Here is a 72,089-nt window from a genome sequence, read left to right on the forward strand (position 1 = left end):
AGAGCATCCTTGGCCGATCATCGACCAAGTTCCAAAAGGGTCGGACAACGCGGAGCGAGGAAAGAAGAGGGGAAAACCACCCCCAGCGGGAATGTGATCACCAGCAGGAGTGTGATCCCCAGCAGTAATATCATCCCCAATAAATAGTATCATCCCCAGCAAGTTCTGATAGTGTAATGGAACACCGAGTAGGGAAGGGAGAAAGGAAAAAACCATCCCCAGCAGGAGTGGAACGACCACTCACCATGTTTTTTAAACTAACAAAATCTTTCTTTGATTTGAAGCAGGGAAAAGAAATGTTACGGATGGCGGAAAGACAGGCCATAAAGAAGATCATCAAACCGGGGCAGAAAATTTTCTCATTGCGAAAATTTTCTCAAAAATCAGGTACCCACTTGGGGAAAGAAGGAAGGCAACGCAGGTCTGGATAAAGTGATATCCCCAGCAATTTTTGGAGGAATGAAACACTAATTTTGAGGAAAGCAGTTCCGAAAGAAGATGATTCAAGTAAGAGGAAAAATGACTAAGGAGGTAGGAAAGAATAACGCCAACAGAATGTTATACTTTAAGGAGTGTTGAAGTTGGGAGCCTGCCCATATAAGAGAGAAATACGTTTCAGTCTTTTCATTTCAAATGTTGAAGTTAGGAGCCCGCCCATAGAACAGAGGAATACATTTCAGTATTACTTTTCAAGCGTTGAAGTTGGGAGCCCGCCCATATAACAGAGGAATACATTTCAGTCTTTTCATTTCAAATGTTGAAGTTGGGAGCCCGCCCATAGAACAGAGGAATACATTTCAGTATTACTTTTCAAGTATTGAAGTTGGGAGCCCGCCCATAGAACAGAGGAATACATTTCAGTATTACTTTTCAAGTATTGAAGTTGGGAGCCCGCCCATAAAACAGAGGAATACATTTCAGTATTACTTTTCAAGTATTGAAGTTGGGAGCCCGCCCATATAACAGAGGAATACGTTTTAGTCTTTTCATTTCAAATGTTGAAGTTGGGAGCCCGCCCATAGAACAGAGGAATACATTTCAGTATTACTTTTCAAATATTGAAGTTGGGAGCCCGCCCATAGAACAGAGGAATACATTTCAGTATTACATTTCAAGTGTTGAAGTTGGGAGCCCGCCCATATAACAGAGGAATACATTTCAGTCTTTTCATTTCAAATGTTGAAGTTGGGAGCCCGCCCATAGAACAGAGGAATACATTTCAGTATTACTTTTCAAGTATTGAAGTTGGGAGCCCGCCCATAAAACAGAGGAATACATTTCAGTATTACTTTTCAAGTATTGAAGTTGGGAGCCCGCCCATAAAACAGAGGAATACATTTCAGTATTACATTTCAAGTGTTGAAGTTGGGAGCCCGCCCATATAACAGAGGAATACGTTTTAGTCTTTTCATTTCAAATGTTGAAGTTGGGAGCCCGCCCATAGAACAGAGGAATACATTTCAGTATTACTTTTCAAATATTGAAGTTGGGAGCCCGCCCATAGAACAGAGGAATACATTTCAGTATTACATTTCAAGTGTTGAAGTTGGGAGCCCACCCATATAACAGAGGAATACATTTCAGTCTTTTCATTTCAAATGTTGAAGTTGGGAGCCCGCCCATAGAACAGAGGAATACATTTCAGTATTACTTTTCAAGTATTGAAGTTGGGAGCCCGCCCATAGAACAGAGGAATACATTTCAGTATTACTTTTCAAGTATTGAAGTTGGGAGCCCGCCCATAAAACAGAGGAATACATTTTAGTATTACATTTCAAGTGTTGAAGTTGGGAGCCCGCCCATATAACAGAGGAATACGTTTTAGTCTTTTCATTTCAAATGTTGAAGTTGGGAGCCCACCCATAGAACAGAGGAATACATTTCAGTATTACTTTTTAAATATTGAAGTTGGGAGCCCGCCCATAGAACAGAGGAATACATTTCAGTATTACTTTTCAAGTATTGAAGTTGGGAACCCGCCCATAGAACAAAGGAATACATTTCAGTCTTTACATTTCAAGCGTTGAAGTTGGGAGCTCGCCCATAGAACAGAGGAATACATTTCAGTCTTTTCATTTCAAGCGTTGAAGTTGGGAGCCCGCCCATAAGAACAGAAGAATACGTTTCAGTCTTTTCGTTTCGAGTGTTGAAGCTGGGAGCCCGCCCATATAACAGAGGAATACATTTCAGTCTTTACTTTTCAAGTGTTGAAGTTGGGAGCCCGCCCATACAACAGAGGAATACATTTCAAGATCAAGTCAGAAGGCAGTAAAGTAGAGGGTTACAACAAAATACCCACCATAAATTCCACTACAGAAATCAAAAGCAAGACTACAAGTCAAGTCAGGAAGAAACACAAGCCGACTAGAAAGCAAGTTGAAGATAGATAAGATCATGTAATCTTTAGTCTAGCCTAGCTTTTCATTTTCCTTTTAGCACGGTGTAATAAGGAGATCGGTAAGGAGTAGTAACAGCATACAACAACAGTAATGGCAACATTGCAGTCCCACGGTAGTCCCAGCTACCAAAACTTCCCGAACTACATTGACCTGATTCTTGTTTTAGCCCAGGATATGTAGGAAACCTCTGAAGCAAAGGTTCGGTCAAATCTTTCAAAAAATGCTTCACACGGAGTACTCGGATGGGCAAAAATCGCTCACTTTATCTTTGCACGAAAACCCTTCGTGTCTTCGGGCAAAGAGGGGCAGCTGTAAGCACGTGATTTTTGCCCTATGAAAGCATTACTCCCAAAAAATTTAAAATAAAATGATTTTTCCTTGGTGTGCTATTTTTTTTTTGAATTTTTGTGGTATTTTTGTGTAATTATTTGTATATTTGTCTATGCATGTTTATTTGTTAAATTAATAAAAAAAAATACAAAAATATATCGCATTTTGCATGTAGGATTTAATTCTACAATTGTTAGTAATTAAGTTTGTTTTACAAAAAATGAAAATCACAAAAATAGGCATCTTTTGCATTTTTAGCATTTAATGTCCAATTGTACAATTTCATGCTTAATTATTACTTAATTGTGTATTAATTATTATTGGGAGTTAATTTGCGCTTTTATAAATTAATTTAGTTCCATATGATAATTTAAGGATTTTTAGAATTTAGTTTTAAAAAATAAAAGAAGAAAAGAGAGCAAAAAATAAAGAAAATGGGAATTGGGCCTCTGCTCCAAATTCAAGCCACAGGCCCAAATATACCCAACCTTCCTCTACGACCCGGTCCATTTCAAACCGGGTTGACCCAGTCCATAACCCAAATACCCAACACCCCCCTATCTTACACAAAACAAAACAAAAAAAACCCTAACACTAACCATCCGCCCCCCTTCCTTATCTTCTTCTTCTCAATCGCCTTCCCCAAGCAAGCAACCATGGATGCCCCCCCTAACACCTCATCCCCACGACCAACACCCTCAACACACACACACAATAATCGTCGAAGCTTGCTCGACACCCATGGCTGTGCATCTCCTTCTTCTTCACGACAACCCAGCAGCAACCAAGCCAGCCCGTCGTTGCTGCCATGGCTACGTCTTTTCCATCCATTGCTGCTGCTGCTACTGCCTGCTTCTCCGTCGTCCACCATTGCTGCCCGACGCAGCTGCTCCGCCACCGCTACTGCTGCGTCTTCTCCTCCTCCTGCTGTTGCGTCGTCTTCTCCTCCGCCGCTGCTGCGTTGCTGCTGCCCATCGTTGCTGCTGCTGCGTCGTCTGGCTTCTTCTGCTCCTTCTGCTGCGTCGTCCATTGCAGCTCGTACTGCTGCTGCGACGCAAGCTCCAGCTCGTTGATTGCTGTTGTCCGCTACTTCTCCTTCAAGTTCTTCGTTTGTCCGTTCGTGATCGTCTTCGGCGTCAAATGGTTTTGGTGCGATATTTGTTTCCGGGCAAATTTGTTTTCGTTCGAGTTCATCATCGTTTCGATCCAGTTAGTGGGTTTGAGTCTCATTTATTGTCCGTAATTTGTTTGATATTTTCATATTTGAAAATAGTATAAGTTTGTTTTATTTTTCTTATTTATTGTTAGATAAAAATGGTTAGTTTAATTATATTGTTGTTAGATCTAAGTTGAAGATTCAATTAATTATTTTTCAGTTTGTTTTATTAATTTCAAAGGATTTAATGTTAATATAATAGAATGTTAGTTTAAATCGTTTGAATCCGTTGTTTGTTGTAGATTAAATTCGTGTTCATTTTGTTTAAAGTTCGTCTTTAATTTAGTGATTTAATGAGAAGTTATGTTTTGGTTTTTAATTTTTTTGAATCATGTATCTTTGTTATAATTTTATTGGAGTTAATTAAAAAGATCAATTGATTATTTGAAGTTTAGTGATTTGAATATGTTTATTTGTTTTGTTTAAGCTTAATTCGAATTTGAATAAAACTTGTTTGTTATTGTTGTTGAAACTTTTCATTTATGTTCATACTTTGTTTGATTGATCTTGAATCCGAAATTAGTATAAGTTTGATTTTCTTGTTTGTTGTTTATCATTTATGATTATTTCTTCAGTTTGCTTCATGATCTTGTTTAGTTTTAATATAGAAATTGTTGGTTGTAATGTGTTAGATTTAATTTTAAGTTCAAATGATTATTGAATTTAGAAATCTGAATATACTTGTTGTTGTTGAATCTGAAAGTAGGTTTGGTTTGTTGTTAAAAATATTATTCAATCAAGATAATTTTAGTTGTTTCTTTGTTGTTCATCATTTAGTTTGAATTTGTTGTTAAAAATTCATTTAGAAATTGGTCATATTTGTTGTATTTTGGTTGAAATTAATTAGGTGAATTGGTTATAGCTGATGGGGGTAGTTTGGTAATTTGCAGTACGTTCAGGGGTAAAATGGTAATTTCAGTAAGGGCAGAGGGGTATTTTTGGAATTAAAATTCTGAATAATTATTTATTTTGAGTGTTCTTTCCATTAAAATTAAGATAATATTAAAATAATTAATAATGGGGGGACAAGATATAATGGTGGAGAATAATGCAATTATTTAATATAAGCATGGGGGACAAGATATAATGGGGTATTTGTTTAATAAAGTGGGGACAAAACATTAGGTAGTGGGATTAAAAGGGGGATTAGAGGAAGATAGTGGGTTTTAATTTTTTTTTTTAATGCTGAAAGATGTTAATAAAAGGAAGGACTTGATCAGATTTTGAGAGGACGGACAGATAGAGAGAGAGAGAGAAAAAAAAGAGCTGAATATTTAAGAGAGAAAGAAAATTCCGAAAAATATTAAAACTTTCAAGAAAAAAAAAAGAAAAGAAAAAATACAAATAAAAAGGGAGCTGGAAATTAGAAGAGAGAGTAGTACACACCTGATAAATATTCTGATATACGGGTTTAGAAATTAAGGGTAACATTAATTAGCCTTTCAAATCTGAAAATTTCCTTGGTTTCTGTCCGTTGTTTGTTGTCTGTGTTTCTGGATTTTATTTTGATTTTCAAATCTGTTCCTGGACTGTTGTTGCTGGGCTGTTGTTGTTGTGCTGTATTATTATTACTGTTGTTGATTCTCATCTTCATCTTCTTTTGTTTCCAATACCAGGTACACGACTGTAATACTAGCTATTGCAAGCTAATAATGTGGAAGCATGAATACATATGAAGAATGAAATTTTGAAGTTTAAATTTCTTTTTTTTTTGGTTCCTTTTATTGATTGTATTTAAGCTTTTCATGTATTACTGAATAATAATTGGAATAAGGAAAATAACATAAGTTAGTCTTTAATGAATCGGTTTGGCAAAACGGGTTAATTCACTAGTTATGAAGGTTTCAAGATTATCAACAGTAGGTTAACCATGAACAAGTAGCTAATTTAGCTAAGGCATGAATTTAAATTAAATTTCGTAAATTAGGCATTAAGGCATGATTTGAGTTCAGGTAAGATTAGAAGAACGTTTAAGTCTAATAAACTTTCTAATAAGCTTTAGTAATTATGGTTAAATCTAGTTTCAAATAGTTGTGAATAATTAATCTCAATAGTTTTTTTTTATAACAATGCTGAGTTTTAATCTAGCTGTATTTGATTCTTTTGAATATTAGTTGTCGGATTTTTATTTTATTTATAATTTCGAATTTTTTGAGTAAAATTCCTTTTCATCAATATTTGTATTAATCTAGCAATTAGTATGTCATGCTTTCTTAAATAAATAAAATAAAAACTCGTAATTAATTAGGATTTTCTTTCTTTATTTTAGAGATTAATTTTAATAGGAAAAATGTAGCCGCTTTAGGATTTGTCCATTTAAAATAAATGAGACGAGCCTCGCCAAATAAAACACACAGATTGCGGGGCCCTCACAAATGCATGCGTTAATTACTTAGAATTCGGGATCGGCCGCTTAGCAAACTCCACGGCCTTATACAAAATAATAAATACGCTAATTGCTTTAGGCGCGTATTTTAATAATCTTACCCTCTTAAACTCGGGTGTGCATTTCATGCGACCCAAATCCAAATCCCAAAACATTGAATAAAAATGTGTTCCGGATTGCGGGTGCATTTCATGTGACGCAATCCAAAGACATGTTTTTAAACGATGTTCACATCCTTTTGAAATATAATAATAAAAGCGGCTAACGGATAAAATTTGCACATAAGTTTATAATATGTATTATATCAGATAATCAAGCCGAATATAACAGTTGAGCGACCGTGCTAGAACCACGGAACTCGGGAATGCCTAACACCTTCTCCCGAGTTAACAGAATTCCTTATCCGGATTTCTGGTTCGCGGACTGTAATACAGAGTCATTCTTTTCCTCGATTCGGGATTAAATTGGTGACTTGGGACACCCTAAATCTCCCAAGTGGCGACTCTGAAATAAATAAATAAATCCCGTTTCGATTGTCCTTTAATTGAAAAAAACTCCCTTGTACCCTTGCGGGGGGCGGAAAAAGTAGGTGTGACAAGTATCAACTTCTTTTTTAATGCTTTTTAAGTTTTTAGTTTGTGAAAGTTTTGATAAGGAAAAAAGATCAGTTTAAAAGTAAACACAAATTAAGGAAGGAGCAACGGAACAAGAAATAATTATTCAATTATTTATTGTATGGTTACATGAAGTTTCCAATTGTTACAGTTTTGTTTTAGAAATTAGTACAGTGCATGATCAATTACTAGAAAACAATAATCTTTTTTTGCTTTTAGGATTCAGACGAAGGAAATTGTGGATTATACGGCTGAGTTTTAGATTAATTGAAGAATATATATTTGCGCACACAGAAATATCTTATATCTCAGCTATTCATCGGTTATTTTGTGGGACCACGTGAAAAGTGGATAAAATAGTTTAACTAAGAATTTTGGGCCTAAAGCCTATATACAACAAATGAGAGGAGCCACCTCAAGTCGTTTCTTTGTTAACACTTTTTTTTTTAAAGATCGGAGAAACACATAAGCATTACATTTATGTATGATAATGTGACAAGGATTCTATTTATCTTTCTTTTTTTTTTTTGGTTTTTTTCTTTACTTTTTTATTCATCTTATTGTAAGAATAAATATTTTGGTTCGTTTTCCCTCCTTTATTTATGGTCTTTTACACATTGTGTAAACTAATGGAGAACTGAAAAACCATCATCCAGTGGATTCTATTTGTTTCACTATATATGTACTTTTTATAATTCGCATTGTATTGAACTCTCGTTAAGTTCTTCATATTTTTTAGAAAGCTGTTGCATACAATCTAAAATGCCACCCACGCATCTCCAGTCTGAATATATGGTCTTGACTGATTAAGTCCTTGTATTATCTCTTATTTGAATGGTGAATTTGACATTTCTCAATATGAATTTATCTTTTTTTATTACACGCGAGAGATATTTTTTTTGTCTTCCGTATTATTTTTTATTGTATAGATTCTCCATTCACTGGCAATCGAGCAAAATTGAACAATTTTAATTTCGTCGTAGTTAATCTGTATTTGCACCGCGGCCCTTAGAACTTTTGCTTCTTCATATTGCAAGTGTACCTGATCAACTATGTCGCATGGAATTTAAATCATTTCCAACCCACTCGTAAATCAAAGCCGATGATGCACTTAAGTCATAATATATTATGTGAGGCTACTCATGATCCCAAACTGCCGAATCGAGCGTAATTGTTCAAAACGACCAGCCGGGTCATTACAAATTTAAATGAAATATTTTTCTTATTAATTCGTTCCAAAAAGAATGATACATTTCTATATTTAAAAATAGTTTAACTTTAAACTTTCATTTTACGCACTTTACCTTTAATGAAAAAATTTTATAGTCACAAATATCATATCCTGCAAAACTTTTGCTCCTTAAATTTTTAGGATTATATTTTGTTTAAAAAAATTAAATTTTATATCAAGTCAAATTACATTATCTAAATTGAAACGGACGGAATAATACTAAATAAACAAGCAAGTCGTCTGAGTTGCTCATCTGACAAATCGGACAGTACAGTAAAGTAAATAGAAAGCGCAAAAAAATAGTAAATAAAGTCTACTTGTGATTCAGCAAAGACTAAGCAAAAATGTAAATAATGGCTTAGATCTAAGGCAAAAAAAAGAAGAAAAGTGTTATAAAATAAAGACTATAAAGTAAAGACAAGTATAGAGAGAAACTGAGATATTATTCAATTCAAACTGATGTACATAATGAACTGAAATCTCTTCTATTTATAGAAGAAAGGAAACTGCTGTGTAAACTGCTACTATACCAGATATGGATAATCTTCTACTGAGAGCAATGTTTATCCATAACGGAGTACTGAAAGGATAAGCTTATTATACCCGATATGGATAATCTTCTACCGGGGGTAATATTTATCCATAACTGGGTACTGAAAGGATAAGATTATTATACCCGATATGGATAATCTTCTACCGGGGGTAATGTTTATCCATAACTGGTTACTGAAAGGATAAGCTTATTATACCCGGTATGGATAATCTTCTATCGGGGGTAATGTTTATCTATAACTGAGTACTGAAAGGATAAGCTTATTATACCCGGTATGGATAATCTTTTACCGGGGGTAATGTTTATCCATAACCGGGTATCGAAGTGATAAGCTTCTTCAGGAAGCTTATTTCCAATAGAGTACTTAAATAGATAAACATATTTACGGTGGAGTCCCATATGGATAAGCTTCTTCAGGAAGCTTATTTACAACGGAGTACTAAATGAACATCCATAATATAATATATTTATAACACTCCCCCTTGGATGTTCATTAAAAGATAATGTGCCTCATTAAAACCTTACTAGGAAAAACCACGTGGAAAAAATCTCAGTGAAGGAAAAAGAGTGCACATATTTAGTAAGACGCATTGCTAGGTGCCTCATTAAAAACCTTATAAGGAAAACCCTGTGGGAAAAACCTTAGTAAGGGAAAAAGAGTACAACGCGCATTTTACTCCCCCTGAAGAAAACCTTATTTCAAATATTTGAGTCTCCGCATTCCAATCTTGTATACCATATTCTCAAAAATTGATGTTGGTAAAGACAATCTGTTGGATTGTCACTTGAACTAATTTGATGCACATCAATGTCACAATTTTCCTGAAGATCATGTATGTAGAATAATTCTGGTGAAATGTTCTTCGTTCTATCTCCTTTTATAAATCCTCCCTTTAATAGTGCTATGCATGAAACATTGTCTCCGTATAATATTGTGGGTCTTTTATCACATTCCAACCCACATGTTTCTCGAATGAATCACTGATCTCAATCATATGCACTCCCTGCTTGCCGGTTTGAAATCGAGCTTTATGGGTATCAGATAAATAACCTGCATCTGCATTACCAATACGATCTGCACCACTTTCGTTAGCATTAGCAAGATAAATAAGTGCACCATCTACACCGAGATAGAGTATTTCAGGACCAAGGAGCTCCTCATCCTCTTCTAGAGGTTGGAACGGATCCTTATTCACTTCAAGTGATTGAATATTCATTGGTGTACTTAATGGGTACACTTTGTCCATGTAAAAGTATGTTTAAGACCCTCTTGGAGCTCTTTCGGAGTTCCAATAAGATTTATGTCACCAACATAAACAACAAGTGTAACAAATTTTGATGACATTTTCTTTATAAAAATATATGGACGAATAACATAATTTATGTAACATCTTTCAGCAAATATTTACTGAGACGATTATACCGCACGCGCACAGATTGCTTTAAACCGTACAAAGATCTTTATAATTTGATCGTGTACATTTCTCAAGACTTTGAATTATATGCTTCGGGCATTTTCAATCCTTCAAGGATCTTCATATAGATTTAGCCAAATAAGTCATATAGGTTAAGACTTGTATCTAAATGGTATGACATCTTCAAGTGTCTGGACTGCTAGTCCGATCCTCACAATCTTTTACAATATTGTGCACTATATTGTATTAAATATATCGTCGACGATCATTTTGTGTCAGTTCCGAAGCGACATAACTTGTGGAGATCTCATCACTTTCTTTATTTTCAGGTACCTGAACTTTTTCGGGAGTTTCATGAAATGTTATGTCGTGGGCTCTTCTAGAGCTTATTTCCTCCTCATTATGATCATTTTGATCATTAGCTCCTACTATTTTTCAAGGATTGTTACCTTTGGAACCGATTGGTCTACCATGCTTCATGCGTACAGTAAACTCTATCCTTTATGGACTTTAATTTTAATAGGAGCATTTGCAGCTGAAATATGATATTTAATTTTGGATCAGCAAATGCTTCTGGCATTCGACTTGAATTATCTTCTAAGTGAGGATCATGATAATTCGATTCATATAACATATGTTTCAACTGTTTATTCCATCCCCCAAATGTTAGAAAAACTAACATATATCCCCAATCATCTTTGGGAAACATATCTTTGTGTATTATGGTAGAGAAATTAGTCATATACCACGCAACAAAAGATAGTAAAAATATTTGGTTTCTGATCCTAAACCAATTGTGAAGGGAGGACTTATCATATATTGTTGATCTGATGCATACAAGTGCTGCTATATGCAATTTAGAAAATCTTAGACCAACACATGAAACTTTGTTCTCATAAGCAATGGTTTAGCCATTAATAGGAGGTATTCAATGTTAAACCAGCTTGGATATAAACCAGCATTATCAAGATGAACTGTCTTGATTTCATAATCTGAAAATTATGCTCTTAATCGAGAAAAGAAATTTCAAATGCCAAACTGTAGGTTGACAATAATTACACATGTAACCATCTCATATATGCACCTATAAGTGGTTCACATGATAGGTGAACAGGCCCATATTCACCTTTTATATATTTCAGAATCAGGGGTCTTAGTCCCAACTTTAGCTGGTATAATCAATTCATTATGAGAACAAGCAACACATGAGAATTCCTGAAGAATCTTCTAGTTCTTTAGTATATGCTTATCTGAATTCTCACATAGCTCATTTTAAAAATGGCAAATGAAAACTTCAAGTTTATCATGTCATGTGCTATCTCTTAGTAAACTTCTGGTTTACTGTGATACATGATATAGTACAAATTAAAGAATAAGGCGGGTAACTTCTCACATACATATTATTTTACTCCCTATGATTGTGGAAACATGAAGATTATCAATCTTCTAATCATTTGTAGTCTCAATATGATAGCCTTTTGTATTAGTAAACTTCAGGTTTACTACAACATATATTTTGACCATAATCATATAATATGAATGGCATATTTGTATATAAGCTCTTCGAGAGCCTTCATTTATTATCCACAATCTAATATTTATCTGGCACTACTGGTGTCATGTATTCTTTGGGCAAACATTTAGCTCTTCAGGAGTTGTTGATATATTTTGTACTATCAAATATTGCTCAGACACTACTGGTGTCATGAGAGAAAATCACAATCAAATAAACAATGTAAAACAATTGTTTAAGCACACGAAAACTCTTCTTCATACTATTTTTCCACTTCAGGAGGCAATTTCAATTGTGTTACTTCTTCAGGAGCAAATTTAAAATACGAAATATTGAGTATATATTCTCTCAGTTATATTAACTCTTCTGGAGGTGAATTGTAATGTATTCACATCAAGAGCGCGTTCATATTTACTCGACTTATTAGTATTGTCACATTCACTTCAAGGAATGGATTAATATTATCAAAAATTCTCATCCTTCAGGAAATCGAACATAATTATCTGAATGCGCATTAATCGCATCAAATTGTGATGCCTCAACTTCTTTTAAAATATTTACTACTTCAGGAGCAAATCGAGGCGTGCATTTAATATAGAGAATATTTATGTAGCTTATCTTCAATTGTAACCATAGAAAGCCTAAATTATCACTTCTGGTGATCATAGGCATATACCACTTCTGGTAGTTAACAAAATATAATTACAATGAGATATACGAAATATAACCACTTCTTGTGGTTGTATATTTCTTGCAAACTCTGCTAGAGTTTAGGTTGATCTAATAATGTTATCCATATTCTTCAAAATGACATAAACAAGATATATTATAGTAAACATCATTATCAAATCATAATATTTCTTTATGTACAACAATTACATAACCATACTATCTATTACAAATAACAAAAATTAAAATATTTATATTTCTACAGATTCACCACCGATTACATGACTTGTTTCTCCTTCTGGGAGTGCAAGGTAATCAGTTACATCCAAATGCATGAAGTTTAAATTATCTTCAAAAATAAAATTTGCTTTAGCATTTTTCTCTGTCTTCTTTAGGGAGGCTTGATAAAGCTCAACCAGGTGCTTTGGAGTACGACAGGTACGTGACCAATGCCTTTTTTCTCCACCTCTATAGCATGCATTTTCTGCATTTGGTGTTTGCACCGCTTCATGCTTTTGTTCATTCCTTTTCTACTGCTGGTGGTGAGGAGTGTTCTTTGGTGCATTATTATTACCATGATTAGAGTTTCTTTCCCGACCACGACCATGACCACGACTGGGGCCACGACCTTTTCCACGTTTAGCCTGGTGGAAGTTCGTCTCATTCACTTCAGGAAATGGACAAGAACCATTAGGTCGGCTTTCATGATTTTTCATTAATAACCCGTTATGTTGCTCGGCTATAAGAAGATGTGAGATAAGTTCAGAATACTTTTTAAATCCCATCTCTCGATATTGCTGCTGCAGGAGCATATTCGAGGCATGAAAAGTGGTGAAAGTTTTCTCCAACATATCATGATCAGTAATATTATCACCACATAACTTCAATTGGGAAATAATTCTGAACATAGCAGAATTATACTCACTGATAGATTTAAAATCTTGTAGCCTTAGATGAGTCCAATCATATCGTGTCTGTGGAAGAACGACCATCTTCAGGTAGTCATATCTATCTTTCAAATTATTCCACAGTATGATTGGATCTTTAACAGTAAGATATTCCATTTTCAGGCCCTCATCAAGGTGATGGCGTAGGAATATCATTACTTTGGCACGGTCTTGGTTTGATGCCTGATTTTTGTCTTTGATGGTGTCTGCCAGACCCATCGCATCAAGATAAATTTCAGCATCAAGCACCCAAGACATGTAGCCTTTGCCCGATATATCCAGGGCTACAAATTCAAGTTTAGAAAGATTTGACATTATTTAGGAAAAAAAAGTTCTTACCTCAGATACTCTCAAAATATTTGCTCGAGATGGCAGAGTATCGTGCTGATAACGTGTTATAAAATAAAGACTATAAAGTAAAGACAAGTATAGAGAGAAATTGATATATTATTCGATTCAAACTGATGTACATAATGAACTGAAATCTCTTCTATTTATAAAAGAAAAGAAGCTGTTGTGTAAGCTGCTACTATACCAGATATGAATAATCTTCTACTGAGAGCAATGTTTATCCATAACGGAGTACTGAAAGGATAAGCTTATTATACCCGATATGGATAATCTTCTACCGGGGATAATGTTTATCCATAACTGGGTACTGAAATGATAAGCTTATTATACCCGGTATGGATAATCTTCTACCGGGGGTAATGTTTATCCATAACCGGGTATCGAAGTGAGGAAGCTTATTTCCAATAAAGTACTTAAATAGATAAATATATTTACGGTGGAGTCCCATATGGATAAGATTCTTCAAGAAACTTATTTATAACGGAATACTAAATGAACATCCATAATATAATATATTTATAACAAAAAAAGGTATTCCATGGTGCCGAGACATCAAAGAAATCAGCTCTGTGAAAGCTTTCTTCCATCTTTCTCACATTTTGCACTTCGTATAAATATACATATGCTCCTGGCATCAATCTTTTAAACTTCAAAGCTGTTCCAAATCGGGAAATTCAGGTAAGAATTAAAGAATTAATCCGTGTTTTCCTTTACAGTTCATAAGTATTTCTTTCTGCAAGTCAAAGAAGGGCATGCGTTTTCACTATGTCGTAAAACGTACAACTATTCATTGTTTGGAGTCACATCTGATTTTGTTACAATTTTTGGCCAATTTTTCTTTCATATTTTTTGTAGGTTCCGAATATTATGTTTCTTTTATCCGTATGTTTCTCAGTTTTCTGATCGATTAACGGTTAGATCAAACATATGCTCTATCTGACCCAATTTATGTAATGAAATTTGCTGATTACAGAAATTAAGAAAGGAAGAAACACTTTTGAAACTTAAGGTAAAAAACAAGCCTTCGGTATTAGTGTAACTATTAATCGAAAATAGAAAGTCTAAACTTAAATTATTTCTTAATATAAAGATGTTGGGGCTGAAAGAATAGTACAATTCATATTGGTTTGTTTTAAATCATCTCATTAAAGGTGAAAAAAGTTAAATTTAAATAATTTCTAAATATAGAAGTGTACACATAAATGTGACAAAGGGAGTAGTACTCCTCAAAGTAGCTTCAACAACTTCATCAAGTCTGGTTATCAATTACCATTTTTATCAGGTTATCAATTGATGTTTATTAAGAAATTTACGTGATAATTGATGTATAAATATTTTCTACAGTATTTAATTTTTTCAATGAGATACGCCAGCCCTACGATCCCACATATGTTCAACTTGGTGAACTTTCTTCTAGTGATTTAGTGAAGTTCTGATGCTAGAGTTCCATTTTCCTTTGCAATTTCCAGCTCAGGGACTATCTCCAAAACAAGAGAAATCACGTGCAGAGAAATATGTCGCTCGATCCTACTGACATCCGAGAGTGGGTGCAATCGCATTTGCCCAAAAATGATGCTTTGGGCTTTTCCAATTTCCTTCTAGACAGCTTGAAGGAGCTCTTGTCTTGCCATTCTGGTTCACTTGCATCTGTAAAAGACCAACTTGAAGTGGTATGTGCGGAGCTTCAGTCTTTCCAACCGTTTGTCAAGGGTGTAGCAGAACAAGGCAATAATGCACGTGACGAAATTATTCACAATTTTGCTGAAAGAGTCATTGATATGGGATATGAGGTTGAGTATATAATTGATTCTTTTGTAGTTGGAGACGTTCCTCATACTTATCTTACAGAGTGGCTCTCAGAAATCATACGGGAGATTAAGCTTATTAAAACAGAGTTGTACATATATAGGGAAAACCCCACTGCTAGAAACAAAGAACTGGTGGTTTTTGAGGATGTTAGGAACACTATAATAAATCGACTATTTAGAGGACCACGAGAGCTGGACGTTGTTTCTGTTGGGAATAAACCCCTTACCAAAATAATATTCACGGTAATAAAGCGGAATAATAATGTAGCACCGAGATACGGTAATTAACAAGAATAAAAGAGTAACAATGACACCAAAATTTTTACGTGGAAAACCCTTCTGAATAAGGGAAAAAACCACGACCCCGAGAGGAGCAACTGATATCACTATAGTAAGGAATTTTACACTTTGTAGGTCGGAGGTAAATACTCCAAAGACCACTACAACACTCAAAAGAAATAACCCTCTTTTGATATTCTCACCTCACTACAATATCGTTCACTCTCTATTTTCCTCACAGACTATTTTCTTATACCTTGTCTGTGAAACCTCACTCTTTCTTTCTCTCTTTGTTGGTGTGTAGAAATGAGAGTTGAAGCTCTCCTTTTATAGCCAAAGCTTCACCCTCTAAAGCCTACAATATTTGACAATTTACACACACTTTTCACAATTCAACAAAGTTGGCTACCAAACCAAAGAAATTCAACAAGGTTGGCTACCAAACCAAACTAATTCAACAAGGTTGGCTACCAACCAAACCAAGTCAACAAGGTTGGCTACCAAACCAAAGAAAACTCTTATTAGGCACATGCCTAATACTTCTTCAATGAGATGGACATCATCAATCTCCCCTCCAGTCTCATTCATCTAGAGGAGGTAGCACTGTCTTCTAGTTTGAGTGCATGCCGACAAGTTCTTTGCATAGCTCGAACTTGTTCCTTGGTACCACCTTGGTCAGCATATCTGCGGGATTCTCACTTGTAGAAATCTTCAAGACTTTTAGAGATTCATCATCTACCATTTCTCGAATCCAATGATATCTCACATCAATGTGTTTGGTCCTTGCATGGTACATAGAGTTCTTGCTAAGGTCTATTGCACTTTGACTGTCACAATAGACGACATACTCCTTCTGATGCAATCCAAGCTCTTGAAGGAATCGCTTGAGCCATATCATCTCCTTGCCAGTTTCTGTAGCGGCAATGTACTCTGCTTCAGTTGTTGAAAGTGCAACGCACTTCTGCAACTTAGACTGCCATGATATAGCTCCCCCTGAAAATGTAAATAAATATCCAGTAGTAGATTTTCTGTTGTCAATGTCACCTGCCATATCAACATCTGTATAGCCCTTCAAGATTGGATCAGATCCTCCAAAGCACAAACAATCTCCCGTGGTACCTCTCAGGTACCTGAGTATCCACTTGACTGCTTCCCAATGTTCCTTTCCAGGATTTTCAAGAAACCTGCTGACAACACCAACTGCGTGAGCAATATCAGGTCTAGTACATACCATTGCATACATCAAGCTTCCGACTGCTGAAGCATAAGGAACTTTAGCCATGTTCCCTTTCTCCTCCACTGTTGTAGGACACATCTTCTTACTCAACTTTAGATGACCAGCAAGAGGTGTGCTGACTGGCTTAGCATTCTTCATGTTGAAGCGTTCTAGTACACGTTCAATGTACTTCTCCTGAGATAGCCACAACTTTCTACTTGTTCTCTCTCGAACTATCTTCATCCCTAGAATTTGTTGTGCTGGGCCCAAGTCCTTCATATCAAATGACTTGGACAGATCTCCTTTCAACTTTGCTATCAACCCCTTGTCTTTTCCTACAATTAACATGTCATCCACATACAACAACAATATAATAAAGTTATTCTCAGAAAATTTTTTGAAGTATACACATGGATCAGAATAGGTCTTTAGGTATGTTTGACTTTTCATGAATGAATCAAACTTCATGTACCACTGCCTTGGTACCTGCTTCAATCCATAAAGACTCTTATTCAATTTGCACACCATGTGTTTCTTTCCAGCTACTTCAAATCCTTCTGGTTGCTCCATATAAATCTCCTCTTCCAAATCTCCATGAAGAAATGCAGTTTTCACATCCAACTGCTCCACTTCAAGATCTAGGCTAGCTGCTAAGCTCAAAATTGTTCGAATAGAAGTCATTTTAACAACGGGGGAGAAAATTTCGTCAAAATCAATACCTTTCTTCTGTTCGAAGCCTTTAACCACCAATCGAGCTTTGTATCTGACCAGCTTGCCATCTCCATCTTTCTTGAGTTTAAAGACCCATTTGCATTTGAGTGGTCTTTTACCCTTTGGAAGTTCAACCAGCTTGTATGTGCCATTTTTCTGGAGAGATTCCATCTCTTCTTGCATAGCTTTCATCCACTGGTTCTTTTCTGGATGGGACAACACCTCCTTAAGACTTTCTGGCTCCCCCTCATCACTGATGAGGACATACTCTGTGGAAGGGTACCTGCGTGACTCTACCCTTGGCCTCTCTGATCTCCTCAGAGGTTGAGGTTGTTCTTCTCCCTGAGTGGGGTGCTCCACTTCCTCGACACCTTCATCAAGTTGCTCCCCCTGCTCAATAACCTCACCAGGTTGCTCCCCCTGCTCGGCAACCTCGTCGGTCGTACTTTCTGCACTTGTGGGATTGTTAGAAGTAGAAGGAATAGTAACAAAGTTAGGAATTATACCATTCTTCGCCTTTTCTGACATATCAGCAGCAGTTCCAACTTCACTTTCTCGGAAGACTACATCTCTACTTCTGATGACCTTCTTCTTTACAGGATCCCACAGTCTGTACCCGAACTCTTCATCTCCATATCCGATAAATATGCAGGGAACAGATTTATCATCCAGCTTTGTTCTCTGCTCTTTTGGTACATGTGCAAAGCTCTGCAACCGAACACCTTCAGATGCGAGTAGGACACCTCCTTGTTGGTCCAGACTCTCTCTGGGATTTCAAACGCCAACGGAACTGATGGACTCCTATTGATCAGGTAACAGGCTGTCTGAACTGCTTCACCCCAGAATGACTTAGGCAGTTTAGCCATTCTGAGCATGCTTCTCACCTTCTCCACAATGGTGCGGTTCATCTTCTCGGCTACGCCATTGTGCTGTGGGGTTCCAGGAACTGTCTTTTCATGTCTGATCCCATGACTTGAACAATACTCTTCAAATTCCCTTGAAGTGTACTCACCTCCATTGTCACTTCGGAGACGCTTTAGCTTTCGACCCGTCTCCCTTTCTACTAGAGCATGAAACTTCTGGAAAACTTGAAACACCTGATCTTTGGTTTTCAAAATATAAACCCATAATTTTCGTGAAGCATCATCAATAAAAGTAACAAAATATTTGTTACCGCCCATTGATTCAATTTCCATTGGGCCGCAAACATCAGAATATACTAAATCAAGTATATTCAATTTTCTTTCAGACGATGTCTGAAATGAGACTCTATGCTGCTTACCAAATAAACAGTAGTCACAAGGTTTTACCGTTGTACCTTTGGCATAAGAAATGAGTGATTTCTTGACAAGAATCTGCAATCCCTTCTCGCTCATATGACCCATTCTTTTGTGCCACAAATCTACAGAAATCTCATCTTGTGCCGCGTTCAATTCACCTTGGCATATTTCTGCATTTGTCCTGTACAACGTGCCACGAGCAACTCCCTTTGCAATCACCAATGATCCCTTAGTGAGTCTCCACTTTTGATTTGCAAAATAGCTCTCGTATCCATCTCGGTCTAAAGCAATTCCCGAGATCAAGTTCATCCGTAAATCAGGTACATGCCGCACATCCTTTAGAACCAATGTGCATCCGACATTTGTCTTGATACAAATGTCACCAATCCCTGCAATCGGTGTGGCATGGTGAGACCCATTTTCACTGTGCCGAAATCACCTGCTACATATCTGCAAAAAAGATCTCTTACCGGTGTGGCATGGTGAGATGCCGCTGTGTCAACCACCCATTCCGACTCTGAACCTGACAGGTGCATGCATTCCTCTTCCTCATTTATAAAGAGGACAACATTATCATTATTTTGCACCATGGCGGCTGTGTTGTCGTCATTCTTCTGGCCACTGGTTTCACCTTTGCCCTTCCTTGGATTTGGGCAATCTCTTTTGAAGTGACCTGGTTGATTACAGTTGTAGCAATTTCTGACTCTTGATTTGGATCGGTTCTTTGACTTCCCACGAGCTCCGGATCTACCATAGTTGTTCGAACTCCTTTGATAACTCCTGCCTCTACCTTCTGTGATGAGAGCCTGTCCTTGATTTTCAGGCTTCTTTCTCATCTTCTCATTGAGTAGAAGAGCCGATGTGACATCTTTCAACTCAATAGTAGTCTTACCATGCAGGATAGTTGTTGCCAAATTATCGTACGAAGATGGCAACGAGTTCAATAGCAAGATGGCTTTATCTTCTTCCTCGATTTTCACTCCGAGGTTGGCAAGCTGTGTGATTAGTCCGTTAAACACATTTAAATGTGACAAAAAATTCGTACCTTCACTCATGTGTAGGGCGTATAACTGCTTCTTCAGGTACAATTTATTTGTCAGCGTTTTGGACATGTATAGGCTTTCCAACCTTGTCCAAATTCCTCGTGCAGTGTCTTCATCAATGATGTTATTTACCACATCATCTGATAAGTGCAACCTAATTGCACTAGCAGCTCTTTCATCCAAGTCAGCCCAATCCTCAGCTTTCATGGTATCAGGCTTTTTGGAATCAACATCTAGAACCTTGTGTAATCCTTGTTGGATGAGCATATCTCTCATCCTTCTTTGCCATGTTGAGAAACCGTTATCTCCATTGAATTTTGCTACCTCGTACTTTACTCCGGACATTTTTATTTTTCACCAAGTATAGTACTACCGGCAGTGAATAGTATTTCAGTGAACGAGCAGAACCTGTGCTCTGATACCAGTTGTTGGGAATAAACCCCTTACCAAAATAATATTCACGGTAATAAAGCGGAATAATAATGTAGCACCGAGATACGGTAATTAACAAGAATAAAAGAGTAACAATGACACCAAAATTTTTACGTGGAAAACCCTTCTGAATAAGGGAAAAAACCACGACCCCGAGAGGAGCAACTGATATCACTATAGTAAGGAATTTTACACTTTGTAGGTCGGAGGTAAATACTCCAAAGACCACTACAACACTCAAAAGAAATAACCCTCTTTTGATATTCTCACCTCACTACAATATCGTTCACTCTCTATTTTCCTCACAGACTATTTTCTTATACCTTGTCTGTGAAACCTCACTCTTTCTTTCTCTCTTTGTTGGTGTGTAGAAATGAGAGTTGAAGCTCTCCTTTTATAGCCAAAGCTTCACCCTCTAAAGCCTACAATATTTGACAATTTACACACACTTTTCACAATTCAACAAAGTTGGCTACCAAACCAAAGAAATTCAACAAGGTTGGCTACCAAACCAAACTAATTCAACAAGGTTGGCTACCAACCAAACCAAGTCAACAAGGTTGGCTACCAAACCAAAGAAAACTCTTATTAGGCACATGCCTAATACTTCTTCAATGAGATGGACATCATCAGTTTCCATCGTTGGTTCGGCCGGATCTGGTAAAACAACCTTTGCCCGAAGTTTTCAAGAAGATTGGGGAATTCTTTCTCATTTTGATTTCTGGGCAGAGTGTCGTGTTTCACAAGAATACACGCGTAAAGACTTGCTACTTTCCATTTTGGGTTATGCTAATTATGAGCCTACCGAGCTTAGTAAGAAAGATGATTATGAATTAGCTGATAGACTAAGAAAAATTTTATTGACAAAGAGATATCTTTTAATTATTGATGATGTGTGGGAAGTAAAAGCATGGGCCGATTTAAAATTGTGCTTTCCAAACCAGAAATGGTAGCAGAATCATTCTGACCACCAGATTTCGAGATGTCGCTCTTTATGCTAGTCAAAATGTTACTAAACCCCATCATTTACGTTCTTTGACCTTGCCTGAAAGCTGGATCTTATTACAGAAGAAGGTATTTGGGAAAGAAATCTGCCCCGAAGAACTAAGTAAATTAGGGAAAAGAATAGCAAAATTGTGTAAAGGGGTACCACTTTCCATAGTTCTAGTGGCTGGTCTTCTTGCAAAGACGAATAGTACCAGAAAATGCTGGAAGCAAATGGAATCACTTTTTGGAGAACGAATCCAAGCTGATACGGAGGCATTAGCAAAACTAAGTTACAATGATTTACCTGATATACTGAAACCATTACTTCTGTATTTTGGAGCAATTTTTGAGGACAAGGAGATTTCAGTCTCAAAATTAACAAGCTTATGGATCGCCGAAGGATTCATAGAAAGTGATAAGGAGATGTGTCTGGAGGACATTGCAGAACATTACTTAGAGGATATGATTGGAAGAAACCTCGTCACAGTGACTAAGAGATAAAGCAGAAAGATAAAAGCTTGTCGTCTGCAAAACCTAGTGCTCAAGTTCTGCAAGGCAAAAACCGAAGTAGATAATTCTTACTGTGTCTAAAAAGGTATATACCCCTTCTATGTTTCTCTAACTTCTAATTAATTTAGACTTCCGCTATTGTTCCTCATTCTACTTAAATTTTTCATTGCCAGGGATTACGATGCCAATCCTCCACATCTTTTTTCTGAAAAGCCTTCCCACCGCCGCTTATCATTTTGTTCTAATCAGGATGCTCTTGCTGGGTGGAGGCCATCATGCTCACATGCTCGTTCAGTATTATTCAGGGAGGTCAGTGATAATACATGTTCTTCAATGGGACATGCCTCTATCATCTTTGGCAGCTTCAAGTTTCTTAGGGTGTTGGATTTGGAGTTCGTGGTTGTAGATTCTTTTTCCACTGAACTTAATCATCTAAGGTACCTTGCTGTTCAAACTACTCAGAGTTCTATCCCATCATCTATTGAAAATCTTTACAATCTTCAGACCTTCATAATCAAAAGAACTGGAGGAAAGCAGGTACATTTGCCAGATACTTTGTGGAGGCTGATTAATTTGAGACATATAAGCATCAGTTACCGAGCTTTGTTTAACTTGCACGATGCACAAGAATCCCTTGATGAGAGCCCCTCAAAACTTTACGATTTGGCTACACTTTCCTCACCATATGTTTCCAGTGCGGAAGATATGGAGATGATAGTGAGAAAAGTACCCAATCTTCGAAAGCTAAAATGTGAATTTGCGGATTCATGGGGTTGGGAAAAGAATGAAAATGGATTCCCTGTATTAGACTCCTTACATCGACTTGAAACGCTAAGGGTTCACTTCTTCAATTTTCCAAAAGTAGGTCCTTCAAGATTAAATTTCCCATTGAATCTCAAGAAACTGACTGTAACACTTCTCAAATTTATAATAAAAAAAAAATCGAAATACGCTATTTATAGAATTAAATTATTATTATAATTTTTTTCTTGCCTATAGTGAAAACATATAGATATATACACTTAAGTAGTTGGATGTACAATTAGGAGAATATTAATAATTTTGTTATTATTAAATATTAAAAGTATATATAAGTTAATACTAGTTGAGTTAAAACCAAAAAAAAAAAAAAAAGAAATGGGAAAACAAATAAAGAAAAGGAAAACGTGAAAACAAGTCCTAACCCATAAAGGGTTATGGACTGCAAAAGAAATAAAAAGGTTTTAGGACTAAGAAACAGAATACGCTGAAACGTTAAGTTAAAAAAAGGGCCCTCGTTCACGCACAAACGCAGAATCGTAAGACAAAGTCTTGTTGCTCAGTACTCCCGCAGGCAACGCGAAGTTTAGGTTTCTTTACAAGTCACTAATTCTTGAACTCAGGTATGTAAAATCCCTATTATCAATTACCCTACAGTAGTAACAGGTAAGATTGAATAGCTAATTCCCTTCTTCCTCTATATCATCAATAAAGTTCATAATTAGGTGTAGTACTTGAAAATTAATTAAAATACACTGGTTGTTGTAGAATCAATTGTTTGACGGATATAAATTGGATTGGAGTCTACGTATTGGCTCGAGAAGTTTTGAGGTGAGTTGACATAACCCTTTACTAAAGTGGTTTAACTCACAAAAGCACACATACAAGGTGTTTGATGAATTGCTTAAAAGAGTTTATCTTTATTTAATTAGAGCGAGTGAGTACCCATTAATTTAGAATTGTTCTAGCAAAAGTTTAGATGATCTATTATGCTATATGTGCTTAAATTTTCAGATTTTTGTGTTATTCTTATATGCTATTTTCATGTTGAAGATTATGAAGAAGAAAGAGTCTTTAGAAATATTTTTATATGTTTATTTCATTCTTATGTCTTGCTTTACATTTAAGGGCACCAATATGAGCATGTACATAATGTTCTATAAAGAAAAGATTTAGACTTGAAAAAGTCACAAGGAAGAAGTTTTAGATAGAAAAGATTTTTGGGGAGTATCCGTTATTCTGAGAAGGGGTCATCGTCCAGGCCGAGGGTCCTGACCAAGGCGTTGACTTCCTGAAACTACTTGTGCCAAAGTAGGGAGCATACGAGCCGAGGGTCTCGTTGCTGAGAATTTACTTAGCCATGCTAAGGTATGATACATGAGCGCTGAGAACCATGAAGCGAGTGACACCTCGTGGATTGGGCCTATTCGATCAGGTTGGGATCGAACCCGTGCCGATCACACGGTGACTGAGACAGAATTAAGTCAGGATAGTTGGAACTCCCAAAGTATAAAGTGAAGTATTTTTTTTAAAGAAAGAAAAAAAAAGAATTTCTTTTAGAATATTCATAAATTGCTATTATGCAATTATTTTAGAATTATTCTTATAAGCTTTATGTTTTACATGCATTTCGAACCTTTACTCGTAATGTATATGTTATTAAAGTTTCTCCCCCTGCTGTTGAAACTCACTGAGTACATTGGATGATACTGACATTCTCTTTTGGGAACCTACGTTGGTCTGCGGTACAACGTAGGAACCGGATTTGCAGGCGAGCAGGCTACGAGTTAGGACTTCCTTCCCTTCCAGTGATATTGGTGAGCTCCGCTTTTGTTCGTGGAGTATTCTTAGAGTCATTTTCATTTAGCTATTTCTTTGTTTATCTAGAGAACTGACTAGGAAATCTCATGTCCTGAGCAGTGCGTCAGTTTATCAGTAGAGGCTTCATAGACATAGTCATTGGGTTGAGATTCAGATATTATTTTATAATAACTTAGCAGTAATTCAGTAGTTACTACGAATAAAGCTTTGGAGTTGATTTATTTAAATATTTGAATTAATCAAAAGTATTTAGTTATAGTATTGTTTTTTGCATATAAAGTTTGGAGTTATAATAGGTATGATAAGCAGAGATGGTTCGCTCGGTCATGTTTAGTGATCGAGTGCCGGTCTCGGCTTGTTCAGAAAATGGGTCACATTATGCAAATTTTATCTGCCGCCTGCTGAAATTTCAATCATTGCCAAACTTGTCAACCTTGAGATACTTAAACTGCAACAAGTTGTTTTTGAAAGGGAGGAATGGGAAGTGGCAGATGAAGAGTTCCCTAAGCTCAAGTTGTTGAAGCTAGAAAATCTCAAACTCTCACAATGGAGAGCATCTGATGAAGCCTTTCAGAACCTTAGGCGATTGGTTGTAACAAGATGTTTAAAACTCGAAGCAATCCCTTATTGCTTTGAGGACATTCCTTATTTGGAATACATTGAAGTAAAATCATGCAGTGAAGATGTCATCAACTCAGCCAGGGATATCACAGAAATGCGAGTTGATATGGGTTTGGATTATTGTGACTTTAAAGTTTTTACTTAGCATTGGAATAATGCTTCAGTTTCTTTGCAGTCCGATTACAGGTACAATCTTAAGCAAATACTGGCATTTATATTGCTCACTTATACTCCCTTGATTATATTTCTTTTAGTGACTAGCTCATTTATTTATTTAAATTGCTTTCACTTTAATTAGTTGTCCTTGAAAACTCTTTCAAATAAACTTTCTTTACACGCATCCAGTTCTTGTTTATGGTGATTAATTGTTATATACCTCTTACTTCGTTCTTTCTTCTTTCTTTAATGATCTTATGTTCTTTTCAATTTTTTTTCCTTTGTTTGATTAGTGCAGCTATTCTTTGTCGCAGGGTGCTCCTTGGCGTAGTCATTGCTGATTTGTGTTACTTGGTTTTTCCGCTCCTTGTTGTACTCCAGGGACCATGGCAATATTAGTTTTATGTTTTTTTTTAAATAAATAATTAAGTTCTTTCTTAAATTCAAATGTATCTATTGGTGCAACATTGTTGAATTGCCATGATATTTTATCACTGTCACGACTCAACTCCCACCAGAGCCGTGACGACGCCTAACACTACTTGTCAGACAAGCCAACAATCACATAATAACTAGGCATTTAGATAAACATGATTTAGTAAACTTAACCACTGGAGAAACCCAACGGGTGGCTAAAATAAGAAAAGTGAAAGTAATTAAAAAAGGAGAATTTCCTTTAACAAAATAAAAGAGGGATATTTAGAAAACTTACGAGTGTAGTTCCAGGATTCAAGAATAGAAGAAGCCGACGCCGGTAAAATATCCTTGGAAGCGACGACAACAAACTCCTCCATCCAGCCACGGTTGATATCATCATCAACACTGGTGACAATGACATGGTGACCACGTTTGCTGAGTTTGATCATGCCTCCACGGAAAACTTAGGGGCATAGAGATTGATCATATGAGCAAGAGTAATGGTTTCACCAGCCTGAGAATACAAGAATCGAAGACAAGCCATCTTTCGCCATATTGACGATCCTACTTGAGCTACGAAAACTTGGTAGTTCTGACAAAACTCCAAGATGATGGGATCAATTTCCTTGCCAAGCCCTAAAGTGAAAGGACACGTGTAAACGTACATGTACCCTGGTTTACTAAAACTAATTCTTTCCACTTCATTAGGGGTTGAAACCTCAATATTGCTCCAGCCACAATCCTCTTTTATAACAGGAATGTTGGCCAGACGAATAGAAGAGATGTATTTACCAACTCTATTTCAGTCATTTTCATGATGAGAGGATTCCTTTCGAATATGGAGATCCGTCTTGCAACATAACTGTGAAGGGATGATCGTGTCAATAGAGGGGGGATTGGCATCGGGTTTCTTAGATTTGCTCTTTTTTTGATGGGTTGCCACTGATGTAAGTGCATGTGTAACCGGAGGAAGAGATACCGGAAGACATGGTGACGGAAAATATGAATTTGAAAGTTTTACTGAGAAAGGGAGAGTTGCAAAAAAGCTTTAAGAAACTCGAATAATAAAGGTTTGTAAAATTGAAAGATAAAAGTGATAAGAAGAGGAGAAGTTTATAGGCAGCAAAATGCAAGGCCATCATTACCTAGGTAACTAGCGAAAATATTTGTCGAATCACGGGATAACACATGTTCAGCTCACTAAATGCAAAAAGACTTACGTCTTTTCAAGTGTTAGAAACCGTTCGGAACTTTCCCGACAAGAAAAGAAGTCTTTATCTACTTCCTGGTTACATCAAGTTTAGTCACCGAAAAATAGGGGGACTATCGGTATGGGATAAAATTAACGAATGACCGGTGGACATTTGTCAAGTTGACATGTAGCAGTTAAGATAGGTGGGATATGAGTCAGCAAATAGCTGGTACCGGTGACAAGCATGTGATTGGTATTATGGGAGTTCCGAAGACACAGGAACCGGAGACGAAAGTTTGAAAGTAAGATACCGGTTGAAGAAGGCAGCATTCAAGGAGCGACCGTTATAAGGAATCTTAGCATTTATACTCAACCGTAATGCAGTTATCACGAAGGGTCTTTATTCACATTAAAAAGGAGCTTGATTTGGCGATCTTGTCTCTCTTAATTTAGCTATAAATAGAAAAAATTGTACTCATTGAAGGGACACATAATACTTGTATGAAAATAGGCTAAACTTATTCTCTTATTCTATTAATATTATTTTGCCAAGCACTTTCGTATTTATATTGTTCTTGCTACTGGAGAAGCATAATTCGAGGCCCAAGCTCGTCTCTTCTTCAATTGTTTCTTATTTTATGCAATATTGTTTTTTACTATTTTATTTTTTCTGATCAATTTAATTCACGTGTCTATAAATCACGTTATAAATTCAATTGTATTATTTTTCGGGTAAACAATGAATAGCATAATTAATTTGTATGGAAGCTATTGTAAAATATAACCAATAGCCTTATTATCTTCGGGATTGTACGTCGTTCTATCATTGCAGCCTCTTGAGGCCTACTTTCAACAAATCTTTTATCATTTTCGATTTCACTCTCTAAAAAAAATTATCTTTGGTTAGTTCTTACCGTTTCTTCATAATTTTGCAAGATTAGTGAGAGAAGTTACTCTTGCGTTGAGTGTATACAGTAAAATCGGAGGCTCAAATTTTCGATCATTACGACGCTTCGTAACCACGTTGTCAAAGGCTCGAGGCTACGATCGAGACTCACACCCGAGGGGCTATCGACGCCCGACCTTGGGCAGTACACATCGATGGTTATGGCGAAAAATTGGGAAGTTCCCAAGGCGCGTAGCTAGAGCTGGCAAAGCCTAGTGGGCTAGTTCAGACCCGAATCAAGGCTTCAAATGGCTTTACCAACCCCATATCTTTGTAATAAATATATTTGTATTATGTTGGGATTTTCCCTCATATATAAAGGGGATCCTTGTCATTTTGTAAGGGACCTGATGCTCAATATTAAATATACAAGAACATTCTCTCTGCTCTCTAACATATTCTATTGATCTCATTGCTTTCATTTATTGCTTATATTCATTATGTTTTATTTCTTGTTCTTCATTTATTGCTTATTATTGGCTATAAAGAGCCGTCATTGATTTTCTCATAACTGTTATTCATCCATTGACTACCCTCAGCAGGACATCCGACTCGACCTCGAGGCCCTGAATAAGCAAGCTCGAGGCCCCGATTATCAGCCATTCGGTTTGGTTATCACCTTGTTTTCAAGCTCTTATCTTGTTTCCAAGTCTTTCACTTAGAATCAATTGCCTAACAACTAGCATAAAAATGGATCACATATTTTTAGAACCATAAAATCAAATCTAATTGTAATTACCATTTTCAAGGTAAACAGTTTGGCGCCCACTCTCGGGCTAAAAATAATAGTGATTATTTTCTTGCTGGTTTTACTACATAATGCAAATTATCTTTCACGCTTTTTCTTGTCCAAGATCTTTTAATTTCAGGTTAAAATGTCTAACTCAGTAAATACACGTGAAAACAACAACCTTGAAGACCATGGAGAAAATGGTTTGGATGTTCCAGGTGTTGGTGTACCACCACGAAACCCTGAGAATGACCAGAACCAATTCCCGTGGACGTGGTCTCGCGCAATGCCCAGCATGCCGAAATAATCTCCCACACCAATAGGATCATACACCAAGAAGATCAACAAGAAGCTTAAAAAACCGCGGCTCAGGAAGAACAAGGGGTTAGCCTTCACGTCATCTTTAAAATGTTGCAAGCACAACAACTGGCGATTACTCAATTGCAAAGCCACCAAAAGACTCCCAGCACAGTAGCTCGGGAAATGGCTCCTCGAGCTGAGCAGGTACCAGAAAGATCAAGCAACAACGGGTCGGCATCCGACCCCGCCAACATAAAGATGCTTGAGGACCTCACAAAGAGGTTCGAGTCGGGCGAGAAGAAGATGGAAGTCAATGACAAGAAGGTAGAGAACTACAATTCTAGGGTCGATCAAATTCCGGGCGCACCCCCGATTCTGAAAGGTGTAGATTTGAAGAAGTTTGTACAAAAGTCATTCCCACAAGAAGCGGCCCCAAAACCTATGGCAAAGAAGTTTAGAATGCCTGACCTTCCGAAGTACAACGGAACCGTGGACCCCAACGAACACGTCACTACTTACATTTGTGCAGTGAAGGGAAACGACCTAAAGGATGACGAGATCGAGTCCGTCCTACTGAAAAAGTTCGGAGAGACGCTTTCAAAAGGGGCAATGATGTGGTACCACAACCTGGCCCCAAACTCGATAGATTCATTTACCATGCTGGCAAATTCTCTCATAAAGGCATATGTTGGTGCCATCAAAGTAGCTACAAGGAAATCCGACGTCTTCAAAATCAAGCAAAGGGAGAACGAGATGGTGCGAGAATTCATATCTCGCTTTCAAATGTAACAAATGGAACTACCACCGATCTCCGATGATTGGGCGGTGCAGGCCTTCACTCAAGGTTTGAACGAGTAGAGCTCGGTAGCTTCGAAGTAGCTGAAGTAGAACTTAGTCGAATATCCCGCCGTAACTTGGTTGGACGTCCACAACCGATACCAATCAAAGATCAAGGTCGAAGACGACTAACTAGGAGCCCCCTCAGGCTCGGTATATCCTACCAGGATTCCGACAAAGGAGTCAAAGCAGAATAAAGAGAGATACCAACCATACACTGAAGACAGAAGAAACGCCCTAGGCGCAATATACCCCGCAATAACCGGAGGATGGACCGAAGCTAGAATTCTCGGGGACTTATTAACAGATCTAGATTTGATAGGCACACAGGGCCGACAGAGGTGCCCCGCTTGTCGAAATACAACTTCAACATTGGCGTTTCAGACATCGTACACGCTATCAGTAAAATCAGAGACACCAGGTGGCCAAGGCCTATACAATCAGATCCTTCGCAAAGAAACCATAACTTAGTATGTGAATTTCACAACACGCACGACCACAAGACCGAGGACTGCGGCAACTCCAGGAAGAAGTAGCCTGACTACTCAGCAAAGGTCACCTCCGAGAATTCCTCAAGGATCGGGCCAAAAATCAGTTCCGGGAAAGAGAGACGACCAAGAAGAATGAAATAAATGAGCCACAACATGTCATCCATATGATCTTAGGAGGCATCGATGCTCCACAAGAACCCATGATCAGAAGAACAAAAATATCCATCACCAGAGAAAAGCGAACTCGGGGTTACATACCCGAGGATGCTCTCACATTCAGCGATGAGGACATCGAGACCTTGTCTCAGCCTCACAACGATGCACTGGTAATCTCTTTCCTTGTAAATACATTTCAAATTAAACGTGTACTTGTGGATCCATGTAGCTCGGCCAATATTATTAGGTCGAGGGTGGTAGATCATCTCGGACTGCTTGACCAAATCGTTCCCGCCTCTCGAGTCCTTAACGCATTCAACATGGCGAGAGAAAAAACGAAAGGAGAAATCACCCTTCCAGTCAACGTGGCCGGCACAACCCAAAATGCCAAATTCCATGTCATCGAAGGAGACATGAGATACAATGCCTTGTTCGGGAGGTCGTGGATATACTGCATGAGAGCAGTACCATCTACCTCCATCTTATGATGAAATTCCCGACAAAGGATGGGGTAAAAACCATCTATGGGGAACAACATGCGGCAAAAGAGATGTTCGTGGTGCACGATGTGACACCAACACCAATACCTCCACCATCGAAGGAGCCGAAGGATAAGCAAACAGTAAGATAGTGATAACAAGCTACATTCTTGGCTACGCCCGACTAAACAAAATGTAGGACCATACTGAGTTCTCATAACAAACGATTGAATCACATCGAGGTCCAAAGCACCGTCAGCACTAAGGTATGACCATCTCCCTTTTTCAGTTATATTTTATGCTAACTTGAATGCAGGTATCCGATCGAAACGGCTAAAACACTTTCCAACTCGAAGGTCTTAGGTTCCAAAAGCGTATGTTTCACTCTTTTTCTTCGACCGGGTTTTTATCCCAAGAAGGGTTTTGCCGGCAAGATTTTTAACGAGGAAACATCTATATGCTACCTAAGGAAGACTCAACAATTATTCAAGGCTTATTTTGAAATCAACCTCGAATAGTGGGGGGCATCCCTCCAGAAGGTCACCTACTCGGAGAAGCCAAGATGCGCTAAATGGGTCTCGATAGGAAAATAATGTACCGAGCCAAACAGTCGAACGAACCGTGTCCGTATAGAATAACCGAGCCCTTAACAGCGAAAATGTGTATACGTGTACCAAGTAATCAAAGAATACTTTCCAAAGCATTTCACGTTCCAAAGAAGCTTGGTATTTTTGCAAAAACGGCTCCAGAACCAAAAATATCTCGAACACTCAGGAACTGGCGTCAACAACTTGAAGCCATATGACCCCCGAGTCGGAGCTTCAAACTCGTAATCCCTCAGTGAGGCAACATCATGATCACAAAATGGCCCTAGAGCCAAAAACATCTCGAACACTCGGGAACTGGCATCGAAATCTCAAGGCCACATGACCTCCGGGTCGGAAACTCCGAACTCGTAAGCCCTCAATGAGGCAATACCAAGTTTACAAGTAATGGCTCCCGAGCGAAGAAGCTTTCGATGACTCGGGGACTGCCGCCTATCACCATCCCCATCGACTTATCAAAACCCGAGGTCATAAGACCACATGTGGGCAGCCTCGGTCTCATAAGACCTATATAAGGCAACAACAATATCTATAAGACCTCAAACAAGGCACGAACCATACTTGTACCAAGTAACAATATTTGTAAGACCTCAAGCAAGGCATGGACCATACTTGTACCAAGTAAAAATATCTGTAAGACCTCAAGCAAGGCATGAACCATACTTATACCATGTAACCGAAACTGTAAGACCTCAAGTAAGGCATGTAAAAATTTGTAAGACCTTACAAAAGTCATAAACCCAATCTTAAAGTTAAGGCTATATATCGAACTTGTAAGACCCCTAAAAAGGCATACACTCGATATAGATACTGAAACTACTTCACTCGGGGACTGAAAGGCTCCGGCCTAACACAATGACTACAGTCACAAGGTTGTACCAGTCAAACTAACGCGACTTGAGGATGCCCAACCATCGCGATAAAATCACAGGCCTTCAATTACTTTGAAAATACTTCGAAAAGAACCGGTTAAACAGGCTACCCTCGACATAGTCATAAGAGTTTCGACCATGTTAGCTCCAAACTATAGGCTTCGAGATACTCAGCCACCGAGCCGAACCTCCTGAAGTGCTCGATCATCTCCATATTAATAACTCACAATCGAGGTTCCAATCGAACCGTCAAAGAGTCAGGCAAACACAATTTCAAAAAATCCTTAACGAGGGAAAAATAAAGCCTATTAGAGGTCGTACCGACCCAATGCATAAGAGCCACTACCGCCAGCCCATACTAGAGGTCGTACCGACCCAATGCGTAAGAGCCACTGTCGCCAGCCCACATAAAAGGTCGTACTGACCAAATGCATAAGAGCCTAAGGGCCAGCTTTGAATTCATGAACTTAAGGGTCAAATGAGCTCGAGTCAAAACTCGACTCGGAGACTGAAAAATAGTTAACTAAATATGCCTAAGAGCAAAAGCATAAGGGCTCAAACACTGGCTTATACTAAAAGGTCATATCGGCCAAGTGCGTAAGAGCCTACGGGCCAGCCCAATGAGCACCAGGGCCATATTATGAATCTAAGGGTTCCTTTTAACTCGAAGGCCAATTTATCTGGCTAACGACTGACAAATATCAAGGCAAAGGGAAATGCATGAAAAATAAAACCGTGAGGTTTCCTTTTATACATATATGTGAGAGAATACGAGCTTCATTTACAAAGTTCTTCGAAAACACTCTACACAAAACAAGAAGGGAAGGGCCTAATCTACATCCCCCTCGGGGACTATGATCCGTCGACCTCTTTCTCGCTATCGGACAGAAGGAGATTAACACCATATTCTTCCGCCTTCACCTGTTTTATCTCTTCCGAGAGGTCGAAGCCCCCAACATGAATTTCCTCGAGGGTTTTTCTTAGAGATTTACACTTCACGTACTCTTTGTTCCTACTCTCCTAGTTGAGAGCCCCCCTTAGCTTAGCACGAGCGTCGATAGCATCCTTCAAATAGACAACCACCTTCTTATCAACCTTAGTTTGGATTTCTCTAGTTTCAGCTCGGGCATCCACGACTTCGGCATTCACCTTTAGGAGCTCAGACTCAAGCCTTGAAATCATGTCCACTCGGACCAAGCTGTTCTCGCGAGCATTGCAAAGTTGCACTTCGAGGGTGGAAGCCTTGGCCAAAGCATCTTTTTTAGCTGATATATGGGTGTCTGTCTGAGCCTTCATCTCATCACGCTCACACTTGACTTGACCAACTTTGCTCCTAAAGCATTCCAGGTCCTCCGTCTTTTTCATGGAATAAACTAGACATTAGCCTCAAAAGGTAGAAGGAGAAATGCGTACTCCCTAGAAACAAACATTACCTGTTCCTCGAGGTAGCTCTCATAGTTCAGACTTCGACTCGTCTCATACCGCAAATTTACCAACTCCTCTTCCCTTTCATCACAAAGAAGCCTGAGGGATTTCTCTGCATCCACAACTTCTCGCAACCTGGTCTTATGACAGAGCAGCTCGAAATTGAGCTTGTTAAAAGTCTATGAAAGAGAAACTCGGTAAGAAAGTAAAAACTACAAAACTATAAAACTAATACGAATAGCCGAAACTCACCTCAAAGTAGAGCCGCTGAGCTTCCTTAAAAGTTGAGCGCATATATATTAGTCTGGCTCCATCTACCCCGGTAGAACTATCTCCGGTCTGGACATGATCGCCCGATATATGCGGCCCATGGCATCGAACATCCCTTGAAGTGCCTTTGACGGGAGAACAAGCCAGCGACAGAGAACCCTCGTTCCTCGAAGTACCTTCGATGGTAAAAAAAGAAGGCTGCAGAGGAGGGATCGTTTTTCTAGGACCTGAAATCTCGGGCACTGGGGGTTCAGTTGGTACACCCTCTCTGAGCCTCCGAGCTGAACTCATCTCGCTATAATCACCATCTCTTCGGCCCCAAAGCCGACGATCCTTTCCCTTCTCCTAGAGGGCATAATCTTGCTTCAAAGAACTCCCGATGCCTACGATGATGAAGTTAGTACGCATAAAAAAGAAAGTGCCTTTTAGAAAAGGAGAAAATCGCATAGCATGTACCGTGGTGTTTTGCCTCCCATCTATCCTTAGACAAAGTTCGCCATTTACGCTCATTATAAATCTAGTGGGTGTCACACCTCCTTTTTCCGCCCCCGTGAGGGGCGTAGGGAGTTTTCTCCAATTAAAGGACAGTCGAAACGGGATTTGTTTATTTGTTTCAAAGTCGCCACTTGGGAATTTTAAGGCTTCCCAAGTCACCAATTTTAATCCCGAATCGAGGAAAAGAATGACTCTGTATTATAGTCTGCGCACCAGAAATCCGGATAAGGAATTCTGTTAACCCGGGAGAAGGTGTTAGGCATTCCCGAATTCCGTGGTTCTAGCACGGTCGCTCAACTGTTGTGTTTGGCTTGATTATTTTGATTTGTTAAATACATTTTTATTGCATGATTTTATTGTTACCGCTTCTATTTAGATTTAAAGACCCTTCTTTGAATCGAATCACGCGTACGTATATTCGTTTTATAAATTATATTTTTTAAAACATGCGGAGTTGTGTCACGCGCACGTGTACACAATGATATTGATAATATAATTATTTTTTTTTCCGAATTTTTTTTATTATTATAAAAATAGACTTAAGTTTGAAATTGTGCTTAAATAAAATTAAGAATGTCTGTCGCTCTTGTATGATTAAATAGTGAACTGCACATCTCGGGTTATATGAAATTAATATTGATGATCTCCGAAGAACCCTTTTTTATTAAAAATTTGCTCGAAGTTGCGCGAACGCATAATCCGAATCGCCTTTAGAAGTATAATCAAGTCACGCGAACGCATCCTTAATTATGCAAATATTCTTGACAGTAATATAAATTCTCTACAAATGTTTATTGCATCCATCTATTTTTAAATGTAAGAGTCATGAGAAATCACTATTTGAGATGCCTCTAAATTCCTTGAAAAGAATTCACAATTCATTAAGTGTTGACCGCAAATTATATTTTTACGTGTGAATTATATTCCTCAAAAACCATGAGTTTAAAGAGTAAAATAAAAATAAAATAAAAATAAACAACGTATGATTAATACTATCATTTTTATGGTAAATACAATATTTATCTACCCAAAAAGCGAATTGCGTATAAAACTTAGGAAAACAATTGATTTAATAAATGAAGTAATATTTTTTTGAAGAATTTTCATTGTTATATTTGGAGCAAACACTATTTACACATTTTTTGACTTAAAATGTTACAATCTATAAATCCCATCCTTCTTTTACACCACTTGTTTTTAGTCCGAGGTTATAATTGTTTGGTTAATTTTGCTTACGAAGATTGGGTTTGAGATAAATAAACCAATTCTTATATTCTGCCTATGCGAATATTTGCTAACACTAACTCTATATTTTGTAAAAAATCATTGACATTATTTCATATATTAAAAGAAATGAGTTGATCGCGTTCCTAAAATAACTAAGCCATTGTTATTAAGAAAGAGAACTAATCTACCAATTGATTTAATACTATATTAACCAACTAAAATAAAACTGAAACTTAAACTAATAAAATTTAAATGAGTAGAAGACATCCTTATAATTCCAAACTTCATTTACTTGCCATGTTGAAGCTCTTCACAACATGAGTTTTAAAGATATGTACCTGATATTTGGAAGCAAAAGAAAATGAAGATGAAAATCAACAACAGTAATAACAGTGTAGCAGCAACAACTGCCCAGCAACAGTAACAACCCAGTAACAGACCGGTGGAGTAGTAATCCCAAAAAACAAAAGCTTTAAGCTTTGAATGAAACAACAACCATTGATACTAATTTCAAACAAAGAAAAAAAAACAGAAGATTTTTTAGTTTTTATTTTTATTTTGAAAGCTTAAATATTTTTCGGAATTTTTCTTTCTCTTAAATGTTCAGCCTTTTTTTTTCTCTCTATCTGTATCTGTGTATTTTTCTCTATCTCTATTCTCTCTTTATTATGTCTTCTCTTGTGTTCAAGACTTTATATATAATCCCATCCCATAAATCTTTCAATTAATTAAAATCAATACTTTTTCTCTACCCAACCCATTATCTTCCCACTCATCCCCATTACATTAAATAAACATATCACACCACCCTATTTCATTTTGTCCCCCATGCCTAACATAAAATAATGCAAGATTCCCCTTTTAATTTAAATCTTGACCCCTCTTTATATTAAATAACCATATCACAACCCACCCAATTTTATTTTGTCCCCCATGCTTCAAATAAACAATTTCAAAATGTACAATTCCTAAACTACCCCTCACGACCTTACTGAAATTACCAAACTACCCCTGAACGTACTACAAATTTACCAAACTACCCATCAACTATAACACATCAATTAATCAAACTTAACCAAAATATAGACAATATGATCAATTTCTAACAATGTTCAAACAACAATATGAACACGGATGAACATCATAACAACAATATCACATGAACACGATTTTAACAACATTTCAACAACAAATCACATGAACACAAATTGAACAACAAAGAACAACTAAAATTTGATTGAACAATATTTTAGCAACAAACAATTCTCTTTTCGGATTCAACAACTACAACAAACAAGTATATTTAGATTTCTAACTTCAATCATATTGAACTTAAAATCAATTCTAACAACATTACAACCAACAATTCCTATATTAAACTTTATGAGACAAATTCAAGAAATAATCACAAATGGTAAACAAGAAATCAAGCTATACAAATTTCGGATTCAAGAACAAACAAACATAATATGAACATGAATTAAATCTAAAAATAAAAACGATGGATTCAAATGATTAAAACCAACATACTTCCATTATTACAACTAAATTCTTTAGACAAATAACAAGATCGACGAAGAAACAATTATGAACTTAAACTTGAACTTAACAATATTAACAATTTCTAACAATACATAAACACATGAAACAAATTGAAGAAATAGTTAATTATTTCAATTTGAATCTAACAAACATCAAACTAACAAATATTCACTTAAACAATAATACAAACATGAAATGAATATGAAAACAACTAATTAAACTTCTATTTTGAAATCTGAAAATTAATTTAACAAACAACATGAACATGAACAAAACCAAAAATCAAATATCTAAGCATAGACATGAACAAAACAAACATTCGCCGATTTTAGATTCGAAAAATATCAAAACAAAATACGGACAAACATAAAACTCAAAATCTACTAACCGGATCGAACGACATACGTACGGACTGTTTTGACGACCCAAGCATCGAGCGAATGACGATGAACTTGGATGGAAACAATCTGTCCGGAAACGAATCTCGCACCAAGATAACTTGACGCCGAAGACGACCACGAACGGACGACCAAAGAAGGTGGTCGTTTGGCATCGTTTAAAAACGAAAAATGGCAGCCCGTCACAAGCAGAAGGCAGCAACAGCTCGATTAGCGAAGAAGACGCATCTACGGCAGCCATGGATGGAGGTCGAAGCTCGAGCTTTGACGAAGAACGGAGAAGATGAAAGCAACCACCATGGATGACGATGGCAGAAGCTGTGACGGGCAGTCGCGGGGAGCTTGGTGTTGAAGATGATGAGCGCGATGCAGTAGCTCGGAGACAGAAGTAGTCGCGGAAATCTCAACTGTGAGCTTTCATGGTGGAGCTCGACGGATTGGTTGTTGGTTCGGTCGCGTTCGGAGGTCGTTTGGTTGAGCCGGGGTCGTGAGGGTGACGTGCGTGTGTGTGTGTGAGTGTGACGTTGGGCAGCCATGGTTGAGCTTTGAGGGGGAAGCCATGGATGACCTTGAAGAAACTTGAGGAAGAAGAAGAAGATAGGAGGGGGGCGGATGACTTCTTAGTCTTTTTAGGGTTTTTTCTTCTTTTTTCTTTTGTTTTGTGTTGTAAAATGTAAGACAAAGGGGTTTGGGTCTTTTGGGTTATGGACTGGGTCGACCCAGTTCGAAATGGACTGGGTCGTAGGGAAGATTGGGCCATTTTTTGGGCCGGTGGCTTGAAATCGAAGAAGAGGCCCAATTCCGACTTTCTTTATATTTTCGCTCTCTTTTCTTCTTTTATTTCTCTAAAACTAAATTATAAAAAATACTTAAACTATTATTAAGAACTAAATTAAGTTATAAAAGCGCAAATTAACTTCCAATAACAATTAACGCTCAATGCGACATATTTTTGTATTTTTTATTAATTTAACAAATAAACAAACATAGACAAATACAAATAATTATCCAAAATATCACAAAATCTCACAAAATTTCACACCAAGGAAAATCATTTTATTTTGAATTTTTTGAGAGTAATTCTCATATAGGGCAAAAATCACGTGCTTACAGCTGCCCCTCTTTGCCCGAAGACACGAAGGGTTTTCGTGCAAAGATAAAACGAGCGATTTTTGCCCATCCGAGTACTCCGTGTGAAGCATTTTTTGAAAAAGATTTGACCGAACCTTTGCTTCAAAGGTTTCCTACATATCCTGGGCTAAACAGGAATCAGGTCAATGTAGTTCGGGAAATTTTGGTAGCTGGGACTACCGTTGGACTGCAATGTTACTATTGTTGCATGCTATTACTACTGCTTACCGATCTCCTTGTTACACCGTGCTTAAAAAAACAAGAAGCTAGGCTAGAGTACAATTTGTTTTTGTTGCCTTGCTTCCTTGTCTGCTTGCATTTCTTTCGGTGCTTTACTTCTTTTGACACATGTACTTGAGTTTGTACTGTGACCTCTTGTTGCAACCTTCTGTTTCCCGGTGCCGGGGAATTTTATTATTTCCTGCTGGGGATTCCTATTGTAACCCTCTGTTTTATTGTCCTCTGACTTGATCTTGAAATGTATGCCTCTGTTATCTGGGCGGGCTTCCCAACTTCAATACTTGAAAATTAAAGACTTGAAATGTATGCCTCTGTTATCTGGGCGGGCTCCCAACTTCAATGCTTGAAATGTAAAGACTGAAATTTATGCCTCTGTTGTCTGGGCGGGCTCCCAACTTCGACGCTTGAAATATAAAGACTGAAATGTATGCCTCTGTTATCTGGGCGGGCTCCCAACTTCAATGCTTGAAATGTAAAGACTGAATGTATGCCTCTGTTTTATGGGCGGGCTCCCAACTTCAATGCTTGAAATGTAATAAAGACTGAATGTATGCCTCTGTTATTATGGGCGGGCTCCCAACTTCAACACTTGAAAAGTAAAGACTGAATGTATTCCTCTGTTATTATGGGCGGGCTCCCAACTTCAACACTTGAAATGTAATCGCCATTCCTCTCTTCAGGCGGGCTCCTGACTTCAAACCATACATCGCCATTCCTTTCTTTAGGTTGGCAAGATTTCAACATCTTTTTAAAACGCCTTTCCTCTCTTCAGGCGGGCTCCTGACTTCAACAACAACTTTGAAAATAATCGCCATTCCTCTCTTCAGGCGGGCTCCTGACTTCAACCAATAAATCACCATTCTATTCTTCAGGGGGGCTCATGACTTCAACAACTTCTTTTTTTTCAAATTATCCTAGGAGAAAATTCATCAGACTAGGATTTGATATCTTATCTTAGGAGAAAGATTCATCGGACTAAGATTTGATATCTTATCTTGGGAGAAAAATTTCATCAGACCAAGATTTTGACTCTAAGAGATAAATCGTCAGACTAGGTCCATTTTGTTGTGATCTTAGGAGAAAGATTCATCCGACTAAGATTTTATCTTGGGAGAAAAATTTTATCAGACCAAGATTTAGACTCTAGGAGATAAATCGTCAGACTAGGTCCATTTTTTGTGATCTTAGGAGAAAGATTCATCCGACTAAGATTTTATCTTGGGAGAAAAATTTCATCAGACCAAGATTTTGACTCTAGGAGATAAATCATCAGACTAGGTCCATTTGTTGTGATCTTAGGAGAAAGATTCATCCGACTAAGATTTTATCTTGGGAGAACAATTTCATCAGACCAAGATTTTGACTCTAGGAGATAAATCGTCAGACTAGGTCCATTTGTTGTGATCTTAGGAGAAAGATTCATCCGACTAAGATTTTATCTTGGGAGAACAATTTCATCAGACCAAGATTTTGACTCTAGGAGATAAATCGTCAGACTAGGTCCATTTTGTTGTGATCTTAGGAGAAAGATTCATCCGACTAAGATTTTATCTTAGGAGAACAATTTCATCAGACCAAGATTTTGACTCTAGGAGATAAATCGTCAGACTAGGTCCATTTTGTTGTGATCTTAGGAGAAAGATTCATCCGACTAAGATTTTATCTTGGGAGAACAATTTCATCAGACCAAGATTTTGACTCTAGGAGATAAATCGTCAGACTAGGTCCATTTTGTTGTGATCTTAGGAGAAAGATTCATCCGACTAAGATTTTATCTTGGGAGAACAATTTCATCAGACCAAGATTTTGACTCTAGGAGATAAATCGTCAGACTAGGTCCATTTTGTTGTGATCTTAGGAGAAAGATTCATCCGACTAAGATTTGATATCTTATCTTGGGAGAAAAATTTCATCGGACCAAGATTGTATCGGGAGGTAAATTCATCAGACTAGGACTTTTTATCCTAGGAGAAAAATGTAGTAAAGATCAATGATTTGAGAAACTTACTTTCGTAATTTCTTCTTTTCTTTTCTCCTTCCTTTGCGCTGCTTTGTTCTTGCTTGCTGGGGATAATACCACTGTGGGAGTCTTCTTTCTTCCCCTCCTTCAAATTTGTTTTTGGTTTTTTTTTTCCTTCAACACTGCTGGGGATAAAAGTGTTATCTTCTTGGGATAACGTTGTTGAGGATAACGCTGCTGGGGAATTTTATCCCTTCAAATCGATGCTTCATTCTTTTGGAAGCTGCTGGGGATGATACTGGCTCTTTGCTTTTCTGAGCACAAGTGTCATCCCTTTATTCTGTCTGCTGGGGATAACTTCCTCCATTGGAAACTTATTATGTTGGGGGCAACCCTGGTTCAAAGACCACTTCCTTGGTGCTATTTTTATTCTTCCCCAAATGGGTACCTGATTTTCCAGAAATGGGTACCTGAAAAGAAAATTTTCTGCCCCAGTTTGACAATCTTTCTTGTGGCATGCATTTCCGACATCAATGCCATTTCCTTTACCTGTTTTAAACAAAATTTGTTAGTTTAAAACGCGGTGGTTGGTTGTGATACTCCTACTTGGGATGGCTTTCCCCTTTCTCCTTCCTTGCTCTGCATTCCACAAGGGACGATATTATTTGCTGAGGATAATCCTTTTCTGCTAGGGATATCCCTCTTCTTTCGTGGCATGGCTCGGAGACTTGCATTTTTCCGACCTTTTAGTCTCGCATGAATTTCCCAAATCATGCTTATTGCTCTCCTTGTTTGTCCACGGGCTTTGGCCTTGAGGTTTTAATAACCTCTGATTTTGGCAAGGATATCCCTCTTGACACTCGTCAATCATTTTGTCAATTCCCTTTTGCTGGGGATATCTTTCTTGACACTGGCCCTGTGCTCGTTCCTTGCTGACTATACCACTTGGATGTACTAGCCAGATCTCATATTGCATAATTGGAAAGCTGATGGCCTATTTTGAAATCATTTCCCACTGGTTCTGACCAAACAGACTCTACTGGGGAATTTTCTATGAAAGGAGAAAGATAAAAAGGAATAGAATAAAAGATAAAGGAAAAAGATGACTCTTTAACAAAAGAAATTATAAATAAAAACCTATCAAACGCAGACACCGACTCTAATGGTCATGACATGCATATGTGGCCTATCCTCCGTCGTCAATCGTCTTTTAAGATCTTCCCTTGACTATCCTCCATCTGATTCCCAATCTTATTCGACTTGTAGTGCCCAAAAGGTTTTCACCATCAAGTCTCTCTCATTTTGGTTTTTCTCTCAGCTTGCGTCGCCTTATGGTGTCCGTAAAGATTTTCACCGATAAGACTCTCTCATTTATATTACTTCCAGCTGGGGATTTGGAGTGTTGCCGGTATGACTCTCTCTGCTGGAGATTAGAGTCCTTTCTGTTGTGGAACAGAGTGTTATGTTCACCGGTAAGACTCTCATTTGTCTGACTTGACATCTTTTGCAGACTGATCAGAAGGTCTTTCTTTGGACCGTAATGTAGGTTTTTTGGATAGGCTTAGAAAGAAAGGGTATTAAAGGCTAAAAAACAAATCAATTTGGGGTTCAAAATTACAACCTTCGAAATCATATTTGTTTATAACAAGCGCAACCCTTGCCCCAGTTTCTTGCTTGGGGATTATTTATTAAATTTTTTATTTATTTATTTATTACACCATGCATACCATGCACATTATGCACACTATGCACCCTATGACCGAGCCATGAAGCGCCTACGTATCCTCTTTGAGGAATCAGGTCAAACGTAGTTCCCAATTCCTCTTTTTTTTTCATTTGACTTTTTTTTTTCTTTTTCCTTTTTTGTTATCGTTTTTTTTTTATTTTTTTTTTTGTTGATTTTTTTTCTTTACCTTCCAGGCTCGTATTCCCTAGTCGTTGCTATTGATTCCGAACGAGGGGTATGAAAGAAAATAAAATAAGGCTCAAAAGGGGTAACGAAGGATAAAGTGTTTAGGTAGCAGAACAAAATGCCTTCGTCATTCCAGCCTTCAAAACATGCCAAGTGCAGACAACACAATTGAACATAGATTTATAGTCTCTTCCGATGGTGCTAGACTTGACAATTATGTTAAACACTTGCTTTTTCATTTGTCATTTCTAAAGCACTGCTGGGCGACACTCTCACTCTCATGAACGACCCTCATGCCAATTTGGCGAATCTTGTATTTAACGGTTTTCTTTAAGTTTTACTTGACCCAGTTCCACATGACTCGGGCTTCAAATAATCTCAAACTGTTCTTATTTCCCTTAAATGCTTTGATCACCTCTCCAGGGTTTTATGATTAACTTTAAAGACCAGGCCCAAACTGTGTGCACATGTCATGTCACTAGAATCGGCGTTGAATAAAAATGATAAAAGTACTAAACAAAAAGATGACTGGAAACAATAAAAGACCGGCTTTTGTATTAGACTACCGGCGAAATGGTTTGAATAATAAAACAAACAAAACAACCAGAATAAAATCCTAACACAGCCTTGACAAAACTTAAACAAATTGATATGACAAACTGGAAAGATAAGAAGGTTTGACACAAGACAATATTCGGATTACAACCCTAAGAATAATCCGGACAACAGAAATGACAACAAAATAAGACGCCACCAGCTTCTCTTTTGCTAACCAAGGAACGGAGCGTCCTCCTACTTTATCAAAATTGGCATCTTAGCCACTTGAGCGTTCGCATCAATACTGCCAAGACCATTATCAGCTTTAATATCATCAACCTTAGTCAACAAGTCCCAATAGGATTCGAGTGCTTCTGTTATCAAGCCTGATCCCTGCAAAGTGTGCTTCTGGGTCTTGTATTTCCGGCTTACCACAAACCAACCACCTTAACTTTCTTTGTGATTCAAAGCGAAACAGGTTAGAATGGACTCCGTTGGTCCCCATTATTAGCAACATTTTTTTTCTTTTTCTTTTTTTTCGATTTTTTTTTCATTTTTTTCTTCCCTTTTTTCGATTTTTTCTCATTTTTTGTTGTGGTCGAATCTTATGGAGATTGCCTACGTATCATGACCCCGCATGAATCAGACCTTGTGTAGTTCGGACCAATAAAAGATAAACAATACTAAACATTTTTTTTCAATTTAAAACACACTGGGTTTCAAAGGTTTGAAGATGACCTACAAACTTGAAAATCAAACAACCCACATATTATAATTAAAGATTTATAACCTCGAAATAAAAAGGCCAGCTTCCTTTCCCCGTTTGATAAATGCAACCAAACGGCTATATTTGCAAATGTGGCCCCTTCCAAATTTTGAGGCCGGAGAGGATTATTTTACGACACTTTACAAACTTGTTCATTATTTTACGAAAATAGCCTTTTGACAATTGAAAGATACTCTAGGGCTATTTCGGCAAGAACGGTTTAAGACACGGTCAAAGCTGGCTCGGCTTATTTTGACCAAAAATCCAAACGGTATTCACCTGACCGTTGATTCTTTGTTTTTTTTTTTCAAATTACAATAAAAACCAGGTGGTGCAACACGGCCCTTCAGTGCCTCGGGGACGAAGATTTTTAAGGCTGTGTGAGTCAACTAGACCAAAATCCTAAATATGACCCAAAAGGTGGTTGTTTATGCAAAGTCGGCCTTCTGGCGTCCCATTCGGGAACATTTGGCTATGTCTTGATAAAACAACGTCACCCGACTTCTTTATGACTCTTAAAATTAGACATATTTTTTTTTGGCTATTTTTTTTAGCAAAAGGGGAGGCTGGACACTGCCCGACTTATTTATGACAAAATTAAAATTTTGACACGTTTTTTATTTATTTATTGGTTTTTGGCTATTTTAGCAAAAAAGGGGGTTGGACCCGATGAGGGTTGCCTACGTATCTCACATCCGGTGAGAATCAAACCCGCGTAGTTCGGGCAGGTCGTGAATAAAGTAAATAAACTAATTTTAATTTTTTTTTTGAATTTGTAAAAGAACTGCTTTAAAAGAAGAAATGAAGTATATATATATTTTTTTTTGATTTTTGATTGATTTTCTTTTTGAAAGAAAGACTTCTAAGAATTCCTTTTCTTTTGATTTGAACTTTGAGAATTTCAAAAGTAAAAGGAAGATATTTTTTTTCTTATTCTAAGAAGAAAGAAAATATTTTTTTTGGAATTTTACCTTTAATAAAAGAAATGCTTTCTAAAAAAAATATTTTTTGAATTTTGAATTTTCTTTTCAATTTTTAAAGAAGAAGGAAAATATTTTCGAATTTGTTTTATTTTATTATATATATATATATATATTTGTTTTATTTTATTATATATTTTTTTTATAATTAAAAAGACTTTCTAAAGAAGTCAATAATGGAAAATATTTTTGGATTTTTTGTTTTGAAAATTGGGAGTCTAAAAAAAAACTTTTCTAGACTTTTTGGTAGGACAAATATTTTTGCAACAAATAAAGATATATATACATTTTTGGAAATAAAGAAAAACTTTTTGGATTTATATATATATATATATATATATATATATATATATATATATATATATATATTTGCAACAAATAATAAAACCACTTTCAACGCGACTCTTTTTATTTTATTATTTTGAATTTTTCAGAAACGAATAAAAAAAAACTATTTTAAAAGTAAGACTCTTTTTCATTGTCATTTTCAGGGGAAGACAAACTATTTTCCTTTATATATATATATATATATATATATATATATATATATATATATATATATATATATATATATATTTTTTTTTTTAATTTTTTTTTATAACAAGACAGAACAACGACTCTTTTTTTTTCCTTTACTTTTAATAAAACAAACTAATAAAACATTTTTTTTTCATTTTCTTAAAATTTTTGCAGAGTTTTGACAGTTATTTGGGCATTGTTTTTTTTTCAAAAATAAACAATCAATTCCCTAACCGCTATTTCTTTTTTTTAATTTTAAAATATTATTCCTGATATTCAAAAGTCAGTCAGCACACAAGTACGAATCAAATAAATGCGCAAGTAGGAGCAAGTAAGATGCATCAGGATGGTCATTTTCATTTTTGGTACACCTGTCCTAGACAGACCCAACCCCTGTGTTGAGTCTCCAAAGTCAAATGCACGTGATGCAAACAAACGCTCCTACTAGGGATCCGGCATGAAGCTGAGTTATTCTAAGTGAAAAAACCTGAGGCATATTGATCTAGCCCTGGCTTACCCAAACGGAAAGTTTGAGCCGAAGCGGGGGCAACGTACCGGGAGCACGAAAGTCTACCCGGCCTAGTTACTTGTCCCAACTTCGTCTTATTTGGTATGACTTTAACAGAAAGGTGGGCCACGCGCACGTGTGCACCATAAATTTAGAAGACTCAGAAAGAAGGGGGTTTCGTAGCAGTTTTATATACACAATTCAGATAATATTAAAGCGGTAAAAGTATCATTTAGCACATTAAACATAAACATGTAAAAATCAGATAATAAATAAAGCCAACTATAACAGTTATTTTAAGCTCGAATTTCTAACCCTGAACCAGTGGTTCTGGGTTAGTTTTGTCCCCAGCAGAGTCGCCAGAGCTGTCACACCTCCTTTTTCCGCCCCCGTGAGGGGCGTAGGGAGTTTTCTCCAATTAAAGGACAGTCGAAACGGGATTTGTTTATTTGTTTCAGAGTCGCCACTTGGGAATTTAAGGCGTCCCAAGTCATCAATTTTAATCCCGAATCGAGGAAAAGAATGACTCTGTATTATAGTCTGTGAACCAGAAATCCGGATAAGGAATTCTGTTAACCCGGGAGAAGGTGTTAGGCATTCCCGAATTCCGTGGTTCTAGCACGGTCGCTCAACTGTTGTGTTTGGCTTGATTATTTTGATTTGTTAAATACATTTTTATTGCATGATTTTATTGTTACCGCTTCTATTTAGATTTAAAGACCCTTCTTTGAATCGAATCACGCGTACGTATATTCGTTTTATAAATTATATTTTTTAAAACATGCGGAGTTGTGTCACGCGCACGTGTACACAATGATATTGATAATATAATTATTATTTTTTTGATTTTTTTTTTATTATTATAAAAATAGACTTAAGTTCGAAATTGTGCTTAAATAAAATTAAGAATGTCTGTCGCTCTTGTATGATTAAATAGTGAACTGCACATCTCAGGTTATATGAAATTAATATTGATGATCTCCGAAGAACCCTTTTTTATTAAAAATTTGCTCGAAGTTGCGCGCACGCATAATCCTAATCGCCTTTAGAAGTTCAATCAAGTCACGCGAACGCATCCTTAATTATGCAAATATTCTTGACAGTAATATAAATTCTCTACAAATGTTTATTGCAAACCATCTATTTTTAAATGTAAGAGTCATGAGAAATCACTATTTGAGATGCCTCTAAATTCCTTGAAAAGAATTCACAATTCATTAAGTGTTGACCGCAAATTATATTTTTACGTGTGAATTATATTCCTCAAAAACCATGAGTTTAAAGAGTAAAATAAAAATAAAATAAAAATAAACAACGTGTGATTAATACTATCATTTTTATGGTAAATACAATATTTATCTACCCAAAAAGCGAATTGCGTATAAAACTTAGGAAAACAATTGATTTAATAAATGAAGTAATATTTTTTTGAAGAATTTTCATTGTTATATTTGGAGCAAACGCTATTTACACATTTTTTGACTTAAAATGTTACAATCTATAAATCCCATCCTTCTTTTACACCACTTGTTTTTAGTCCGAGGTTATAATTGTTTGGTTAATTTTGCTTACGAAGATTGGGTTTGAGATAAATAAACCAATTCTTATATTCTGCCTATGCGAATATTTGCAAACACTAACTCTATATTTTGTAAAAAATCATTGACATTATTTCATATATTAAAAGAAATGAGTTGATCGCGTTCCTAAAATAACTAAGCCATTTGTTATTAAGAAAGAGAACTAATCTACCAATTGATTTAATACTATATTAACCAACTAAAACAAAACTGAAACTTAAACTAATAAAATTTAAATGAGTAGAAGACATCCTTATAATTCCAAACTTCATTTACTTGCCATGTTGAAGCTCTTCACAACATGAGTTTTAAAGATATGTACCTGATATTTGGAAGCAAAAGAAAATGAAGATGAAAATCAGCAACAGTAATAACAGTGTAACAGCAACAACTGCCCAGCAACAGTAACAACCCAGTAACAGACCGGTGGAGTAGTAATCCCAAAAAACAAAAGCTTTAAGCTTTGAATGAAACAACAACCATTGATACTAATTTCAAACAAAGAAAAAAAAACAGAAGATTTTTTAGTTTTTATTTTTATTTTGAAAGCTTAAATATTTTTCGGAATTTTTCTTTCTCTTAAATGTTCAGCCTTTTTTTTTTCTTTCTATATGTATCTGTGTATTTTTCTCTATCTCTATTCTCTCTATCCCCCTCTTGTCTTGTGTTCAAGACTTTATATATAATCTCATCCCATAAATCTTTCAATTAATTAAAATCAATACTTTTTCTCTACCCAACCCATTATCTTCTCACTCATCCCCATTACATTAAATAAACATATCACACCACCCCATTTCATTTTGTCCCCCATGCCTAATATAAAATAATGCAAGATTCCCCCTTTAATTTAAATCTTGTCCCCTCTTTATATTAAATAACCATATCACAACCCACCCCATTTTATTTTGTTCCCCATGCTTCAAATAAACAATTTCAAAATGTACAATTCCTAAACTACCCCTCACGACCTTACTGAAATTACCAAACTACCCCTGAACGTACTACAAATTTACCAAACTACCCATCAACTATAACACATCAATTAATCAAACTTAACCAAAATATAGACAATATGATCAATTTCTAACAATACATAAACACATGAAACAAATTGAAGAAATAGTTAATTATTTCAATTTGAATCTAACAAACATCAAACTAACAAATATTCACTTAAACAATAATACAAACATGAAATGAATATGAAAACAACTAATTAAACTTCTATTTTGAAATCTGAAAATTAATTTAACAAACAACATGAACATGAACAAAACCAAAAATCAAATATCTAAGCATAGACATGAACAAAACAAACATTCGCCGATTTTAGATTCGAAAAATATCAAAACAAAATACGGACAAACATAAAACTCAAAATCTACTAACCGGATCGAACGACATACGTACGGACTGTTTTGACGACCCAAGCATCGAGCGAATGACGATGAACTTGGATGGAAACAATCTGTCCGGAAACGAATCTCGCACCAAGATAACTTGACGCCGAAGACGACCACGAACGGACGACCAAAGAAGGTGGTCGTTTGGCATCGTTTAAAAACGAAAAATGGCAGCCCGTCACAAGCAGAAGGCAGCAACAGCTCGATTAGCGAAGAAGACGCATCTACGGCAGCCATGGATGGAGGTCGAAGCTCGAGCTTTGACGAAGAACGGAGAAGATGAAAGCAACCACCATGGATGACGATGGCAGAAGCTGTGACGGGCAGTCGCGGGGAGCTTGGTGTTGAAGATGATGAGCGCGATGCAGTAGCTCGGAGACAGAAGTAGTCGCGGAAATCTCAACTGTGAGCTTTCATGGTGGAGCTCGACGGATTGGTTGTTGGTTCGGTCGCGTTCGGAGGTCGTTTGGTTGAGCCGGGGTCGTGAGGGTGACGTGCGTGTGTGTGTGTGAGTGTGACGTTGGGCAGCCATGGTTGAGCTTTGAGGGGGAAGCCATGGATGACCTTGAAGAAACTTGAGGAAGAAGAAGAAGATAGGAGGGGGGCGGATGACTTCTTAGTCTTTTTAGGGTTTTTTCTTCTTTTTTCTTTTGTTTTGTGTTGTAAAATGTAAGACAAAGGGGTTTGGGTCTTTTGGGTTATGGACTGGGTCGACCCAGTTCGAAATGGACTGGGTCGTAGGGAAGATTGGGCCATTTTTTGGGCCGGTGGCTTGAAATCGAAGAAGAGGCCCAATTCCGACTTTCTTTATATTTTCGCTCTCTTTTCTTCTTTTATTTCTCTAAAACTAAATTATAAAAAATACTTAAACTATTATTAAGAACTAAATTAAGTTATAAAAGCGCAAATTAACTCCCAATAACAATTAACGCACAATTAAGTAATAATTAAGCATAAAATTGTATATTTGGACATTAAATGCTAAAAATGCAAAAGATGCCTATTTTTGTAATTTTCAGTTTTTGTAAACAAATTTAATTAGTAACAATTATATAATTAAATCCTACATGCAAATGCGACATATTTTTGTATTTTTTATTAATTTAACAAATAAACAAACACAGACAAATACAAATAATTATCCAAAATATCACAAAATCTCACAAAATTTCACACCAAGGAAAATCATTTTATTTTGAATTTTTTGAGAGTAATTCTCATATAGGGCAAAAATCACGTGCTTACAGTGGGTCGCCAACTTGCGAGCCCAATCCGTTAGCCAGGGACCTCGCACGACGTCCATGAAATTGTTGCAAAAAGGGAAAGAAAGGCGCATTTATAGAGCCTGCCTATGCCATAAGAAAAACGGCAAAGGCATGAGTGTACCACTTACGTGTAAAATTCCATTCCTCGGGAAATGGAAGAAACTCCACAGGGATAATGTCAACAGTTCGTACTCGAATGAATCGTCTCATCCATCCCCGATTGCCATATTCTTTATCATCAACCACGAAAGGCGTGGTGGATCAGCATTGTAGGGTTAGAAGACCTCGATGATGAAAAGGTCGGTACAGCCTGATGAGATGGCTAATAGTGAATTCAAGGCCTGCTTCTTCTGCAAAGAAACTCATCATCAATACTATCCTCCAAAATGATGGATAAACCTATGCCAAAGTAACCTGGTACTTTCGACAGAAGTCAAGCACGACCCTATCAAGGAGGCCCAGCATAAAGGGGTACGTGTATTCATTCAGAAAACCCTCGGCATGATCAATGATACCCTCTTCCGGGGAAGGTACCCGCAGTACTACCTTTTCTCCCCCATCCACGATCTTTCTTCACTAACTCAAGGTGCCCCTCTCGTATTAAAGAAATAAATTTCGAGGCATACTCACAATGACCCCGAATATCGGGAGGGTTTTTTGACGGAAAGTCCCCCCTAGAAACAAAATGTCCAGAGGTTGGCTCGCCTGGCACCAATGGCAGACCATCAACCAGGTAGGAACCAAAGGCGGAACTCCTTTCTCCTTGCCGAGAGGACCCTGGAGTAGCAGCCATGATTGTGGTAAACCCAGGAAACTGGAGCTGGAATTTGAGCAAGGATTTCAAGGTTGAAATGGTGAAAGATCTAATGCAGGAAAAAAGAACCTTACGAAGGAGATAATTACTCAGAATAGCGGAATCCTCAAAATAAGTAAGACAACCCTATATATGGAGAAAGCGGTGACTATCTGCCTGCCTCAAAGCCAATTAGAAACGTTGACTAAGCCATTTTCACTTGGGAAAGATGTACCAGCAAGATTGCCTTGGTTGTTTCATAACCATGTCATGCAATTAACGTTGTTGTGCGATGCTTTGGGATCGAAGACCCCCATATTATTACAAGCCTTGAGATGGTACCTAATCTCGAGGACCTCTGTCAAGAAGAGGATATGCTAAAGGAGCCATTAATATCACTACAAGCCTCGAGATGGTACCCAATCTCGAGGACCGCTGTCAGAAAGAAAATATGCTCTAAAGAGCCATTAATATCACTACAAGCCTCGAGATGGTACCCAATCTCGAGGACATTTGTCAAGAAGAGGATATGCTCTAAGGAGCCATTAATATCACTACAAGCCTCGAGATGTTACCCAATCTCGAGGACCTCTGTCAGAAAGAGAATATGCTCTAAGGAGCCATTAATATCACTACAAGCCTCAAGATGGCACTCGATCTCGAGGACCTCTGTCAAAAAAGAAAACAAGCTTTAAAAACCTACTTATATGGGCTTGACCTCGAGGTAGTACCCTACCCCAAGGATTTCTTCTATAGCAAGCGCGGTCTATTTACCCGATCTTCCAGCCCTCGAGCTACCTAAGCCGGAACCAATTGTCACTCAAAAACTACCAATAAAGCCTTATGGCTATCTTTTGCCTTCAGATCAGGTTAAACGTTCTCTCGATTACTTTAACCTAGGGGTTATCCGAATCTAGGCGTACCCTCATCTAAGGTCTATCTATAACACCTTGAGGCTGTCTTCACTCTCAGTTCAAGACAAATTTTCAGGTCGCCCGTGCTCGAACAAACTTTCGCCCGGGGACTATCCGTTGAAGCCTAAAATCTATTTTTAGTCACATAAGCCCAAGCAAATCATCCCCCTCGAGGGCTATCGACGGAGCCTAAAGGGCTAAGTTTCATTCTGAAAGTTTGAAGCCCTACTCTCATTCAACTCGAAGTCAGGGGTCCCGTTGGCCTAAGCTCGTATCAATTCAATTCGGGCTCAGCCCGAGGAACAACAAAGGGTTCCACAGGGTATCGTATTAACCGATCAAGGACCAGGGAAACACCTATGCCCGGGCCCGACATTCGGACCGATCGGCAGAGTCATGTACTCAAATGCTTCACAAATGAAAGTATTAGGAAATCCGGCATAAATCAGATACTGAATTAAAAAAACACTTTTACATTAGCAAAAGATGATTAAAAAAGCCCACGAAGGGTCCTTACACAAAAACAAAGAAACAAAAGCAACAACTAAAAGTCTAATCTACTCTCAAGGGTACATCCTCGGGAACAACACCTTCAAGAATCATTTCTTCGGGGCTTCATCTCGGCCTCCCCAACGGCGTCTTCGAGGATGAGGAAGAAGCAGAAAAAGATGAAGAAAAAGTCGTAGCCCGCCAAAGAGAAAAAGCTTTTACCAGGCCGAGAGGACTATAACCTGATAGAAGACTTGGCGAGCGTAGGACCTACCTGCACGACTACTTTGATTCCACTTCTTGGAACATTGTTCCATGCAAGGTAGAATCCGGTAGTGCCGCTTCACCCCACGAAAAAAAAGGGATGAAGTGCCACACCAGGTCGAAGTAGGGAGGTGAGCAGTGGTGTAAAGTTCGAACATCCTCCTGAGCAGCGGTGTAAAGTTCGAATACCTTCCTGAGTAGGAAGAAATCGGCAGCCATATTTCATCATCTCGGGCCAATAACAACAAAAAAAAATCGGTATAACTTCGCTCAGGAAGGGAAAACTCTGGAAGAAGGCCATGTTACAACTGATGAGAACATTGCCATGTAGCCTTAAGGCCGCGGGCCTCAAACATGGGAAATAACAATGGATAAGGATGAAGAGAAGAGAGGGGTAAAAGTTTGTTGAAGAACATTTGAATGAAGTTTTGGTTCAAAAAGGCTTCCATTTATAAGAAGGGTGGCAGTATAACCGACGACGCAATCAATGTCTTTGAAAGACGTACCGACAGGCACAATCAATGTGTTTTGGGAACTGGACCGATGGCGACATTATCGCTTTGGAGAATATAAATTAGCGGGATGCCTCAGTTATCACAAAGGCTCACGTCATAAGTATGACATCATCGCGGGAAGTTCGAGTAGATGGATACCAAATTCATTTCTTATCATTTCACTCTAAGAAATGCGGGGACTATCTATATACGATAAAATCGGAGGGTCCAATTTCGATCATTACGATGCTTCGTAAGCACATTGTGAAAGGCTCGAGGCTACGATAAAGATTGACACCCGAGGGGCTATCAACGCCCGACCTCGGAGTAGTATAGATCGATGGTTATGGCGAAAAAGTGGGAAGTTCCCAAGGCACGTAGATATAACTGGCAAAGCCTAGTGGGCTAGTTCAGACCCGAATCAAGGCTTCAAATGGCTGTACCAGCCCCATATCTTTGTAATAAATGCATTTGTACTATGTTGAGATTCCCCCTCATATATAAAGGGGATCCTGTCACACCTCCTTTTTACCACCTGTGGGGGATATAAATGAGTTTTTCCAATTAAAGTGATATTATTTGAAATGAGATTATTTTATTTAATTTTTTCAGAGTCGCCACTTGGAATAGTTTATTTTGTGTCCCAAGTCACTGATTTATTTTTAAAATCACAATTCGAGGAAATATCAACTTTATTTAAAAGTCTGCGAACCAGAAATTCTAGATAAGGAATTCAGTTAACCTGAGGGAAGGTGTTAGGCATCCTCGGGTTTCGTGGTTCTAGCACGGTCGCTTAGCTATTTATACCAGACTTAAATTGTTTAGCTACTTATTTTTAGGACCTATGTGCATTTATCGTTTACAACTTTTAATCGCTTGATTATTCGTAATGAAATAAATGAGTTACGCGTACGTATACTCATTTCCTTGGGTGCGTCAAAAATCATGTCACGTGTACGTATCCAAAATTAATCACGCTTTATTAATTATGAAGAAATTTTGGTTGAAGTTGGCGAACGCATCCCTCGAGTTACATCTTAGAACTAAATTCTTAATTATGTTACGCGAACGTATACATAATCACAATAATAGTCTAAGTCGAGCCTAAAGACAACTACGAGTGTTTAAAAGGATGTTTTACTATACTAAGTTAATACTTAATGTGAGGGCCATAAGATATAGGTTTTACTTATGTATGGCACACCTCAATTTTATTTTTAACAAAGGTTTGTATTTCACTTAAGCAAAGCATAAGGACACTAACATTTTACTCCTAGTTTAGAATTCAATAAGGATCTATTAAATTGTGGACATGCTTAAAAGGTGAAAGACTAGGCTTTTAAAATCACTTTAAAATAAAAGGTCTTGGGTTTGGTCCAATAATGGCCCATTGCTTAATTAAAATAGGAAAATCCAGCTTTAAAAGCTGTATTTGGGCTCACGAATTGGCCCAGCAGAAAAGAACTTAAAGACCCTCTGCCCCTATTGGAATTTTAATCGAGTTTTGCCCACATTGGGCTATAGGCGGGCCCAGTTGTAATTATCTAACGTCTGGGCCTATCCACCTCTACCCTTAATTATACATACACACTTATAACAAATAAGCTTTCAAATTACATGCTAAAACAGAAATAGAATATAAAGATTAAATACGATTCTATACTGAAAATTTATCAATTGATTCTGCAACATAAAAAATGATCCATGGTAAAAGGGGCTCCTAGATTAACTCAAAGTTTGGGTCTATGGACTAGGCCCAAATCATTTGAGGTTAGTCTTTCACTTGGGCTGCAAATTTAGCCTTCCTTAATCATGAGCAACCTTTCGGTTCTACTGAGTGGGCTTAAAGCCCAGCTCCTTTACACCACTACTGTTTTGCAAAACATGACAAACACATAATTAAGCTCCTAATGTATCTGTTCTGAATCCTTGGTACATGACATTTATACATAATTCATTACAGTCTTCCAAAGTAGACTAAACAACTTTCAAAATCAATACCTTACATTAAGACTTGTTACATAAACTAACTATATTAAAAGCTAAACTATTACAAATTTGTATAACTGATATCATGAAGCATTCCTGCCTCTTTTGGACATGTCCATTAGAGCTTGGTCTCATCTTGTTAAAATAGCATGATTCCCACTTTTCAGCTTTGAACCTGCTGATTTAGCCAACCAATGCCAAATCTGCAGGCAACAGCTCATAGCCAAACAGACAAAGAAAGAAAACAAGTGGCTTTAAGTAAAGAGAAAGCCATCAAATGAAAGAAAGAAGGAAAAATATAACCAAAACACTTCATAATCAGCATTAATAACCAAAAGGTTTGGCTATAAGACAACGCTACTTTACAAAATAAAGCCAGAAAAACCACTCATGTATTGGCTAAGTTATATGCTAAATCATTTCAAATTTTAAACACACATAACCAAAACTAATCAAATGCTTATCAAGGTAAACTAACTGCTATCATGAAAGGTTTTCATTTCTACACATGCCATTTACAAATTCAATTTTATATCATTTCAACAAATCATTACATAGAGAAAGCTGAGGTTAAATACCTATAAACACCAACAAGACCATCAAATAACAGGTGAAAGAAAAGAAGGAAGTTGGCTGAAGCTTAAAAGAACAGAAATCAACACAGCAGCCAAAAATCAAACCAAAACCTCCAAAGCTAAAAACAACTAACAACAGTAAATCCCCAAGGAAACCAGTAATCTTCACTCTTCAATTCATTTCTCAACTCATGAAGACTAGGAATATCAAGGAGAGATTTTGAGTGTTTTTGTTCGAATCCAAAAGAAAAGGAATCAACTCTTTTTAGAGAAAAACAGTAGGTGAACTTCAAGAGTATATTTTAGGGTTTCTGAAATCTAATGTGTTTTTTAGAAAACTTTGTGCAGAGAATGATGATGAATGTGTGTGAGAATGAGTGAATGTTGTTACTTTTATAAAGTGTATAAAAAATAGCATCAAAAGAGAATATTCTAACCTAAAATTCTGAAATTCAGAATAGTACAACATCTTTTCCAGATGTCTGCCCTTTTTCCCACCCAAATTTCAACATCTTTTGCTAAAATGGGGCAGTTGTCCTATATTAGAACATTCTGATTTTTTTCTCATTTAGAACTCCCAATTTTACCCTTCTAAAATTTTCTTGTTGCAATTTTCAACAATTTCGACCTAAACTCTGATTGATTGGTTAATCCCCTTAAGTCTGGGCCAATTACCATGGCCAAATGGCTTCAAACAGGCCCAAGTGTGACATTTAACTCAGGCCTAGGCTGAATACTATTTTTATCCAGCCATCACAGATTCTAAACACTCAAGTAAAAGAAAAAAAAAAGAAAAATGGTGCAAATCAAAAACAAGAATTCAATTAACTATTTAGCTTATTTGAATTACCCTAAAGTAACTAATCGAGCTCATTCTGAATTAACCTAAAGCAAATTGTAATTAATAAAAAATTTAAACATGCTAACTGTGATTTAAACACAATTGATTAATTAAAAGTGAATGAAACTCGCTTGATGATCGTTCTAAACTATCATGCAAACAAAACCTATGGAGAAGAAGATAAAGAAAGAAAAAAAATAGAGGAGAACACAGAAAAAAATAAAATAGAAACGAAGAATGGAGGTGAAGGAATTACCAGCTGAATTTAGGCAAAATAACCGAGAAAACAAGGCGGAGGACTGGCCAAGCTTCAAGATACTTCGAAAGGCTCGAAGTTGACCCAAATGGTTACTCCGGTCAAGAGTAACCTAGTTGGGCAAACTTCCAGCCAAAACGAGCAAAACCTCGAGAAAGTCCCCAAAAATAGAAAAGGTCAAACGCTAGATCCAAAATTCGACGAGCTTCAATGGTCATTCGGGGAAATTGTTGGGTGTTTTGGGTTTGGGGAAGCCTGGTGATTGCAGGATGTGAACTTGGGGTGGTTTGAGTGAGTTAGGATTTTTGGGGTTGGTGTTTAGATCTGAAATTAGAGCGATTTGAGAAAGATTCGAAGGAGTTGGTTCAGGGATTTTGAAAGAGGAGAGGACAAGGATTGACTATTGAAAATTTGAGCTAATTTGGAGGTGTTTAGGGCAATAATTTAGGTTAGCGCCGCCGGAATGCGATTTCCGCTGGATAGGGTTTATTTGGAGACGAAGGGGATGAAGAACAAAAGGAACTCAAGGTTTTAGGGGGGTCACGTTCAGACAATTAACTATAAAATCGATGCCAAGTTCACAGCCGTTGGATCATACAAGATCAACGGCCGTGAAGAAACTAAGACGAAAATGAGGTCGTTTGGTGGTGGGGGATCCTGGATCGGGTAAGCCGATTTTGGGTTGGGTCTAGATCGGAGAGAACTTGGGTTTAGCCTGGCCCAATTTCCTTTCTAAAAACAGGCTTCTCTTTTTTTCAATTTCCTCTATTTTGCTCTTGTTTTCTTTTTCCTTTTCCTTTTCCTTTTCTTTTAATTAATTAAAAACCTAAGTTATTTTCCTAAATTAATTTAAATAATTAAGCTAATTATAAAAATTATAAAAATTACTTGATCCTAAATTAAAAGAGGAAAATCAATAATCTAAAAATTTAAAATGTAAAATGAGCCATTTTTTGTGATTTTTATTTTTTAATAAAACAAATAATTAACTAATTAATCCTAAAAATATAAAAACAAAACCTAAATGCAATGCATGGAATTTTTGACATTTTGCATGATTTTTAATAAAAATTAAACATGCACAAAAAATGCAAACAATTAATAAAATCCTACAAAAATCATATAAAATGGCAAATAATTGAAAAAATTCTATTTTCTTGGATTTTATAGGAGTAATTCATATAGGGAAAAAATCACATGCTCATAGTTGCCCCTCTTTGCTCGGAAACACGAAGGGTTTTCAAGCAAAGATAAAATGAGCAATTACGAGCGATTCTTGCCCGTTTGAAACTCCATGAGAAGCATCTTTTGAAACAGTCCGACCGAACCTTGCTTCGGAGGTTGCCTACATATCATTGGCTATAAAGGAATCTGGTCAGTGTAGTTCTAGAACTTTTGGTAGCTGGGACTACCGAGAAACTGTGATTTCACTGTTGTTGCTGCTGTTTCTGCTTGCTGAGCTCCTTATTATACTAAAATAAAAGATGAAAAACTAAACTAGCTAATCCTTTCAACTATGAGTTACAAGATTCCTATCTATAAACCTTCTAAAGCTTGATCTTGAGTCTTGGATGGTTCTTCCTGCAGACTCTGATCTGAATCTTGATGCTTGTTACTTGCAACCGCTGGTTCATTCTTCTTCAGCTTTTCGGATCAAGGTGGGACATGCAAAACTTGTGACTTCAATCATATCTCAGGCAGTCCGCATCTTTTCTATGCTTCTATACTTAGAGTTCAACTTCTTTTCTTATTCTTCTTTTCTTTTATTTGGGTTGAGACTTCTTTTTTTGGTCATCTCAAACCTTGTGCCTCACGGTGAAAACCTGTTCAGGCACCAAAGCAAACAAACGAACGAAATTTTTTGCCCCAGTTTTCACTAGGAAACTTTTGTGAGTTATTGTAACAAAAATCTAAACTATTTCTTTACTAAAAGCAATTAAAATCGGGATTGTTTATCCCTGAGAAAAAGAAGTTAGGGAGTGGAGACCCTATATCTAAAAATGCAATCAAATGGGGTTCGGAGGCCCCAAGTAGGGAAGATTACCAGGTTATGCTGGAAAAATAACCGGGTTATGCCGGCAAGGTCCTAAGGTTATGCCAGGGAAGTCATTGAGTTATGCCGAAAAAGAAAAAAAGGTCCTCGGGTTATGCCGGGGAAGGTTATCCTGTTATGCCGGAAAAGAAAAAGGTCCTCAGGTTATGCCGGGGAGGTCCACGGGTTATGCTGGGAAAGTCATCGGGTTATACCGGAAAAGAAAAAGGTCCTCAGGTTATGCTGGGGAGGTCCACGGGTTATGCCGGGAAAGTAATTGGGTTATTCCGAAAAAAAAGGTCCTCGAGTTATGCCGGGGAGGTCCACGGGTTATGCCGGGAAAGTCATCGGGTTATGCCGAAAATAAAAAAGTCCTCGGGTTATGTCGGGGATCAACTAGGGAGTGGGACCCTATATTGAAAAAGACTACCAGGTTATGCTGGGAGTGACTAGGGAATGAGACTCTATGTTGGGAAAACACAACTAGAGATTGGGGACCCTAGGCTACCATGATTTTGAATTTTTCTTCTTCTCTTCTTTCTTCTTTCTTTTTATTCACTTTTCTTTTATTTAGGAGAATGAATGAAGAGTTTAAAAGGACTTCCATTTTCGGGTCAACTTTTGCTACATAAGCGTTTTGGTTTCCGCGTGCCTAATTTTTTATTGCACCTGCTTCTTGCAGGGTTGTTTTGGACTGCACCTATTTTCCTTTTTTCAAATCACAGAACAATTAGTGTGAAACAGTGGTTGTTTTTGTGGCCTTGATTGTTTTGATCCCTTGATCTCGGCCCAACTCTTTTGATGAAAATCTCCATTGCTCGCTGGCTTTCTGGAGATCGATCTCTCTTCTAAATCCAGGGATCTTGACTTTCCAAAATTTCACATGATGGTTAACCCATGTGGGGCTTTAGCCTTTTCATCTTATTTTGCCTTTATGGGCACTTGACTTTGGATTTCTTTTCCTTTCAATAATTTTGACTCTGGAGCACCGGCCATCATGGCCAATCGAGATCGACTTGGTGCACTTGCTAAGGCTAGGTGCTTTTCCTTGAATTTTGGCTTTTGTTAAGCAGAACCCTATAAAACCAATCTTGCCATCTTTTATTTGTATTAGTTTTGGAGGAGGATTAAACCAAAAGGGATTCAAAGAAAAGTAAACAAAGGACATGATAATGAATTTAACGAGAAGTGTCCCTTTCGGGAGAAGGAAAGAAGGACTTATCTAGAGTGCATGCGGACTTCAATAGACATGACATGCTTCTTGCCAGGACTCTTATCAGTGCCGACGGTTGTAAGTGACTCCCTTTTTCGATCATCGTCGCTCTTTGTGAGTTCTCAGTAACAAGACTCTCGTTTTCAATTTCTCTACTCACCATCGCCTTACGGTGCCCGTGTGGGTTTTCACCAATAAGTCTCTCTTATTTTATTTATATCATTTGATTGTATCATATTCAAATAACCAACATACTTCCATTTTGAACATCTTTACCGATTAATCAGAAAGACTTTGAACAGTATTTAGGGTAAAAGAGTTTGGATTGAATTATAACTTTGGAACCTTTCAGGCGAACCTTCGCCGAACCACTATAAATTCTGCCCCAGTTTTAACTTTGGGGGAATGTGGATTTTTGTTTTGGTGTGACTGAACCCCAGAGAGAGGCTGCCTATGTATCATGCCGGAATCAAGTCGAAAGTAGTTCAGGGAAACTTTTTTTTTTGTTTTTTTGTTAAATTACAAACATTTTTGGGTTCCAAAATATAATCAAAGAGAGCTAACCGGCTCAAAGGGTTAGCAAAGGGTTGAAGTGTTTGGGGTAGCAAGAATGAAAGCCTTCATCATCCCAATTGGATAATGTCGGCACCACAGAAAGGGTTAAATGTAATACCTTTTGACCGCGTCTACATTGACAGCTGTTTCAGGGTCATTTCCTTCAATGTTTCCCAAGTACAATGCCCCTTTAGGCAATAATTTTCTTATAATGTATAGACCTTTCCAATTTGGAGCGAACTTTCCTTCTGCTTCCTTGTGATGCGGGAGAATACGTCTCAAAACGAGTTGCCCCACTTCAAAGTTCCTAGGCCGTACTTTCTTGTTGTAGGCCCGGGCCATTCTTTGTTCATACAACTGCCAGTGGCAAACTGTGACCATCCGTTTTTCATCAATCAGGGTTAACTGTTCTAGATGGGGCTTGACCCATTCATTATCTTCAATCTCAACTTCAACAATGATTCGAAGAGAAGGAATTTCAACTTTCGCGGGTATCACAATTTCAGTGCCATAAACCAATAGATAGGGTGTAGCTCCAACTGATGTGCGCACAGTTATGTGATATCCCAACAATGCAAACGACAACTTTTCATGCCATTGTCTAGAACTTTGAATCATTTTTCTAAGAATCTTCTTGATGTTCTTGTTTGCTGCTTCAACAACACCATTGGCTTTGGGCCGATAAGAGGTAGAATTTCGATGCGTGATCTTAAATTATTCGCATATCTCCCTCATTAAATGACTGTTCAAGTTTGCAGCATTATCTGTAATGATAGTTTTAGGAATACCAAAACGACAGATGATGTTGGCGTGCACGAAGTCTACCACTGCTTTCTTAATGACGGCTTTGAGAGTGACTGCTTCAACCCATTTTGTGAAGTAGTCAATGGCAACCAATATGAATCTGTGCCCATTTGAAGCTTTTGGCTCGATTGGCCCAATGCCATCCATACCCCAAGCAACGAACGACCACGGTGCTGACATATGATGTAGTTCTGAAGGCGGTGCATGAATCAGGTCACCGTGTACCTGACACTGATGACATTTTCGAACAAAACTGAAGAAATCTTTTTCCATAGTCATCTAGTAATAGCCTACTCGAAAGATTTTCTTTGCAAGGACGTATCCATTCATATGGGGTCCACACACTCCTGCATGCACTTCATTCATGATTCTTCCAACCTCTTGGGCATCCACATATCTTAGAAGGTTCAGATTTGGAGTCCTTTTGTACAAGACCTCTCCGCTCAAGAAGAAGCCACTGGCGAGCCTTCTAATGGTTCTCTTTTGGTCTCCACTAGATTGCTCGGGATATTCCTTTATTTTCAAGAATCTTTTGATATCATGATACCATGGCTGAACATCAGGCTTTATTTCAACTGCGTTGCAATAACCATGTCTTTCTCGAATTTGGATTTCCAGTGGATCAATGTGGACATTTCCTGGATATGGTAGCATCGAGGCCAAAGTAGATAGTGCATCGGCTAACTCATTGTGAAACCAAGGAATGTACCTAAACTCGACGGACTTGAATCACTTGCTAAGATCTTCCACATGTTGCCTATACGAAATAAGCTTAACATCCTGAGTTTCCCATTTACCCTAAGCTTGTTGGATAATCAAGTCCGAATCTCCCATGATTAACAATTCTTCCACATCTTGGTCGATTGCCATGTTCATACCCATAATGCAGGCTTCATACTCGACATTGTAGTTTGTGCAGAAAAACCGAAGCCGGACTGTGGCCGGATAGTGCTGACCGGTGGGTGAGATCAAAATTGCCCCAATCCCGACACCTTTTGCATTCACAGTTCCATCGAAGAACATTTTGCAAGCATTGGTGTCTTCTGAGATTACCTCAACTGAATTTACTTCCTCATCCAGAAAATAAGTACTCAAAGGCTGGTATTCATCATCAAGAGGATTTTCAGCTAGGTGATCTGCTAAAGCTTGAGGTTTCATTGTTGTACGGGTGACATAGATTATGTCGAACTCGGTGAGCAGGATTTGCTATTTTGCTAACCTTCCTGTGGGCATCAGCTTTTGGAATATGTACTTCAAAGGATCCAACCTAGTGATGAGATAGGTGGTGTAGGCCAACAAGTAATGCCTAAGCTTCTGAGCGACCCAAGTTAGGACGCAACAAGTCCTTTCCAACAAAGTGTATTTGGCTTCATAACTAGTGAACTTCTTGCTCAAATAGTATATGTCTTGTTCTTTCTTCCCGGTCATATCATGTTGGCCGAGAACACATGCAACATAATTCTCCAAGACTGTCAAGTACAAAAACAAAGGCCTCCCAGGTTCGGGTGGGACCAAGACTGGCAGATTCGACAGATATTCTTTGATTTTGTCAAAGGCTTCCTGATACTCATCTGTCCATCTAATCGCTGTATCTTTTTTCAACAGCTTAAATATGGGCTCACATGTAGAAGTCAACTGAGCAATGAACCGGCTAATGTAATTCAATCTTCCCAACAGACTCATGACCTCTTTCTTGGTTATCGGAGGAGGAAAATCCCAAATAGACTTTATCTTTGTTGGATCTAACTCGATGCCCCTCCGACTAACTATAAACCCTAAAGGTTTCCCAGACGGAACTCCAAATACACATTTAGCTAGATTTAACTTCAAGTCATACTTATGCAGACACTCAAAGAACTTTCTCAGATCCCGAACATGGTCGTCTTGCGTTCTTGATTTAATGATCACATCGTCCACATACACCTCGATTTATTGGTGCATCATGTCATGAAAGATGGCAGTCATAGCTCTCATGTAAGTTGCCCCGGCGTTCTTCAAACCAAAAGGCATGACCCTGTAACAATAGGTGCCCTAGGGTATGGTGAAGGCTGTCTTTTCCGCATCTTCTTCATCCATCAAGGCTTGATGATATCCAGCATAACAATCCACGAAGGACTGTATCTCATGTTTGGCACAGTTGTTAACAAGGATGAGGATGTTTGTCAAAGGGAAGTTGTCTTTGGGACTTGATTTGTTTAGATCTCGATAATCAACACACACTAGGGTTTTCCCATCTTTCTTTGGCACTAGAACCACATTAGCCAACCATGTGGTGTATCAGACCACTCGGATCACCCCCGCCTTTAACTGTTTGGTGACCTCTTCTTTGATCTTGTCACTGATGTCAGCTTTGAACTTTCTCTCTTTTTGATGGATAGGGGGATGATCGGGGTAAGTTGGCAATTTGTGTGCCACTAAATCAACACATAATCCTGACATATCATCATAGGACCAAGCAAACACATCTTTGAATTCGAACAAAAGTTAGATCAATACATCCCTAGTTCTTTCATCCGTGTGAATGCTTATCATGGTTTCTTGGACCTCTTCTAAACTACCCAAATTAGCTGGCACAGTTTCATTTAAGTTTGGCTTAGGCTTATTCTTAAATTGTTCCAGTTCTCGGTTTATTTCCCTAAAAGCCTCATCTTCATCATATTCTGGTTCTTGATTCATTATTTTACAGTTAGACAGCATGCTAAGATCTGGGCATCAAGTCCGCAAGCATGTCATATTATTTAAGTTCGCATTATTAGAACTGAAAAGAAGAAATAAGAAAAGTAACAAAAATCAGAAAGAATAAAGAAAGAGATTCATAGACAATGAAATATTGATTTCATTCATTGAATTTGAAGATAGAAGGGTTTACATTGGAATTTTAAAGACAATAAACTAAAAGAAACATTCGAGTTACCCCCTAGAATAACTCGGAATGCAAAAAAGGTGGAAAGACTGGACTACCGAGATTCCCGCCTGATTGGGAACGGAGTAGCCTTACAATTCTGAAGCTTGGCATCGAGCCCTATATATTACACCTCAGCAGTGCTCGAGCCTTCTCCCAGTCGGACCATGTGAGCTTCATACAACATTTGCCTCATGGCTCCACATATGTCCTCAATTTCCTTGGCCGTGAAGGCCTCATCTTCCTCCTCTATGTATCTAGGCTTGACAAATGTTTGTGAGAGATGTGGGACCAGCTGAGGCAATACCCAACCATTGCTCTTTCGTTCATTTTCCCATGTCACATCAACTTCGGTGGCTTGAAAACCTACACCGAAAAACTTCTCACTGGAAGCCAAAGTGATAGGTTCTGTGATACCTTGCAAAGATACCCAAAAACCCCTTCCCAGGCTTATAACCGTGCTTGATCATTTCAGTGGCGACCATGATTGACGCATTTGACAGAAAGGGTTAAGGACACGGGCTTCCTTCCTCACATTGATCCGTGACCACAATCTCAAAAGCTTGATAGATTATGTGCTCGCTACCTTCCTTAGCCTCGAGACATGGGACTGGTGGGTCCTGGTAAATTGATTGCTCGTCTTCTCCATGAACCACAATTTGTTGATCTTCGTGTTCAAACTTCACCATTTGGTGGAGGGTAGAAGGTACGGCCCCTGCAGCATGGATCCAAGGCCTTCCTAGGAGAAAATTGTAGAAGGTGTCCATGTCCAAGACCTGAAATGTCACTTCAAAATCCACAGGACCGATAGTCAAGATCAAATCAATCTCCCCTATTATGTCTCTCTTGACGCCATCAAAAGCACATACACAAACATTGTTAGGCCTGATTCTCTCAGTCCCAATTTTCATTCTTTGCAAAGTTGAGAGAGGGCAGATGTCAACCCCAGATCTGCCATCTAGCATGACTCTTTTCACATAGTACCCTTCATATTTAACTGTCAAATGAAGAGCTTTGTTATGGGCAGCCCCTTCCGGGGGTAAGTCATTTTTGCTAAATGAAATTCGATTGACTTTGAAGAATCGTTCTGCCATCCTTTCCAGTTGCTCAACAGTGGTTTCAACCGTAACATATGCTTCATTGAGGGTTTTTGTCAACACTATCTGATGATCATTCGAGCTTATCAGTAGAGACAAGAACGATACCTGAGAAGGAGACTTCTGGAAATTGATCAATTACCTCATAGTCCACAGTTTTCATCTTTCGAAAGAATTCCTCTGCTTCTTCGGCACTGACTGGCTTTTTAAGTGGAACACGCTTCTGTTTGGCATTGTTCACTTCTTCCAGATTGAGGTACTTCCCAGCCAGGTTTGTTTCATTCACTTCCCCCATGATTTTTCCCTTGTACGTCACTACCTCTTTGTTGTAATTCCAGGGGACGATAGTGGGATCTTTTATAGGCTTCTATGGTGTGCGTCTAATAACCACGGGCTCGTTCAGCCATGGTGAAATTATCGGCCCCCGCGCCACATAAGTCCCATTTGGTCCGTACATCTTGTTTATCTCGAACCTTTTGGGGGACTTAACACAAACTGTTCTTTCCTGGGGGCCTGGGGAACATAAATAATGGCATCTTTAGGAGGTACTGCCCCTGTCTTGGCTTCCACAGTCTTTTCTACACCTTGAGGAGTGGAGTTGCTCTTCTTCTCCCCCTTTTCTTGCTTTGCAACCGCCCTTGGCTTCTTTTCAACATTGGTGATAGAAATTATGGCTTTTAGAGCTGGGTCAAACTCTGTATCTTCACAAATTATCCCAATAACTGACCCGTTGTTATGAGCTGGAAATGGATTATTAGCCATATTGGAGATCTCTTCATCTTTCCGCACTACACGCTTTTGCTCTATTAGGTTTTCGATCGCCCTTTTGAGAGTCCAACAGTCCTCAGTGTCGTGCCCTTCTACCCCAGAATGATAAGCACATCTGGTACCGGGTCGGTAGGAGGGTGACTTTGTGTTTTGCCTATTCGGGGGTACGGGTTGCAACAGACCCATTTGGACCAGCTTAGGGAAAAGGCTAGAGTATGATTCACCAATGAGCGTGAAGTTGGTTCTTCTGGGCGGTTCACGAGCACGGGCATTGTATGAAAACTTATTGTGTTGGGGATAGGGATTATATGGAGATTGGTGAGGAGGGTTATTTCTAGGAGGTGGAGCTCGATTTTGGTTAAACTGCTGTTGTGGCCGAGCATATGGCTAGGCATTCATCACCGCATAAGGCTGAGAAGCCATGGCATAAGCCACGTCCTGGTGAGGATAATAATGTTGCGGGGTGTTTGAAGGGAAGTAACCTCGGGGTTGATGGGGGTTTCTCAGACTTGAAGCCACTATGGCTACTTTTTCTTTCTTCTTTCGGTTTGCTACACCCCTTGACCCGCTCTGGGTTGCTTGTGACGTAGCTCTTATAACAGATTGGCTCAATATGCGACCCATTTTCAGACCATTCTCGACCATCTCCCCAATCTTGATAGCCTCAGCAAATGGCTCTCCCATGGCAGACATCATGTTCCGGAAGTAGTTAGCCTCTTGGGCTTGTAGAAAAACACTGACCATCTCGGTCTCATCCATAGGGGGTTTCACCCTGGAAGCTTCTCCGAAGACTTCTTTTTGAGATTAGACAGAGAATTTCTGTCTGGAGCTATGTCTATGTTGTACTGGAATTGCCTAACAAAATCTCGAGCCAAATCATCCCATATGTGCCATCGAGACATGTATTGATCCATATACCACTCGGATGCAATGCCGACTAGACCCTCTCCGAAATAAGCCATTAGGAGTTCTTCTTTCCCGCCTGCCCCTCTTAGTTGATTGCAATAGCTCTTGAGGTGGGCTATGGGGTCCCCGTGTCCATCATACTTTTCGAACTTGGGAGTCTTGAAACCGATGGGTAAATGAACATGCGGGAACATACATAAGTCAACGTAGGATACGCTCTTCTGGCCACTTAAACCTTGTATATTATTGAGGCTTTATTCCATGCTTCTCATTTTCTGAGTGATTTCCTCTTGCTCAGGATTTTTGTAGCTCTCTCTTGTCCCGCGGTAAACTCATACTGAGGTTGTTGAGGGTAAAAATTGGTGGTGAAATGAGTCGGGTATGATAGAAAAGGTGGTATTTGGAAAGTGAAGGATGATGGATCAAAGGTTGGCCTAGGCAAGGTTGGTTGTGCCGTAGCCGAGGTTGGTGGGGGCAAACCTCAGAATGCTTTCCGGCGAAGTGGGCTGACATGGTGGGTATCCAAGTGGGGTTTTCGGGTAACTTATTGGGATGTTGGAAGTTCCACTTGCTCTGGGAAGTAGCTCGGGGAAACCATGTATTGCACTAGGCGGCTCTCTACCGTTGGACCAAGCATCCCATATTTCCAACATGCGAAGGCACAATGCCCTATTCTCTTCAGTAGCCGCTGACTCTGAGTTGGGATAACCGATATCGGGTTATCCTATGGGATGGGAATTGTTGGTAGATGACTTTCTGATGACATTTCGACACTTCCCTTGGATCTTTTAAAGTAAGGGTGTGAAGCTAGGTTACCACAAAACCAACCACCTTAAAATAGAACCTAAACTCAACAGTAGACACAACAAACTGGTTAGTTCTAGGCAATTAACACATAGGGAATCACACATTGGGGGTGTGATGCACCTATACAGTTAAATATATTTCTACATGTTTTGCAACGATTGCATGTCTCATCCCTGCTTTTGCTTATCTCCACGATCTTTCTCTTGCTCTCTTTTGCACTCTCTCATTGTTTTCTCTCTTTTTCTCGTTCTCTTTTTCTTGTTTTCTCTCTTTTTCTTGTTTCGTCTCTTTCTTCTTTTCTTTTTCCTTTTGATTTTCTCTTTTCATCATTTTCTCTTTTATTTGAGTTATTTAAAAATATGACCGGATCCGATGGGGATTGCCTACGTATCACGATGCCACATGAATCAGATCATCACGTAGTTCAAAGGATAAATGCAAAAAATAAATATAATTTTTTTGTTTTTCTTCAAATTTTCATTAAAAATAAAAAACCCATAATCTTCTCTATTACAAACGACTCCGTCATACCTAAGAATTGAAAGACTAAAATAGACTCGAAACAGACTCTAGGAATGAAAATACAAACTCGAAAAGAAAAACATTGAGGAATACTTAAGCGCCTCCAATCCTGCCCAAGGGGCACCAGTTGGTCTTGCCGCTGGCCTACGTGCCATGTCTTCCTGGAGGCGATAGAGGTCTTCCATTTTCCGACGAACAAAGATCATTACTGTGGCGAAGAACATGGACCTGGTCATGTCCTCACATTCGTTGTACTTCATCACAATGTAGTCGACGATTCTTCTAACCCTTTCCCTGATGATGCCCTTTTCTTGTAGCAACCGCCTAATTTGCTGAGATCTAGCCTCTAAAACCTGGGTGGCCGTATGATTCTGCTTTTGCAAATGCTGTAGGTCTTCTTCTAGATGTGCCATCAAAGCATAGCTATGTTCTCTCTCGGCTTTGAAGCTCTTGGCTTGTTTAGTCATTTCACCCTCAAGGCTATTAAGCTCCTTTTTCCAGCCCATGACCCCTCCGTCATATCTTTCCTTCAACTGTCGAACGAAAGTTGTCCATTCTTCTGCATTTCTAGCCAACTTTGTTCGGGCCTTTGCTAGCTCAACCTCCGTCTTTTGTAAATCATCCTCATAGTCACGTACTTTCTGCATAAGACTGTAAATGAGCTTTTCATCTTTTCTTCTTCTGCCCGGGTTCTCAACTGCTATTCTCATCTTCTGAACTTGGGCTCGGAGAGCTTCATTTTCTTTGGCCAACCTTCTTCTTTCACCTTCATCCTCTTGCACCTGTATATCATTATTGAATACGACATTTCTCAATTCTTCTTACAAAGTGTGAATGGTGGCTTGATATTTTTTCTCCTTCTCTCCCCAGGCCAACCTTTCCCGGACTTTATCATCAAAAGCTTGAACATGAGGTCTTTTTGTGGGCCTTTCAGGGGGCTCAGGCTCTGGCTCATTATTTGCACAAAACCTTCTTTCATACCACGCAACATAATTTGGATCCACTTCTCCTCTTGCAAGATTTGGTACCTAGGTGTCACTTTTCAAATATCGACACCCATTCCAATCCTGTTAGACTAAAGCCTTAGGTAGTGTTGCTTCTGGGTGTAGCTCAATGACTTGGGTACTCAAATCTACATCTTCGGGTACCACTTGATATCTTCCCAGCTGAGTTAGAACTCATTGTGGTGCATATGGTTAGATACTCCTTAGACCCATCATCATCAAGTAGCCTTTTGAAGCCGTCATGTATATGATTTCCGTTACCGGAAGCCATCCTAAGGTCCATTCAATCTGACTTGCCTTTAGAGTTCTTAAGTGGGGACCCAGGCCTCAAACCCTTCTGGAGAATTGTAGTCTTCCACCCTTTCCTCATAAGTCTTGATGAAGTTGTTCCCGTTCGAACCATAACTCATGAACTTGGGGTGACGGCGGAGATGTTCGATCAACCACATTTGAAGAAGAATGTTGCAACCCTCAATAAAATGAGCCCCGGATTTACACGAGGTTAATGCTCGATAAATGTCTGCCAGCACTAACGGAGCAAATGTGTGATCTTTCTTGGTAGTGAGGATTTGTTCAATTCTGGCCATACGAGTATCTACTATCCCTTCTGCATTCGGAAAGACCATAATTCCCAAAAATGCCACGATGAAAGCGAACCGACGATGAGTTTTCCAAAGGCTCTTACCTTGTTTGTTGTTTAATCCCTTTTCATGTGTTTCAAACCCAGCTGAGTGCCCAAACCTAAAGTACAAGAAGTAAAAAGAACAACATCCTTTGCTTGCATGGGCCTTCTTCATTTGCTTGCTGATATTCAGAAGATCAAAGAACTTGTGCACAGAGGGAGCCCTCAGGAATATAAGTTGTTGTTTTCTCAAGTCTTGGCCAAAGTCAATATATCCGACCATTTCCTCCAGAGTAGGGGTGAGCTCGAAATCTGAGAAATGGAACACGTTGTGAACAGGATCCCAAAAGGTTACCAAAGCTTTGATTAGATCCTCTCGGGGTTCGATTTTCATGATGCCTATAAGGGCACCCAACTGCTTTTTTACCCAATCCTGACCATCTTTATCTAAATCATTCCACCACATGTGAAGCTGCAGCTGAGCCTGTTCTATGACCAATTGTGACGTGTTTTGGACAGTATTCATTTGTACCTATGGAGGGTTAAGGTTAGAGTTAACTCTTGTGGACTCTTTTGTAAAACAAGTTTTTAATTTCTAAAAAAACATCAACGGACAATGACCCCATTATGCTACTTTAGCAAAAATGGTCATTTTTGTAAACGTGGCCCCTTCACAATTCCAAATAAATTTTGAGGCCGGGGGAAGGTATTTTATGGAAAAAGACACCTTACTAACAGACTTGCCCATTCTTCATGAAAATAGCCTTTCGACAATTGAAAGATAATCTAAGGCTATCCCGGCAAGAACGACTTAAGACACAACCGAAGCTGGGTCGGCTTATTCTTTTGACCAAAGCCCTAAACTACACTTTATTTGATTATTTATTGTAAAAAATGAGGCCGAACCTTATGTGGGTTGCCTACATATCCCACATCCGGTGAGAATCAAACCTGTGTAGTTTGGTCAATTTTGACATAATTGGAAAAAACATAATATTTGACTCACTCTTTTTGAAATACATTTTCCTCTTTTTTTTCTTCTTTTTTTTTTCAAAAACTTTTGGTAGAGTTTCAAGGTATTTTCAAATACCGGGATTTTCAGAACCAGTTGAATTCTCTATCCTAACTCACTATTGGTTTTTTTCTTGATTTTCTTTTCCTGGCCGGTCAACATGCAAGCCGAAACAAATAAATATTCATATAGCAGGTATGATGCATCAGGATGATTTTTTATTTTGGGTACACCTGTCTTAGATGGACTCAACCCCTGTGTTGAGTCCCCAAGGTCAAATGCACGTGATGCAAATAAACGTTCCTACTAGGGATTCAGCATGAGGTTACATTATTCTAAGTTTAAACCTAAGGTTGTGTTCTAGACCTGACTTACCCGTGCGAACAAACTCAAGCCGAAGAGGGGGCAACGTACCGAGAGCACTAAAGTCTGCACGGCCTTGTTGCTGGCCCAGCCCCATTCTATTTGGTATAACTTCTAACAGAAAAGAGGGCCACGCGAACGTGAGCACTGTTTTTTAGAAGACTCAGAAGGGAGGCGTAAGAAGACATTTAAATACAGTTCAAGTAATATCAAAGCAGTAAACAAATGGCAATTATCACATTAAGTCCACAAAATATAGTAATATCAACAATAAAACCAAATAAAAATCACATTAATAAGCTCGAATTCTTGAACCCTGAACCGGAAGTTCTGGGTTAGTTATCCCCAGCAGAGTCGCTAGAGCTGTCACACCTCCTTTTTTACCACCCGTGGGGGATATTAGGGAGTTTCTCAATTAAAGTGACATTATTCGA

The 72,089-nt window shown here is 38.1% G+C and overlaps 1 protein-coding gene and 1 long non-coding RNA gene across 2 annotated transcripts; both read left to right on the forward strand.

Moving 5' to 3' along the window:
- The first annotated feature begins 15,138 nt into the window (after window positions 1-15,138).
- LOC142170415 (putative late blight resistance protein homolog R1B-17) lies at window positions 15,139-22,920 on the forward strand. The gene is made up of 4 exons (XM_075232319.1): window positions 15,139-15,579; window positions 21,462-21,709; window positions 22,064-22,799; window positions 22,903-22,920. Exons 1-4 carry the CDS (start codon window positions 15,139-15,141, stop codon window positions 22,918-22,920), a joined length of 1,443 nt encoding a protein of 480 aa, XP_075088420.1.
- Window positions 22,921-22,933: 13 nt separating this feature from the next.
- Window positions 22,934-25,658, forward strand: LOC107789899 (uncharacterized). Its single transcript, XR_001648933.2, has 5 exons — window positions 22,934-23,272; window positions 23,418-23,480; window positions 24,406-24,466; window positions 24,942-25,277; window positions 25,562-25,658. It is a non-coding gene; the product is annotated as an uncharacterized LOC107789899 (long non-coding RNA).
- Window positions 25,659-72,089: the final 46,431 nt, after the last annotated feature.

This window comes from Nicotiana tabacum, chromosome 16, assembly GCF_000715075.1.
Source record: "Nicotiana tabacum cultivar K326 chromosome 16, ASM71507v2, whole genome shotgun sequence".
In the NCBI taxonomy this organism is placed as follows: Eukaryota; Viridiplantae; Streptophyta; class Magnoliopsida; order Solanales; family Solanaceae; genus Nicotiana; species Nicotiana tabacum.

What these genes read in the sequence shown, in the direction of transcription:
- LOC142170415 (XM_075232319.1), top strand. Translation starts at nt 15,139, where the DNA reads ATGTCGCTCGATCCTACTGACATCCGAGAGTGGGTGCAATCGCATTTG. An exon ending in AACTGGTGGTTTTTGAGGAT is followed by an intron (nt 15,580 to 21,461) that starts GTTAGGAACACT and finishes ATCTTATTACAG; the next exon opens with AAGAAGGTATTTGGGAAAGA. An exon ending in ATACTGAAACCATTACTTCT is followed by an intron (nt 21,710 to 22,063) that starts GTATTTTGGAGC and finishes TTTCATTGCCAG; the next exon opens with GGATTACGATGCCAATCCTC.